Source organism: Triplophysa rosa, linkage group LG1 (genome assembly GCF_024868665.1).
Source record: "Triplophysa rosa linkage group LG1, Trosa_1v2, whole genome shotgun sequence".
NCBI classification, from domain to species: domain Eukaryota; kingdom Metazoa; phylum Chordata; class Actinopteri; order Cypriniformes; family Nemacheilidae; genus Triplophysa; species Triplophysa rosa.
In genome coordinates, this window is record NC_079890.1 from 31,269,614 (window position 1) to 31,323,155 (window position 53,542).

At 38.4% G+C, this 53,542-nt stretch overlaps 1 protein-coding gene across 1 annotated transcript; it reads left to right on the forward strand.

The window, feature by feature from the left end:
* Positions 1-18,267: 18,267 nt before the first annotated feature.
* On the forward strand, positions 18,268-39,586 carry LOC130549340 (pyruvate carboxylase, mitochondrial-like). The gene is made up of 8 exons (XM_057326569.1): positions 18,268-18,539; positions 26,870-27,006; positions 27,649-27,833; positions 28,403-28,568; positions 29,001-29,146; positions 33,188-33,305; positions 36,879-37,030; positions 39,536-39,586. The coding sequence occupies exons 2-8, from the start codon at positions 26,871-26,873 to the stop codon at positions 39,584-39,586; spliced, it is 954 nt and encodes a 317-aa protein (XP_057182552.1). The 5' UTR covers positions 18,268-18,539; position 26,870.
* Positions 39,587-53,542: the final 13,956 nt, after the last annotated feature.

Sequence of the window (53,542 nt, forward strand, 5' to 3'; positions counted from 1 at the left end):
CACCCATTGCCAACAAAACACAGACATATGACTCAGTTTCACTTCATGCAGTTCATGTCCGGCATCTTTAAGCGCTGCTACCGTGCCATCTATCAGTTTCAAACGATCTCCTAATCCAGCGTTATATCCACCGTTTATATAAAATTTCTCACCGAAATGCCTTGAACAAATAAACACACCTCAACTTCTCTCACTATCGCTAGAGTAATGAGCTGCAGGCCCACAGCGCAGGCAATCTTGATGCAGCGCAGCCAATCTTGATGGTAAGCAGGTCCTCCTATCTCGTCGGTTGATGCGTGGGCGGGCTATTTCTTTTGCTTTTCTGGGAGAATTGCCCATTAAGGGACTAAGAAAAGTTGTACGAAACGGATTTTCATGTATGAAAAAAACGTTCCAAAACCTATACAAAAGCTGAGGGAGTGTATCGAGCACAGAAATACTACATCATACATCCAACTCGTTTTTTGTCAAGTTGACCATGTCAAGCATGAGAAGACAGCACGTTTAACACTGTAAATAAGTCAGAATGCATGAAACACCGATGCACGGCCGCTTTAATAGAAAACTATAACTGTATGTACCTTAACAACACCTTTACAATAATTTCTACATTATAACACCCAAAGCTATAATGGGCCAAACCTTCCTCCTTTATAGTATTTTACACTTTCAAAGATTCTATTACTCCCTGGAGTACTTGGTTTAGATCTTATTTCAGCAAATCTGTGTGTCTGTGGTTATTGAAAAAGCACTTGCTGGACATGGCCTGCAGTTGGGCTTCTGTATTTTAATTTGAATATGTTTGTTAGCCATTATGAAAATGTGCTCTTTATTTGGAGTAATATGCCCGGGATGGTTCTATAATTATAATAGGATTAATGCTAAACAAGCATTTTAAAAGAGCACTGAGTATTGGTTTCACTGGATGACAGTGGCTTGATTTGCCATCAAGATGCTATAAGAGAGAGTTTTCTTCAGATATTTTGGGCCTCTTTGGTTTTGCACTTTGATCTCTTGTTTTTAGTATAATGTCTTAATTTGTCTTCTAAAGTGGATTGTTCAGACTGCCATCTCTGATTGGATGAGCTGTGTTTAAAGCTGTTGTAAAATGCAGATAAATAAACCAATGACTGCACATTTTACAACCACAAAAGGCCTACAGTTAGAATAATGAGCTATAGTACTTTGTGAACAAACAACTTTCAGTTACACTTTGCTGTTATTCATGCTAAACAATGCTCATTTTACAATTTACCTCTAAAATCACTAAACACAGACTTCCATGGTCATCAACATCATGGATAATAATTAACTTAAAATCAACTTAATTACATTCTTAAATACAGTGGCCTACACTATTATTGGCACACTTGGTAAATATGAGCAAAGAAGGCTGTAAAAATAAATCTGCATTGTTTATCGTTTTGATCTTTTATTTAAAAAATCTACAAAATTTCAACATTTCATTCAAGTAAAACAATTTGAAGTAGGGGTAATATCAAAAAATTTCTCTAAAACATCCTGTCCACAATTATTGTCACCCCTAAAAATTCTTATGAGTAAAATATCTCCCAAGTGTATTCCCATTAATATTAAAATTTTCTGAGCACACCGAGGTGACTAGAAACATGATGTTGTTCAGTCATGACTTCTTGTTGCACAGGAGAATAATATTAACTAACACAAAGCCCAAACCCCCTTAATTATTCATCACGATGGGTAAAACCAAAGAATATAGTTCGGATGTGCAGCAAAAGATTGTTGAGCTACACAAAATAGAAAGTGGATTTAAAAGGAAATGGTTGAAAGAATAAAAATTCCCATTTCCCAACATCCGGCCAATAATTAAGAAGTTTTAATGGACTGGAGATATTGCAAATCTGCCTGAAAGAGAATGTGTGCCTATATTGTCTCAATGCACAGCAAAGAGAATATTTTGTGTGGCCAAAGACTTTCCAAAGATCACAGATGGAGAATTGCAGACATTAGATGAATTTTAGTGTCAGAAAAAATACAAATAAAGGAAAACTGCACCTCCATCACCACAAGTTGTTTGGGACACCGTTCAAGAAACAAATATTCTGCTCTCATGCAAAAATAAACTCCACCATATTAATCTGCCATACTGGAACTTCAAACAGGACTGGGGTCTATTGCCATATGAAATGAAAAAGAGTTTCTTTGGCAGCAATAACACAAGATAGGTTTGGTGCACACAGGGATAAAAAGTGCCCCATGTCCACAGTTAAATATACCACCAGATCTTCATTGTTGTGGATCTACTTTTATACCAGAGGTCCTGGACATCTTGTTCAGATACATGGCATCATGTTTTATATCAAATACCAACAGATATAAAAATCAAAACCTGACTTGCTCTTATAGAAATATTATAATGGGTCATGGTTAGATCTTCCATCAGCACATTGGTTCAAAACGAACATCCAAATCAACAAAAAATGTTTTTTTTTTCTCAACAAAAAACACAAAATCAAGAACCTGCCAAAGCCTATAGAAAATGAGTGGGGTGAAATGAAGAAGAGGGAGCACCAACATTTGAAGGATCTGGAGAAATTCTTTATGGAGGATTGGCTTCGGATGACTCTTAATGTATTCTCAAACCTCATCAGACTGAAAAGAAAACACTCAGAGCTGTTTTTCTTATAAATTGAGGTTGCGGAGTGTATTAAATACAAGGGTGCCAATAATTGTGGCCAACATGTATGGAAGAAAAACATTTTTTTACAATGTGATATTCCCCCTACTTCAAATTGTTTTCCGTCAATGAAATGCTGGAATTTTGTAGATTTTTTTAAATAAAAGATCAAAACAAGAAACAATGCAGATTTATTTTTACAGCCTTCTTTGCTCATATTTACAAAGGATGCCAATAATAGTGGAGGGCACTGTATATACTGTATATATTATATTTTTTACTTTCTGTTTAAACACTACTTGTATTGTTTTTATTTTTGCACTTTAATACAAATACATATAAGAGACAAGAAGCAAGTTTCCATCACGCACATAAAGCAGACTTAATTTGAAGAAGTGAAAATGAATTGAGTGAGCGAACAGATGTATCCATCACCTGTTTCTCTCTCACACACACACACGCATACATACAAACACACACAGTTTCTTATGAGTCAGCAGTGACAAGGCCAATCAACAGAACAACATGTTCCTGAACCTAAACAATATGAGACAACAAACCACACTGCCGTAGAAAAACACACTGTCACGGAAGATGACGCAAGAATGCACACGTGGATAAATGCACAGATGAACAGAAGTCTGAATGGACATGAGACGAGAAGATGGCCGGACAACTGAATGTGTGGATGGATAAACTGCTGTGACATTTCTGTGTCTCTGAAAGAGGGGGCTTTTATTAGCACTATATGGGAACTATGCATGTCATGGCACACCTCAAGACACCTCAAACTGAATGCATTGCCAAGTTCCCCATTTGGCAGGTTGTATCGGGCTACCATGATCTGGTATCATTTACAAAAACTGTATCGGCCTTACACTTAAAGTAGCTTTTATGCCAAAAGTCCGCTTGACCACACACATTTCCTTTCTATTTTCCTCTCTCCATCGGCCAGAACATAAGCAGCTGACTGTCAGATGTGTGAAACTGTTTCTCGGCTCTTTGTTAGATTAATATTGGTCCTGCCCCCTTGCACTCATTAGTAATGGAAAACAGTCAGACATTAACTGCATGCATCTCTATGGCTAGCCACATGCAAAAGTTGCTGTCTTTGCAGAAAATACCCCCCCATCTCTCTCTCCCTCCTTAGTTAATTACTGTAATGGTTCGGCTGTCCTTCGGGGATGCTGAAAGGTCTGAGTTTGGCCCAAAAGAAAGGAAAAGAGAGAATATAGAGGGCCAGAAAGAGATGGTTAGCAGCAAAAAGTGGCATAACATCTCATGTTCATTAGGGAGGAGAAAGCAAGAGAGATCAAATAAATGTCAGGGCCTGTCGCCCTGACAGAGCGAGATTGTAGAGAATTAGTAGCAGTCAGGAGCTGTGGTTGCAGAAATGTGGCCTTCATTAGGAGCCGCTTTTATGTGTATAGAGAAGGAATTATTTACACTTAAATGAATGTATACTGTTAAAACATACATATGCAAACATGATAATTAGACAATACAAATATATTATCCTTTTTATCATTTTATTTAATAACGTATAATATATATTTCATTTTATATATACTACTAATTTTCTTTCACAATTTATAATAATAATAACAATAATTCAATAATAATGACACACGCCTGAATTTATAACTGCCCAGTTCTGTGTCTCTGTGCAGCTCGTGCCTAAGTGTGCCCCAATCGTCGCCGCAGGGCGATGTCATCGTCCATCGCGATGTTTCACTATAGACATCGTCCAATGCCAATTTGGTAGACATCGCCCAACTCTAATAGACTTGGTGCACAACTTTCATTAGCCATGTCGAATTTATGTGGTGAAAAAATTAAAAACACAATAATGGGTTTTGGATGCACACCGTTTGGAAAAAGGTTTTAAAAAGTATAGTTCTTTAAAATGCATCATTTATTCACATTCATATCAGTTAAAATCTGTATATGACTCTTTATTCTGTGGAACACAAAAGATATTTTGAGAAATGTCTCAAATAAGGGTCCAGTGTTGTTTGGTTCCCAACCAAACAGAAAATCATGCATGTTTGAAATGACATGAGGATGAATAAATGACGAAAGAATTAAAATTTTTGGGCAAACTTTCCCTATAAAATTGTGCTCTCATACATATGGATTTAGCCTTGTATACACACATATCTCTCTCTCCGGGCATGTGTGACACTTCCGTCGGTCCGTTGCCTGTTTTCCCCGTTTTTGCCCCAGAATGTCCTTTTGCCACGATCCCTCATCAGTGACTGTCGCCTCTCCCTCCTTGTCTTTCACACCTGCACCCCATCATCCGGACACTATATGTACTCTCATTTGCCCATTGTGTGTTGTCTGGTATTAACGTAACTGTGTTGAATTTTTGCCTGTTCCGTGGATGTAATTTGCCTGTTGGAGTATTATGTTTTCGTTTCTGTGGATGTTTATCTGGTTTTTTTGGATTTCCCTGTTTTTTGTGGATTTTTGACCCTTGTTTGTTTCACCTTTTTATATAAAATCTCCACTTTACACCCCAGTTCCCTTGTGACATTGTCTATCTTCTTCACGACGTTACAGAATGCTGCTAGACATGTAGCCCCATGGTCCAGCCTCACAGCGATTACTCTGCTGACTGCTTTTATTACCACGCCGCTTCCTCAGCCTCTTTTTAATGATCACTTCAAATCTGCAGAAAAGCCGGGGCTTCACTTAATGATTAACTGTGACCAGGGAATTTTTCCTTTATTCTCACATATGGCAAACATTCCTTTTAATGAATTTGATATTGAATGACAATTAGCTTAGTCATTCAAGGCTTCAGTACGCTTACAGAACCATGTGTATTTGACATAGTACTAGTGGGCAGGTCAGAGTGTTCCTGTTTCGCGGGAAGGCGGGGATTGTGCTGATGCATTACACTGTGACGTATCAATGTTACACTCAAAAGATTCAAAAGCCTAACGATTTGTTTGGGCGGTTCGGAGTCGACTCCTTACTTTGGAAGCCAATATCTTAATTTATCATGGACTTATTGGAATAACAACTTTGCAGATCGTCAAAATTGAAGGAAAGCTACGTTACACACTGAAATGCCGGTAATTTTATGAGATTCATGAAACCTGGTCTTTAAATGTATTCTGCATGTTTTACGTTACCGTGTGTGAAAGAGTGGTGAAGTTGCGTGTACTGAACGCATTGTGCTTGTGGAGCTTTCAGCGCCAGCGTTTCACTGCACGAGGACACGAACACATAAACAAACACCATTTGCGGCGATCCGTCAAAATAAACGTCCGGTTGACTTGAACAAGTTATAATACACTCACATTTTACCACACCACCCCCCTTAAATTTTTTATAATTTGACCACAGAGTATATTGTTTACTTTAGTAAACTGAAGTAAATGTGCTAGTAAAATTGATGAAAAAATAGTACTTAAATTTAAGTAGACCTAAAAACAAAAGAAAAAAAGAAAATGTACCAGTAAGATACTGGTTTATTAACATTATTGTACATTATACAGGCATCGGTTATAGGTATCGGTGAGTACCAGAAAAAAAATATCGGTACTCGTACTTGGTCTTTAAAAAATGGTATCGGTGCATCCCTAGTATGCTACTTAAGTGGAGGTAAAAGTAATAGACCTAAGGGACAAACAAACTGTAAGTTATAGTCCTCAAACATGTTATGTTGAATTTTGTCAAGATTAATTCATAGGAACAGCATGGTGACTCTTTAGGAGTTCTGCAAGGTTTAGTAACATACAAAAATATTGTTATTGAAGATTTAATTATTGTTATCATTATTATTTATATGTATTATAGGTATTAATAATATTATTTATAACTAACTATAATAATATATACATATAATATCGAAATTTCATATATAATAATAATAAACAATTGGACTAAACTAGATTCTAATGGTGTTTTCACACCTGTGTATCGATTGCTTTGTTCCGAAACCGGGGGTTAAATCGCTACAATATTGAAATTTATTTTAGTTCGGTTCGCATTCACGAGGCAATATTTCTAAACGGACCAAACTTTGTTAATAAAAGTCACGTGCGAGTATACTCTCCTTCGATTGGTCAGAGTGCATCTGTTTATTTTCCGACCGGTAACGAGAGTGATAATGAGCGTCAGCTGCGCGTTGTCTCGCGTATCTCACGGCGGAGCTCGGGAAGCATAAAAGAAGGTGAAGGACGAGAGAGAACCAGGCCTGGATTTTATGTTATGTTTTTGTTATGTTATGTTATGTTATGGTTTTTTTGTGTGTTTGTGTGGCCGGCAGTCGACTGTGAGGGAGCTGTCAGCACTTTACTTTCGTTTTGTTGTTTGTTTATTTTATTAAAAGTTTGGTTTAACGTTCGCCGGTTCCCGCCTCCTTCCTTCCTTACTTTGAACATTGTTACAGGGAGCCATTAGCAAAACAATCCCTTTTGCGTCATGCAACTTTACATAATTACCCATCATACATTGTGATACACGTCACACGTCACATATGCCTAAACGAATCGAAACAAGAGAGAAAACGCACCAGGTTCCGAAACAAACCCTTATGTGTGAAAACACCCTAAATCAGCTCCACAGTGCTATGGTTTGGTTAGTGGTTACCATGGCATTTCTATATGGTTGCTAAGGTGTTCTGTGGTAGCATGTTGCTATGGGGATTTCAAGGTGTCCTGAATGTGTGGTTACTTAGCAACATCCCCAGGTCCCCATGATATACTGATCCCTAGCTAGCCTATGGCTCCAGATCCTGCAACGCAAGTGCTGTTTCTGTTACATGTGATCCATGATCTGTATCACACAAACTATCCCAGATGCTCCACATTATAGTCAGATTATTAGGGGTCTTAAAAAAGCAATACAATAGATATAGAAGGTAAAATATAAATTTTCTTTTGTAATGTATAGAGGACAAAAATGTATAAACGCATATGGAGGGGGGTGATATAAAGGTAAACTGTAGGATAGTAAGAGAGAAATTGAGCCAGCTCAAGTGGAGGATAGGAGACATGAGTGCATGAGCGTGCAAGACTGAGTCTCATTACTGGAGAGACCCCAGACTCCCGCTGCAAATCACATTTATCAAGTCATCAGAGGAGCACACACACATACAGGCACTATCATGACACAAGATATCAAACTACAGTAACATCTCTCCGCAGTATGCAAACATAGAAATAACACACAAGGACAGTGTGACACACCATTTTCTCCATGTTTTTGTGTGTGCGAGTCTCTGAAAAACCATGCTTCATACTTTCCGAGCTGACGTCCGCTCTTCTCTAATAACCATCCAATGCACGAACTGGCAGTTGTACACACAAAGGCTATAGACAATCAGCTAGTCATTATCGCAAAGTAAACCCTGACAGGGTGATCAGGACCCAAATGCTAAATTAAATGTTCTTATGTAACCCTGAAGAGATTTATTTCGTGATAATGAACGTCTGAGTGTACATTATGCTGCTTGTTACACGGCTGCCTAGCAAATAAATACACAGATATTGATTTGAGATTCTATTGTTAGCTTCTAGACTGCAGATTCACTTAATAGGACTAGGTGTTATAATCCCACTATTTCAGCACAGTTGAATTGCCCAATAGGACATTTCCCATGCCTTATGCATGACAAGGGGAAGCAGTCAAGGAGAGCCCTGCATTTCAGCCGGGCCCAACGGGCCCCGAGTTATTTATGCCCCCCGGGCCGGGCTTCGGGACAATTTTTACGTCATAGCTCACAAGCGGGCCGGGCTTCGGCCTTGTTTTAGGCTTGTCCTCCTTTTTATATATTACACATCCATTCATATTTCTAATATATATTAGAAATTCAGTAAATAAAGAAGCTGATGATGGTCAATTTAAAACACGTTTACATATCACGCTGACACACATTACACATTCTGCTTGCGCACAGTTGCGCCCGCGCGTTCACACAGTTTTCCCTTGTCCATTATTCACCTCACGTGCAATGGAGAACATAAAGAGAAAAATCTCAAATGACGAACTTAAAACACAGAAAAACGAAGAGGAAAGACAAACTTCTGGGCTGTTTTTCTACACAATGTTCTTTAAGAGATTGTTCTTGTGGCTGTACCCGTGTTAGGAGGCTGTCTCGTTTTCTGTTTGGGATTAGACTTTTGTCATTGGTAATTGTTGCCTAAGTGTAAGGTAAGACAATCTGCATGTTGTTGTTATTATTACTATTGTTTTAAATTGTTTCGATTTTACACGTTTTCGTTTGTTTTCAGCATGTTGTTCGCCGTTGCAAGCAGCAGAGCACCTCAGTTTATAAAAAAGTGCACTTTTACTGTTGTGGTGATAATAAACGTTTAAACTAACATTGTGATATGCTTAAATTGTTGAGTTTTTTCTTCATTTAAAAAAAAAATCTTTGGATTTTATTGCAGGCAAGCCAAGTGTTGATTTGATAGACTAAATTGAACAAACGTAGTCAACTCACCATCGGCCGCTAGGTCGTCTATTTAGAAAACAAAAAGTTTAATTTACCAAACAAAAAAATGCTACAAATTTTTTTCTAAATTAACTTAATAAAGGAAAAAATATATATAACTACTTTGCCATTAAAAAATCAAAACGGAACTATTTTAATGGCTGCAACAGTAGTATTGGCTGTGTAATGGGATTACAAAAAAAATCGGGCTCTAGGCGGGCTCGGGCCGAAAATTCTGATAAGCTTGTCGGGCAGGGCCGGGCTCAGGCCTGAGTGTCTCGGGCCAGGGCCGGGCCTGGATTTAAGGCCCATGCAGGGCTCTACCGTATGGCATAACATTACACATTACAGCCCCACTGGCTATGTTAATGCAAGCTCAGTGCCCCCGGTCCTGTATGGCATAACAATACAACACAACACCATTTTATTACGTATAATTCTCAGAATAATTCTCGATGAATGCTGGGCACACTAGAAAAGCGAAGGTCACGTCAAGCACACTGCATGCTAGTTCAATATACCAAATGCACACACAATATGAAAAACAGCAGACTCTAGATCAGTGCATCACATGAACTTCCTCAGGAGACATTTCTGGCCCGTGTTTCATTAAGATTTAAAGCGGCTATTTTTTATATTCTCACAGCGAGAGACTGGCCTAACATTGAATGTTTTTATTGCCTGTATACCTGTGTGTGATGAGGCATTATTTATTTATGCATTTCTTTCATGAGCAGATACACTGACCTTTCTGTCGTTCAGACAGGAGAGACTGCTACAGGGTCACATACAGATCTTAACTGCCATGAGCAGAGAATACAAAATGTGCAATAGGGCGTTAACTCGTGTGTGTGTGTGTGTTCAAGAATTGATATAGAGCTTCCTTGGTATAACCCTGATTTTTTCTATTCCTGGTCTTCTCACTTTCACACACAAACACTGTCACACATTCTGTGACAACCTCGATTCTACAGTATTATTAAAGGGATACTTCGCTCAAAAAATGACAATTCTGTTGACTGAAGCTTTCAAATGTTAAAAAGGATTTGAAGGCTCTAAAAGTCTGTGTGACTCATGACCAAAGCAAATTTGCTTTGTTTGGCCAAACTACAAAACTTAATTTTGGGGTAAGTACCATATTCCTATAGCATCTTCACATCAATAACTCAAGTTCTTATTCAACTTAAACCTTAAAAAGAAAAAAAACTTCTGCATTAGCCAACGATTATGTTTTCTAAGACAGATATCCCTACAAAAAAAAACAATAGTCTGCCCAAAACACAATAGCAAATGTAACACATGTAATGGTTATAATGACAATTGTATTGAATTTAATGGAAACTATAAGGGTGTCTACTGGTATGTGATGGATTCTATTGGTTGAATCTTATCTGGCAGATGGGAACAAATAGAACACTATTAAAGGGGTAGTTCACCAAAAAATGAAAATTTTCTCACCCTCTTGTCATTTCAAACCTGTATGACTTTCTTCTGCAGAACACAAAATATGTTTAAAGAATGTTCGTAACCGAACAACGGCGGTACCCATTGACAATTCTTCAAAATATCTTCTTTTGTGTTCTGCAGAAGAAAATCCTACAGGTTTGAAATGACAAGAGGGTGAGTAAATGATGACAGAATTTTGTAATGGTTTTAATAGAAAAAGCTAATGGTTCATAATCGTATTTTAATGGAAACCATTAGAATTTCTGAGATGGTTTCTCGTTTTTTTTTTTAGCTGTAATGACAAATACGTGATCATAATTTCCCAGGTTATAACATTAGTTGTCCTTATGTGGAACAGGAAATGCTGAGGAAGAATCCAGTTGACAATGTCACAACATGTCTTTGGATAATAACATCTGTTTAATGAAAAATATAATGAAAGACTCTATAATTGTTTAAATAAGTCTGAATGGTGACAAGCATCAACATGTTTTTGGAAAAGCGTGCAACATCTGGTACAATTTATCATTTTGATATACAGTAAAACACCACACAAAAATAGAGATGCAAACACATGCACCCAAAACACATTTTGTACAATGCTACAAAAACAACTGTGAGAAGACATCCCTGGTGTGAAAAACTGAGAAAATTGATGGGATTCTAAACTGTTCCCAGTGTGTGCATCTCATATCTGGCGGTAGAGAAGGGTGTTAGCCCCTAGCACTACTCTGGGAAATAACAGTATGTCTGGCCAGCCAAGGCGTGAATTCCTCATAGACATTTCCAACACGATTCTCCCACCCTGCTGTTTTTCTTTTCCTCACAGCTCAGAATGCCTGAAAGCGCGATGGGCAACAACACACTCATCACTTTGTCTAAACAGATAAGACCGTATCAAATCAATTTGGATAATTTTTTCTTACAAGGTAATCTAGACATGACCTCAATTCCATGGCCTTTTAAAGTGACGGTTGATTTTAACTATTAGCTTGCTTGAATAAACTAATGAATACATTGGCCTAATGTGACATATTGCAACCTGGAAATTTTAGAGCGAACAAACCAGGAGACAATAGAAAAATAATGGCAGCCATGTTTCACCGCAAAGCAATTCCTTTCTCAGCAAAACTGTGATAAGACAAGCTTTTCTGATGAAATTATCAAACAAGTCATCATACACATCAGGCTACTCTTTTACTATTTACAATCTACATTGATCTTGTATTCTCATTGTCTTGTATTTGTGTATCTAAATTAGACTGCCAGTTTCTGCATATCTCATGTTAATCTCGAGTCTTTAGTTTGATCAAACGAAAACGTATGATGGTATGACCCATTGCCAACAAAACACTCAGTTTCACTTACCGTGTGCGGTTCATGTCTGGCATCTTTTAGCGCTAGGACCGCGCCATCTATCAGTTTCAAATAATCTCCAAATCCAGTGTTATATCCACCATTTATATAACATTCATCACCGAAATGCAGTGAACAAACAAACACAGCTGAACTTTGCGAATGCAGTGCTCTCTCTCACTTGCTCCAGCTGGTTGACGTGTGCGCATGCTCATTCTCCCACTCTCCTTGGTTGATGCATGCTCTTTCATCTGGCTCTCACTGGTTGACGCGTGGGCGTACTTTTCCGGGAGAGTTGTCCAATAAGGGACTAAGAACAGTTGTTACGAAACTGATTCTTTTATGTTCGAAAAAAACTTTCCGAAACCTTTACGAACGCTGGGGGAGTGTATCGAGCACAGAAATACTACGTCATACGTCCGACTCATTTTTTGACAAATTGACCATGTCAAGCATAAGACAGCACATTTAACATTGTAAAGAAGTCAGAATGCATGAAAACACCGTTGCACATCCCCTTTAAAGCTGCAATCTGTAACTTTTGTTGGTTAAAAATAAACATATATCGGTTACTGAGCAATGGTAAGCTTATAATAATATATGTTGTACTGTCAGGTTTCGCAGGAAATGTCAGTTTGACGTCATTTGATTTCAACGCACTTGAAGTAACCTGCAATTTTATGTTTCATACAGAGATGGCGATAAAGAGGCGAGTTACCCATTAGAGCCATAATGATAGTTCAACCAAAAATTCACCCTAATGCCTCATACCTGTATCACTTTCTTCTGCAGAACACAAAAGAAGATATTTTGAAGATTGTTATTAACCGGCACCCCTTCACTTATATTGGTGTCGTGTCCATATAATAGATGTGATGATTCTTCAGAATATCCTCTTTTGTGTTCTGCGGAAGAAAGTCATACAGGTTTGAAATGATAAGAGAGTACTATCCCTATAAACTCAATGAATTAAATTTGTCGACATGCCATTAAAGTTGCGCAACTTGACATTCAGTACTTATACACATCTTAATAATTAAAAAGTTGACCAATCAGGCAGTTCGTCAGTTATTTTCCTTACTGAACATCCTATTGAGGGAGTTTCATTTAGCATTGTTTGTATAAACGTGCGTTTGTGTATTTTCAGGCATACGTGTGGCCTTTATCAATAATGCAGAACCTGAGAGAGCTGGCTGTTAGCAGGAAATAAATGACGTCTGTGCACAGTAGGACTTTTTTCCGTGACATTTACATGCATCCCCATTTCCACACATGCCCTGACCACCTACCAGCCCAACGAGTGTCTCTAATGATGCCCCCCGCTGCCACACACACTCCGGATATGCAACATACAATTGTTAGGAGGAGGAACGTTTGTGTGCCAGACTAGCGTGTGGATGAGGGCGCGCACAGGTCGATTCTGTTCTCATGTGTGATTGGGTTTGATTAGTGTGCATGAGAACCTTTAAATATATGTCGAGTGCGTCTGTGTTTAATATGTCATTACTTCCACATCTCTGGGTCCGTTCGGTTCCTCCCTTTCCTGTGCACCCACAGTGGCACCTACTCATTTCTGAAGTTTGACTTCTCCCCTGACACCTGGGCTTCTTATTAATGCCAAGGAAGAAAGGCTGAAACATAGAGGAATGGCCACATTAAAAAATGATGCACAATCTACAGTCAGAGCGAGAAAGAGCGAGAGACTAATGGATAAAGAGACAGCGGGCGAGAGATGGAGAGTTAGTGAGCGAAGCTGAAGATTTGAGTTGAGTTGAAATGTCTTTTTAGGTCTTCAGACCATATTCTATTCTGTTCCCATCTTGATTCATAATTTAAGTCCAGTTATTAAAAGACCCATCCCGTTTCTTATGAAAAATGTGCACCACCAGCATTATAAAACTTTACAACTTTGGCTCATTAGATTTTCTTGAGAATATCTACAGTACTACTAATTTATTGATGCACACATTTATACAGTAGTTTGGAGGCTTTCAAGATGTGACGATTTAATTTGTGATATCGTACTGTAAAACATTTTCTTTGAGATTTTTGTATTAATACAGGCCCCTTTTTTTGGGTGAAAAAAACTTATTGAAAAATATTTAGTAGTCCTCCGCTGACACCAAGAGGGTACAAAGTGGCATTACAGTAATACATCAAATACTGTAATATTTGTAGCTTAATTATATGATTAAATGTTTAAAAATGTATATATTAGAGAAAATGGACACTTAACTACAGCAAATATCATGACTTCATTAAATATCTAATAAATAATTATTATTTGAGAAGCCTTAAGTTATGTCTAGCACAAATGATAACTTTTTTTACTTTTAGGTATATAACACACAACCTTATAACTTTTTGTGTACATTATTGTACCTTTAGGACCTATTGTGTACCAGTTGAATATTAGGGGTACAAATCACTTAACTGCACACAATAGGTAATTAGGGTACAATCATGTACCCAAAAAGGTACAACATTATATTATGTTCTGTATACCTGTAAAGGTACAAAAAACCTTAGGGTAGCACCCCAGCGACAAGAGCACTGGATTAATAGGATCCACTGCAAGAAAGTCAGTATCACAACCCCTTACCAGATGATGCCCTGACCTTTAGAGATTAAGTGACCAGAGCTTTTGGCACAGGTGTGTTCAAGTCATGTTCACAGTGGAAATATTATCAATATAAATCAATGGAGTCAGGCAGCAGAATAGTTATATAATAACAGTTGCTGAGACAACACCCAGATGAAGCCTAACCAACAGCATTGACACAGCATCCCCAGAAACAACCAAAAGCAAGTCTGATACCACCTAATTTTCTATTACCTGACTTAATATATGATATTGGATAGGAAAAGATGACCTAAATGTCAAAATATGCTTTAATGACAATGCACTCTAGCGTTTCTTTGTGCTTTAACACGTGCAACACCTGATGCTCCATGTTATCCCAGCATAATATGAGAACTTTCCAATAAGCATCTTGTGTGCTTCAAAGAAAGAAATTTTTTTGCTTATTTGATTGCTGACCTAGACACAGTGCTCTTAATGTTAATTGAATTGAATGTACTAAGACAGATGTTCAGGTCCTTATTGCTGATTGATCAATGTTTTGGGCATGGTTTATTCACAACTATATATTCACAATAAAGTATAGACAATATATAATTGTCACATGAGGATAAATATGTAGAACGTGAGAAAGAAATCAATTTAAGGCTGTGTGACATAACATGTCTATAAACACTGTAATGTATATTTAAGGTGCTTTTGAGACAGATGGTGCCTTGCAAACAGCAATTGCATTATCTTGCAGCAGTTAAGGCCTGCATTTATGGTGGTGAATATTACACTGCAAGAGACATAATAACATTGAGTTTAGAGAGAGCAAAGTAATCATTTGCCACTTGATTTCAAACTTTGTTATGCAATACAATGAAATCCATCTGTCCATCCAGGGGCGTTGCTAGACCTAAAGCTCTACTGGGGCACAGGCCCCCATTACTTTTTCTATCACTTTTTTTCTTAAAAACCTGCTGTGTGCAAGAAGTACGCAACACAATGCACTATGCAAACTTCCCTTGCTTAACCACTATTCCTACAGTGCAACAATACCGGGGAAGGTAAACATTTTTGTATTTAAAAATATTTAAGTATCGTTAACATACTGAACTTTATTAACATGTTTGCATGCACTGTATGGAAATAATGAAAGCAGAGAGATTTTATCCTTGCACATCTGCATTCATTATGATAATAATGAATAATTAGCCTACATCTTTTCAAGAATTTACAATGACAGTATTTCAAGAAACCAGTCATTTTATGGCTCCAACTAATATAAAGAGCATATTTTATCTAAAAACAGCCAAGTCCAAACAAAGTTGGTTCATTTTTTAACCTATGTACTGCATTAAACTGCACTGCCTACAGCACACTGTTATCTCAGCCATAGGTAATGGCCTAAACTAAAGCTAGTAAAATAAATATTAATTTAATTTCTAAAAGTACAGAACACAAATGTTTTTCTAAGCAACAATACATTTTCCTCTAATGTCTGAGAACTGACTGGCTGGGGATGTAAAGTAGTTTGTTTATCAAGCCTTACCTCCCTCAAACTCATCATCTCTCCTTTCTGCTTCCATTACCCTGCTTTGCAAAAAAACATCTGATGTCCATCTACAGGGGCTATTAATGGTCGAGTCAAAATAAAATGATCGATATTATTTAGAAACGTACTTTTAAGTTATTTCATGAGGCTCTGTTTTTGCCGCTATTATCAATGTAAATGATTACACTGACAAATAAACTAAATTGTTAAAACTTAAACTTGAAATTTATACTGGGGCACAGCAGATTTATTAGTGACGCCCATGTGTCCATCTATGCTAGGGTGTTATTAATAGTTAAGGTGATGCTACCTGCCAAACATATCGTGGATTACGTGTTTGGTGTGTGTTACGGCGGTGAGACCGTGGCCTTTGGAACATCTCAGATGGTTCTTCGTGTGTCTTGGATCATCACTGGTGGATGTTTGACTCAAACAGTTCAGTGCGGCAAAAGTTCTCATTTTAACACCTCTGACAGATCATACTCTCAGTGTTTACATTTGCTGCAATAAAGTGTAAACATTGCCTACTGTTATTCCTTTTCTCTTCTTTCCATTGGATCAAAACTGATATAAAGGAAACCCTTGATAAGCGATGTATGTGATAAGATATGCACACGATCCACGGTGACACAAAAGGCATTTCAACATTTTAGCTTGAATCTAAGGTGTTTTCTCAAACATAGAGATGTGTCATTGAGTTTAGATATATTTAGGTGTATACTCGTGTTTGTTTTCCTTGTCCACCTACATATCAGATTTCCTATAACAACAAAAGACCAGCTGCAATAAAGAAGGACCACCAGATGTTCTAAGCAATCTAGCGCTTTTTTTCTCCCTATTCAAGTGCTCTGTTTTGGGTATTTTTACATTTAGAAAAAAAACAGAATTTCAGTAGAGGATTCCTCCGGTGTGTCCACTGACACTGGATCAATGATCCCTGATCCTGCTGGAAAATTTGCTGCTCTAATCATCAAAGCCTTTAATCAATAACATCTACGTGAACATTTTGTACATACACAATGCATACACTGCAGAGCAGTTTCAGACACACCCACAGCTGTTCTTTATTCTATTCCACACGTAAGCTATTTTAGGTTAGTTTTGATGCAATACCGAGGCAATCATCACATAATAATATGTTTTCTAGGGCAGACGCACTTAAACACTTCTTAGTTTTGCTGTCAAACTTCGCCTGAATGCATTAAATGAACGTGTGATTAAAATGCTTTTTTTTAGATGTGAGGTTTCGAGAAGTCTTTTGTCAGAGGAATACCATCAGAAAACAGCAGAATTCATTAGACAAACTGAAAAACGGCTAAATTAATGAAATACTGTCTCCATGAGGAGGGGTGAAGAATGGTTTCTTCCGAAGTGTTTTTTTCTTCATTCAATAAACCTCTACATGACAACTACAGACAGGAGATAAACAATGTCGTAAAAGCTATTTTCTTCAAAGGTTAAATTAGTTTACCGTCTTATCAGTGTTGGACAACCATTCTTTGCTTTTTCTGCAGAATATAGACTCTCTTTATTGGCAAAGAAGATTATTCGGTTTCATCTATTTCATGTTTTACGCTTAGATACAGTACACCAATAGACACACCATCATTGTTGTTCAATGTTTGTTTAAGTAGAATAGTAAGATAGTATCTCTTATCCCAGTTTAAGTGTCCAGAGTCAACAACAATAGATTTTACATATATCGCTTTCTTACAGTCCAGTGGTTTTCAAGTCCTGGGAACCCACAGTCATGCATATCGTCGCTATCCTTCTGAAACCTCGGATGTCCAAATTCACAGTTTTTCAGAAAATGGGAAAAAACGCTCTACTTTCTAAACGATTAAATACTGTATTGTCAAAGTTGACAAGCACTTTTGAATACGTTTTATTGCCAAGATATTCCCAATAAAGGGTGACTATAATAATGATTTATGGCACAAAATAAAAGTCACGAAGAGTTTGTCAAATATAAGAGACGCACGAAGTGGGATCAGAATAGAGAACCACTGCTACAGATATAGATACTATAATGTTCCTATACTATCCATAACTTGTTCATCATGTTTTCACTCTCCCCCTCCTTCTAAAGCATCTCTCCCTCCCTCTGTCTGCCTTTAAATCCTGCCGCTCTTTACTGGTGGAAACAGACTGCCTGCGGTTGGCCCGTGCGCTTGGGGGTGTGTAAGTATTACGTAATCGGAGCGAGGATGAAAGCTTGGATCCAGTGAGAGAGAAAGATAGAGACAGAGGTTAGAAGTGAGATACACAGAAAGAGATTAACAGGATCAGGCCTTACGGTCTCACAGTCAGAGCAGTTCGGTGTGACAGAAAAACTGTACGCCGTCTCACGTGCTGCTATACAAAGCTCCCATAAATGTGCAATACAGCCTTTGGATCTACTCATTGTTCGACAGGACTGCGGAGGAACTTTCTGGCCCGTTCAATTTGTGCACTGTGACATCTGCCCATCTCGACTAAGCTGGGACTGAATCTGGATTCATCTGGACAAGTGAGTACAGCTGGATGTGTGGTTTAAAGGGACAGTTTACCCCATAATAAATAAAAAAAACTGTCTTTGTTACAGGGACTGACAGCATCAGTCATCATTCACTTCAACAACATGCAAAAAAGATGCAATGCAGGTGAATGGTGACTGAGGCTTTTAGTCCACAGAAAAAAATATAAACGTTTATAAAAGCACGAGGTTGTAAAAATGGCGAAAGAATGTTGGGATAAAACTCCCTGTATTCAGAGATCATGTGCACGTGGTCATGCAAGTATGTCAGTGTTACGATGCGTCTCTTCAGTGCATCTAACATGTGTATACTTTGCTACTCTGATCTGAGCATTCAATTATTATGTGCTTCTGTTTAACAGACAGGATTTGTTCATATATACTATAGACATATGAGATATGTATATGAGTTAGGGGGAGTGTTTGAAAGCACATGGAGTATTGTTTTAGGGAAGACGACAGTGGAATACCCAAACTAAATCTAGGTCTGTGTGTGCACTTCTCCACAATTTATTTGCACATTAACTGTATAACCTTTGGCCAAATGTCTGGCACACAGGCCTGGGCGACATATGCTCACATATTGACCTTGGGGTCAAATTGTCACAATAAGACCTAAATTGTCTAGACCAGTGGTTCCCAAACTTTTTACAATGGCGTACCCCCCAGGGATTTAACATCATTCTGCGTACCCCCTTTCTTACAGTCACAATTGTGGTCTCGAACATTTTTTTATTTGCATTCTAAATACATGTAATTTTCTTTTATCAAACAATAAATGATATATGACTCGTATATAAATAAATGACTCACTGTTTAATGAGATGGATGTGCTTGAAATGACTTGCATAACTCTGTGATGTTTGGTTGTATCGGAGAAAGTCTGAGTCTCAAATCATTCTCTATGCAGAGTCTGTGTCGATATTTGTTCTTTATGTGGGCAAGTGCTGAAAATCCACTCTCGCAAAGATACGTTGTGGAGAAGGGCAGTAATGTTTTCAAAGCGCGATCGGCTAAGGCAGGATACTCTGCATGCAAAGCTATCCAGAAGTCTGTCAGTAATTTTTGTGCGAAGTCAATTCTCAAAGCGCCACTCGTAGAGATTTCAATGAGACTCTCTCGCTCAGAAACAGGAAGGTGCGCTGTGCTGTTTGCAGAGAATGGATTGCCAATCCAGGTGTTTGAATTGTCTGTCTCGGGAAAGTACTTGCGCAACTGCGAAGACAGCTCTGAAAGGTGTTTCATTATGTCACGCTTAACGCTGTTAGTAAGGCTGAGTTCGTTTGCTAGCAAAAAATCATGCAATGATGAAAAGGCTTCGGTGTTGTTCTCGTTAATGCAATTAGTCCAGAGAGCAAACTTTCTGATCATGGCCTCAGTTTTGTCCTGTACATTAAATATGGTTGTGGCAACTCCCTGCAATCAGATGTTCAGCTCATTCAGAAGAGAAAAAACATCACCCAGATAGGCCAATATTGTAAGCCACTCTTCGTCATGTAAGCGGTTACTCAATGCAAAGGGATGGTCGATAAAAAAAGCTTTAAGTTCATCCTTCAATTCAAATAATCGTGTGATAACCTTGCCCCTGGACAGCCATCGTACATCTATATGTAGTAACAATGTGACGTGGTCGCTGCCCATTTCATTACACAATGCAGAAAACAAACGAGAATTCAAAGGCCTTGCTTTAATAAAGTTTACAATTTTTACAGCATCTTGCAAAACTTCCCTAAGACGTTCAGGCATTCCTTTGGTGGCCAGCGCTTCTCTGTGGATGCTGCAATGTACCCAAACCGCACAGGGCGCAACTGCTTGCACACGTGTTACCAGTCCACTCAGCCTGCCTGTCATGGCTTTCGCTCCATCAGTACAAATGCCCACACAATTTAACCACTGAAGTCCATGTGATGTTACAAAGCCATCTAAAAACTTTGAAAATCTCCTCTCCAGTTGCTCTACTTCCAACGGTTTGCAAAAAAGTATATCTTCCCGTTTTAGCCACTCTGTAACTCACCATGTAGGATGCTTCCAGTCCTTTCTTATTAAGGTTTTCTGACGCTGTTATAAGGGCCTTACTACTCCCGGGTTGTCTTAATTGTCTTTCGAAAAACTCTCGCGGTTTATTTTTCGAAGTCGCATGGTTTGTTTCTAAATGCCTGCACAAAAACGCTGGCTTCATGCAGTTATGAGAGAGTACTTTTGCAGATATAACGCACTGTGGTTTGAGATTTTCGTCACTGCCAATGCAAGTAAATCCATATGAAATGTATTTCTCATCATATTTACGCCTTTTTGATCGTCTTTCTGTGAACTGCTGAACCTGAGTTGACGCTGTAGTCTCCGATGCATCGCTATCTGTGTCGGTGTCAACCGGAGCGGGTGGTTGATTTACACCTGCAGCCGAAGTGCTGTTGGAGGGACCCGGGGGTGTGGTCAGAGGACTGTGGATCATCTGAGCTGCTGGGAGTCGATTTTCTTTCTGTGGCTGCGGGCCTAAATCTTTGCAACCACTTATCCATTTTAATTTAACAAGCAGTTGTTGCTTCGTTCCAAGCCGCGTGCAGTCGAATTACATGCGGTACGTAAAGACGTGCGCTTACGCATGAGTGGACGCATATTTTTTGATTGGATGTCATGAATTTGACCTTTTATGGCACTACGTGACTATTTTGCTGTGTGTACACTAGAGGGAGCACGTCTTTATATTTAGCTTGTGAGAAAAACATGACTGGTTGATTGTCAGGTGCGTTATAATTAAGTAAACAGTAGATTTCAGGATTTTGTTCACGTACCCCCTCCGTCACCTGGCATACCCCCGGGGGTACGCGTACCCCAGTTTGGAAACCACTGGTCTAGACTATGCAGCTAAATTTAAGCTTCAAAACATGAAATAGCAAATAGCAAGAACAAGGTAACCAAATCAATGTTTTATACAACATACGACATACTGTATAATGCATGTGACATACATGCCCCAAGTTGTCTAAAAACAGATACTAAAATCACATTTAAGCTTAAAATATTATATTTGACACTTGCCTGAATGGCGGTTTCATTTGATGTTTTTTTCCAGCTACAATATAACAAAACTTTCTGACGTCTTTGTTTGGAGGACATAATTCATTAAAAAAATGTTTAAGACCAAAGTGTTTCAAAGAAACAAATAAACACAACTGGACTTTCGACTCCAAATGTTTATTTACTCATAGTCCAACAGTGACAGCTAGCCCCGGTCTGTCTTCATAATGTTCAATCAAAGCCAAACTATCACCAATAAAAAGGTGACCATTGTGCATACTTATTTGATGTGTGGTCCTTCTACCTAAACGATCAAAACAAAATGCCTCATATGTGATTGCGTATCTGATTGCATATCTACAATAGAATGGTATTCAAATAACTTGGCTAATCAAATCTGTTTTGTTATCATTAACTCAGTCATCATTCAACATCCGATGGCATAAAAACTCTGTACAGAGTTCAGTCTGCTGTTGTTTAATGATTACAAAAACACTCCAGAGAAACAAACAAAGGAAAAGACCACAATATTTGAACACAGTGTCCACTTAAAGCTCATAAAAGGTGGATTTGACTGAAAGATAACAGCATAAACGGATATATATAAAAAAATCAGCTTATGCATGTAAACACGTGAAAACAGGTTTCTTTTATATCAATAAACCAGCTACACAGAAAATCGCGTTTACATGGAAGCTTGAGACTTGCCAGGTTTCTCACGTGCAGTGACGTCATCATCGATAGTCTGTCTAGTAATTAAAAACACTGCGGGAAATCAGTCTTTCACAGTGCAAACAGTGTCTAAAAAATAGAATTTCACTTTTGCCATCAAGCATCAAACAAAATCACATTTTTCTTAATAAATCAAATATTCTGAAACAAAATTTCTGCATACATTTTAGGATGAAGCAATATGAAAACTTAAGTCAACCACTTTTATTGCATTTCCTGTCTATATTTACTTTCCAAATGAATGCTAAAATGTTAGCTCAGATTGTAAATTCATAAAGTTTTATTTGAATTTGTGCTTGCGCTGCTTGAGCGGGTTTTCTTTACTCTAATGGAGGAACATTTGCGTTGCTGAGAACGTAAAGGCGCATCTCGCTGTGAGATCTCTAATGGACAAACAAGGCAGGAAGTACCATTCAGGTGGAAAAAGAGGTGAGAGTCGAAAGAGAAGAGAACCGAGCAACAAATAGTGGCAAAAAAGTGCAGTCGATGCAGGGCTCCATTTAGATTGTGTGGTTAAAAGTGTTGATTTTACCTATCTTGGCCTTTTAGGGCAGCGTTCAGAGTCATTTAACGGTAACTGAGCAATTTTGGAAGGCACCAATTGGCTGATTATATTATTTTCTTGATAATTGCCCCTTGTGGAGCTCTTAGTGGGTGCAGAGGTCAGCCACGGCCATCTAAATTATGGTATAAACTTCAGCTGTAAGGGAGCGGAGGCTGTGCTATATTATAAATAAAGTGAGCATAGCTGTTAGGCACGATCCATATACCAAAAGTATATTTACAATGTGGCGCAGCCTCAAGGATATGAACCATTTATTTTATAATAAAGAATATATTGTTCCTTTTTGAGACAGAAGAGATGATATGCTCAACTCTAAACTGCCCACTAATTTCACTGGATTTTGTCATTGATGTAGTCGTCAACATGGAAATGAATTAGGTTGTTCATTGGATTTTCCCACATGATCGAAGTTCATGTTGACACAAAAGTCTTGATGAAAGGACATCTAATCACCCACTAACTCGGTAGTTCAAAGTATTGCTATGTTTATGAGCTTCAAACCCTCTGATCCATCCACTGATGTCTATGACATTTAACCTACAAAGAGCCACTCAAGAAGTTACCATTTACTTACCAAAGGCAGGTAAATATCTTTTGCAAATATCTATAGGCACTACCTCTGTGTGTTGTGTGCATTATAAGACAAACAAGCATTGCTAAAAACTAATATTAATTTAGCATTAAACGTGGGGGGGGGGTTAACTGTACCTAGTAATTAAGTTTAGTCAAACAGACAATAAAACAGGCATAACGACTCATGTATGTACTCAAGGAGACAATAAAGCCTTATGCTGAATATTTCTAGGGAGGTCTCCTGTGATTTAGGATGGTAAACAACCCAAAACACACTAGTGTAACCAGTCCTACTTACTGTAAACCCACAGATAGATCTATTTCTAACATATTTTAAAAAATAATTCTTGCACATACAATAAAAATTAGCGTCTTCAAAGTAGGGCTGTGCCGATAAACGATATCATATCGAATCGCGATAGAATGTATTTCAAAAACGATGATAAGCTATTGGCATTTTGACTCGATATGGATTAATCTTACAGTCTAACAGAACGCAGAAATAAACGCAACAACAGTCAGTCCGCGTGCAGCTTTTATCATGCGCGTCAAAGTACATTTCATACTGCACTTGGCAAAGAAAACTCGACATGAGGAGGAAAACATTACTGGAAGCGGAAACAAAGGTGAAACTAACCTCGAGTTGTCATCACGCGGTTTATCAAGTGTCTTGTTTTTTCGCAATCGCCGGTTAAACGAAACAAACTTGAGGCGCAATTGCAAGCGAGTTACTTCGCACAAACATTTTTATATCCATCGTTAACATATCTGCTAACATGAGCTGGTGCATATGAAACAAACCAGCGCTGCCCTGTACAGATTAGAGATGTAATGAAGTGAGTTTGTGTGCACATTAAAATATTGAACCTTGTATGTAAGATGCTTGCATGATTAAAGAAATGTACTACAGTTTATGTGAGATGTCTTTAAGGTTCACTGAATGCATTGAATAAAACCCACTACTCGAGGGAGACATTATTGCAGCGGTATGTATGTGCGCAGGTGCTGAGCCAATAGCGTTCGAATGTACACAGTAACGGAGCCCATTCATTGGTTGAATGTAGTGAATGAACACTCCCTTTACTTAACGAGTCAATTGAGTCAAAATGAGACTGAATGAACTGGTACACGTTGTTTGTGGCCTTATATCCTCTGTGTTGCAACAGTGCATTTCATTTAATTGAATTTTAACTTGTTAAAGGTCAACTTTTGTTAATAAACTGTATTTAAAATAGATTATTTAAATACAGTTTTTTAATTAAATATATATCGAAATAAATATCGTTATCTATCAATATAGAAAAAAACTATCGAGTTTACTTTTTTTGCCATATCGCCCAGCCCTACTTCAAAGTTTCTCTGTTCGCCTGAAGCCAAACAAAGAAAAATGCAACATGTTAAGCTATATAATATAATTCTATGTGAAAGGTTGGCATACTCTGAATAGGCAGGTGGGTGAGAAAATACATTTAAATATGTCTGCCATCTGTGAGACTGAGTAGGTGAGAGACAGACAAAATGAAAGTAAAACAGTGAGATAAGAGCGTTCCTCAGCATGATTCATAGTTTGCTTCCCACATACACACCTACAGTAATATGTAACGCAATGATTTTCATAAAACACCTAGTCACATGAGGGGAGGCAGTGACTCTAAATGACCTCAAATATACCTGAAAGGAAAATTTAATTATAATAATTAGCAGTTACATTATGAGTCTTCTATCATAATTACACTTACTGTTAAACCATGAGCAACAACAAAGGTTGTGAGGACTTTCTTCTACTTTAAAGGTCTGACACATAACTTACCACATTGATCCTGTCATTTTCATTCAAAAGCTCTGTGATAAACCTTTCTCTTGATATACTCAAGTCACACGCATGCCATGCTTACGCAAACAAACATGCTCCGAGATAGGTACAGGTACAGACTGTTTGTACAGATAATTGCGAAAATGTCAAACAGAAAATGCTGGCAATCTTGAACTTTTTGCTAAGATCAGCACATTCGTTATAAAAACAGACGAAGACATAAAGACTTTAGAGTTTCGATTAAGCAATACAAATTAACCAGTAGAGAAAAATGTGAAACTTTCCGAGTCATACGAAGGTCCCATTTATACGATACAAAAGGGAAACTTTGTGTTTGTGTGTGCCTATCTATCAATGGACTTATTGACAGTTAACAGTATGCCACTGCTTACCTCACAAAAAAACGTCATTCGGCCATCTCATCCCCTTTCTAATATACATGAATTCATTACGTAGTCCAGGTAGTGAGAAATTTCGAACCAGCATTGCGTAACTTCAAGCTCTCCATTACACCTAAGCAAATCACAAGGACTGTAAATTCACTTAAGACCTCAAGGTGGCAGCAGTCACTCATTAATAAAAGCAGATTCAAAATAATCAAAGCATGTGATTTGTAAAAATCAGTTGCAGCCAAACTGGGGTAAATTGAGTGACGATAGCGCAGGCAAACCTTTTGTTATATAGCGCATGTCAGACTGAAATATGTTTGTGTCAATGTAAATAAATGCTCCAATCAAATAAGCCTATCAATATTTGGCGGTCGTGCGTGATTGCGTCATAATACGACAAAGTGGAGACTGGAGAGTCCTCAATGGACCTCACGAAAGAACTGAGGTGCGGAGTATCCATCCTGCTTTGGCAAATCATCCTTTAAAGTTTAAAGACATCATTTATCCGACTATGTACTGTACCTTTGTTAAGGTAATTCTCGACTCGAACGTTCTCCAAAACATACAGCACAACATTTCAAAATTACGCGAGTCACTTCATTCACTTTTTAACACTAAGCTACAAACAGGATGTTTGGACTGGTACGCCATTGTAATGAGTTTGAAAACACTATTATACTGCAGCCAGGGGTGCCAAAATGAGGTATAAAATATGTATATGGACGCCACCGCTAATATGACTGAATTGCTGATGGAGTGCTAAACCAGCAGGAGGTGAAGCTACCGGGTTGCCATGTTGATATGCGTAACCCCCAGTGGATGCCAATACTTTAACTTTTAAAACGACTAGGATTTAACAGGGTTCATTTCACAATAGCATATCAGGGGTTTACTAATATAATAATTAAGATTTTTAGAAATTGAACTAGTTACAACAAATACTAAAATACCTTTAATATTACAATGCAGAGTTGAATTTTTTGTTGAATTCATATTCATTTTGATTACATACCCCACAACAAATGAGCAGTGTCTATCAAGTGAAAAATAAAAGAAGAAAATGTAAAAATACAATTCGTTGGTTGCTGTAGATACCAAGGATCTGTCTGTATATTTAGAAGTGGGTCATTTTTTTCAGCTCCACTGACTGGCCAGTTTATTTTTTTCATAGGCCAGTTTATGAGGGATTATTACAGACGGTAGAATTGTTCATCCTTCAGTTTGTCTTTTCTAGGATGCTCCTGCGTTTAGGAGGGTCCAGAGCGATCCTGCTCTTCAGGAGGAGGGTGGGCATATCCTCTCGTTTTGCCCATTTGGCTCCCCTAAGCACGGAGTATCGACCAATCAAAAAGGTCATGGTGGCAAACAGAGGTAAGGCTCGTAATTTTTTGATCAGATATTTTGCGAACTGTGAAAAGACTGAAAATAAAAGTTTGACTCCAGGATTAGTGCTCTAATGGTTTACATAAATGTAGGCCAAGGCTAATGAGATTGCAAATGTACTGTAGTTTAAGTGCTACAAGCAGTAATGAAAAATGTAAATTCTCAAATTTTTGACTCACCCTCATTCCAAACATAAAACACAATCTGTGCAGTTCTTCTGAAGCCATACAATCACTTTATGTGAGAAGCAGAGTCAAATTTAAGAAAATGTCAGGTTTGACGTCAGTGTTGCTTCTGACACGTCTTGGTATTACACGTCAGTATTAGTTGATGATTTAAATTCAGCTTGATGTGATGAGAAAAAAGACAGCATATATATTTTAAATGTTAAACAGATGACAACATTTTCACCCTAGTTATCATATGGCTTTGACTGTTGGACAGTGCAGATGTTTTTATTGCTTTTTGATGATTGTTTTTTTTTGTAGTGTTTGACAGACATGGTCACTAACTTGTTGTATTGAAAGAGCAGTGTAACGATTTCTCAAGTTCTTCTTTTGTGTGTGTTTCACAGGATTGTCATTTTGGGGGTGATTTCTTATTCTTATACTTTTCTTATTCACCCATCAGGTGAAATAGCCATCCGGGTGTTCCGGGCATGCACAGAACTTGGCATCCGAACAGTGGCTGTATATTCAGAGCAGGACACCGGACAGATGCACAGACAGAAGGCTGATGAAGCTTACCTGATCGGGAAAGGCCTGCCCCCTGTTGGAGCCTACCTGCATATCCCTGACATCATCAAAGTAGCTAAAGTGAGCGATATGTTCATTTCTAAGGCCATTCACCTTTCTGAACACTACTATTATTCAAAACAGAATACTTCTTGTCTATATGATTGAAAAATACATTTATTCTCGTTATTTTTTTGGACTGGCATCAGAAATGCCAACCAGATTCAGATCCTTTGGTTCTGTCTCATTATGCTACGGGCAGCTCATTTCTCAAGCCAGCAGCTTAGCCACAACAATACACTAATAATGCACAAACACTAGGAAGTACACACACAGATACCACACCATAATGAAACTGAACACGCAGCCAACACTATATCGTCTCTAACCTCAGCAGACAGCCTCCGAATAATTAGGCTTTCTCCAATGCATTTACCATGTTGCACACAGTCAGCCAACAGACAGAGGCGGCTTTCAAGTTCTGTCTGATTGGGATTTTAATGAAATTAGTATTTTCCAGCATCAGAATAATTAGGGCCGACTGCTGTGTAGCATACACATCCCTGGCTATGGCTAATGATGTTTTTATTCCACTCTTATTTCTCTTTTTCTGTCCCTGCCTCTCCATTTTTCCTCTTTCTGCCTGTCAGGAAAATAACGTAGATGCCATCCACCCTGGTTATGGGTTTTTATCCGAGCGAGCAGACTTTGCCCAGGCCTGTGCTGATGCTGGGGTGAGATTCATTGGTCCTTCCCCAGACGTTGTGCTCAAGATGGGGGATAAAGTGGAAGCTCGTGCCCTTGCCATGAAAGCAGGTGTGTTTCTACACAGATCATGCTTTTACCTCTGAGATCACAGTCTTCATTCCACATTCTTCATTTTGCTTTTGTTGTGAACTACTGTATGTAAATCTAGCTATTACAGTATTAAGTTGAAAATATATTCTCCTGTTCCAGCATAATATGAAGTTAGCTATTTGTAAGTTGATTTCCTTTAAAAAGTGTGAACACCTGGGGAATGCACTATGAATATAATGTGCCTGCTGATAATATTGTTTATTTGCACATGTTGTTTGCATTGTTTTGTGTTGTCTGGGTTGTGCTTCTATTTATTAACTGTAGTAATTAAGACAATGTTATGTTTATACAAACTCAAACACTCAGGTTTTGGAAATTAGTACAGTGACTCCACTGTATGTGTAGAGTAGAACAGTGTATAAATAATTGAATCTGTTTGTCTGTGTAAAGGTGTTCCAGTGGTTCCCGGGACAAACGCTCCAATCTCCTCTCTGCAGGAGGCTCAGGAATTTGCTAAAACATACGACTTTCCCATCATCTTTAAAGCTGCGTATGGAGGAGGGGGCCGTGGCATGAGGGTGGTCAGAGGATATGAGGTCTGTGTATTTCTTTTTGCTCTGTAAAGGTATGCAATTGTTTTTTGACTACTTTGATGATCAAAGTAGTTTAGCCTTCTAAATAACAACAAACCTCCTCATGAATAAACAGCAATAAAACAGATATTAGAACCATGCAAGTGGAAATGAACCACCCAGTCAAGTTAACATTATTTATTAAATAGGTTTCCACTTCAATCAAAAATGATATAGTAAACCAGATTACTGTGACCAGTTAAAAGAAAAAAGGATGCCTTTGTATAGATTTTGTAGTAAGGGTGCCGCCATCTTGCAGTACCGCTGACGTTGACGTCATCGGGGTTGGTTGGCTTCCAGTAATAACAGTAATGATGTTGACTTGACTGGATGGTTCATTTCCACTTTAAAAGTACAAAGTTATGTAATTTACTAAATTTACTAAAATGTCTCTTATGCTGAAATGTCTGATTAAATCAAAGATTTACTTTTAAATGCTTAAAGGGATATTTCACCCCAAAATTAAAAGTCTTCCATCATTTAAGCACCTTCATGTCAATCCAAACGTGTAGGACTTTCTTCTGTGGAACACAAAAGAAGATATTTTGAGAAATGTCTCGAGGGGTTTTATGTCCATATAGTGGGAGTCGAAGGAGGCCAATTTTGAACGTTTTTCAAAATATATTCTATATAACTAAAGTAATGCAGGTTTGGAATTACATAAGGATGAGTAAATGATGAAAGAATTTTACTTTTTGTTCGGTGAACTATCCCTTTAAGCACAATAAATAATTCTGTAAAATTAAATTAAACTTTTTTACTTTCTCTCAGGTTGTTCTTGACTAGATACCTTTTCGACCCCAAACTGTTAAGAACTCTTGCTTCAACTTATACTGTATATAATTTTTGTGTACTGTTTTACCTCTGGCACAGTGGAAAAAAGTGATTTGTTTGAGGTTAAAGAAACATATTCAGTTGAACAGCACAAGATGCTCCTTTGGCACCTTAACTTGTCCTAAAAAACTAAAAGCCAAACAATACTGTACCTTCAGTTCCAGAGGAGACTCCTAAAAGCTGGCACGAGCACTCCCAGCTTCATCAACATAAACAAATGTTTTTTGGAGAGTTTCCCAGTAACATTACTGATTCAGTAACTGCTTGGCCACTGACATGAAGGTTAAACCACTGTGTTGAACACTGCATATTGCAGCACAGCAACCCTTGTCTCTAAAAATGCACATGGATTCTTGACTTCCATTGGCACCATAAGTTGAGGACAAAACTGACACATTGGAGCACAGATCAGATTTATTTTTGGTCTATAGCCTTTATTTGTTTAGGACAGTAGGAGAGCAGATAGGAAGTGAAGTGGGAGTTAGAAGGGGATCAGGAAAGGACCACGATCCTGACTCAAACTCTGGTTGCCTGAAGTGCAATCGCAGCACATACTGTATGTCAGAGCACTGCCCACAAGGCCAAGTGCTCTGACTCAGATCAATGTTTTAAAAGCACTACAGAATGTTTACCGTACAACCTTTGGGAGCTCAGCCTATATATTTTATAATATGTTGTAAGTATTTTTAGCATAAAAAAAATTGCCAGCAAAACCTTTAAGGAGTAGCCCACCTTTCCTCTGACCTGTTTTCCCCAGTTCCCCTCGAGGGCTCAAAAGTAATTTTTCGCTAGATTCACACGACTCAAGAACCGCTTTTTCTCGTTGGATATTAGGCTGTTGAACAGCAGAAGACATCATGACCAAAAGTGCTCTGCACACTTAGTCTGATAGATGCAATATATTACAAGGCTAGTCCACTAAACCTCATCCACCCTCCCAGTGGAGATCATGTCTGTTAAAGGGATAGTTCACCAAAACAATAAAATTCTGTCATCATTTACTCACCCTCTTTTTATTTGAAACCTGTATGACTATCTTTCTTCTGCAGAACACAAAAGAAGATATTTTGAAGAATGTTGGTAACCAAGCAATGGTGGTACCCACTGACTTCTGTGTTATGGACACAAAACCAATGCAAGTCAATGTACCACCATTGTTTGGTTACCAACATTCTTCAGAGTATCTTTTTTGTGTTCTGCAAAAGAAAGTCATACAGGTTTGAAATGACATGAGGGCCAGGTATGGATTATGACTTTGATGTGCCCTGGGCACGGACGTTTCAAACCTCCTGGCATCACATATTTTACAAGAACAGTGTTGCACCTATGCCCAAATACACAGGAGTGGTTCGCAAAGAACGCATCTTTGCGTCCAAAAACGCATGACACAGCGCTCAGGAATGGTTTGAAAAAGCGCAGCGCAAACCGCGAGGGTCTCGTGGCACTCTTTTGATAACAGAAATTGCCATATGCCAAGTTGCTATTATAAACAAAATCTTACGACACGGGGTCTTCTGATTGGTCAACTGCTGTGGAACGGACATTGATGAGCTGCGCTGAGTGTAAAAATGTAAATAATTTCAATTTGACACAGCGTATTAAAACCCTGGCGCTTATGTGAGAGACGCCTCGTACGGCGCGAGACGATATAACAGTTAAACACGTCCGTCTAGAGCATGTTTACATAGAACTATATAAAAGTAGTTCACCAGAATAGAAAAACATCTGTGTAAAATGCACAAAAAAACAACACAAATTGGTTTATTTATATTTCGCTGTACTCGACACCTAAAAAAGCTTCTGACCTCTCCTATTATGTGGGAATAGGTTTAGCCTATGCCTTGAATAAGTTAAATTTCTACATTAAGAAGACAAGCATTTAACGTTATCTTAATAAAAAAGTTGGTTGGTTTCTCAGAGAAAACTCTTCCATAACGAAATCCAAATCCAGCTCTCACAAGACTGCATTCAATGGCCATTAAAGACAGCGAACTGAGATGTCTTTGACACATTTCTGTGGTTTTAAACTAATTTTGTTATTTTGCCTTCTATTGTCTTCTACACGTGACTTCTGCACGCTTATATTACACAGTGTTTTTTTACTCTCCTCTAGATGTCCCTCTCAACAGTGCGGCAATGCATTAGGATTATTTATTTAATTTATTCGCTACAGTTAATACTTGACAACTGCAAAAATAATCATTTTATTCCACAGTATTCAGCACTTCTTTATTGAGAAAATGAAATAAATGAAAAATGTACACGTATCAAATTTGCCAGGGCCCCCTGCTGGTCTAGTGCCCTAGGCACTTACATTAATCCCTCCCTGATGAGGGTGAGTAAATAATGACAGAATTTTCATTTTTGGGTGAACAATCCCTCTAATGAACCTCGAATTCTGCTTATGTATATACTGTTTTATTTCATGTGTCGAGATACTGCATGCTTATACGTTGTATTACAGTACGATAGATGTTCACTGTCCTCTGCATGACCCGTGGGCATGCGCATGAGATGATAACTACACAATACAACACTTTACCACTTTGACACGTTAGCTAGATATAAAAAGTACATTTTATGTATTTATTGCCACTTGTGGAAACAGTTTAGTATTGCCAGTGTCTACTAGGCTTATTGAGACAACAAGCTTAGTCTTATAAAGAGTGTTAAATGTCCTGCTCCGAGGTTTCTAGAGACACTTCGTTTGGTTTCTTCACGTATTCTGTAGGAGAGATACCAAAATAAACAGATTTCAACCTTTGCATGCCACAACGCACTAGAGAGACTCTGTTCCTCTGAGAAATGTTTTTTTATTCTCTGCGATTCTGGATTTCATTTCAGTTTAACAGGCGCGTACCCCAAAATACTTGTAGGCTTAAAAGGGTCGTAAAGTTTTACTTTATCTTTTGAGATAAAAGAACTTGTTATGAAAACAAACTGTAGCATTCAGAAAACATAACGTGTCCAGAAACATAATAAGATAAACTAAGACTAAAAAACACCAAACTTCTTTAACTTTGTGACATCAGATGAATGTCTTGACAAAATGTGGCTTCTAAACTAAAACTTGTTTAATGTTTATTTAATAGTGTTTGTTATATTAATAGCTCTTTATTTATGGCCATAATTTTGATTGTAATACTTAACAAATGTTGTGTTTGTTTGCAGGAACTAGAAGAGAACTATCACAGAGCATATTCAGAGGCTCTCGCTGCGTTCGGTAACGGTGCTCTGTTTGTTGAAAAGTTCATCGAGAAACCACGACACATTGAAGTGCAAATTCTTGGTGAGTATATTGAGGCACATGTGGCACATTTTTGTGTGGGGGTTTATTGGCAGAAGTTTTACTTGTAGGAAGTCTCTAGGATGTGTGTACACATTTGTTTTCTGTGATCTGTTAGTTTCTCTCTGGTGGTGTATTTCAAGCATTATATCAGAGTATATTTGGCTCATTAGGTGTGATTTGCTTGTCTGGAACAGAGCTCATAGTCGATAACATACAGCTGGAATTAAATTGGGCTTGTTAACAGAGAAGGGCTCTGTGTGTGTCCAGGGAACACCATTCTGCCTGTCGCTCTCTAAAATACACAACTTTTGTCAGTCTCCTCAATGAATCTAATATCGAATCCATGTAGAGATGCTAACAAGCTGAGATATTGTCAGTGCAATTACATATAAATGAAAGGAGAGGATCAGAAAACACTGTATTTTCACTAGCTGCCTCAAGTAGTTAGATTTAGATTTGTGTGTGTTATGATGGTTGAAAGCAGGCTCTGGTCAAGCACTTAAACGTTATTAATTTTAATTTGATTATTTACACAATGGTAAGAAAATGAATATGATGCTTAAGGGGGGCTAAAGTTGCTAAGTAGGGGAAGAATAAAGGTCCATTCACCACAAGGATGATATTTATAACTAGGGATGCACGATAAATTATCGGCCATATCGTTATCGTAAAATACAATTTAGGCCGATATATTATGGCCGATAAATCATAAATTGCTCACAGTTAAAATACAGTACAGTACTATCTTTCTGTCGTGATCATTCACTTACTGCTATTAGCAAAACATTGTTGATGTAGGTTAGGGCTGTCACTATAAACCGACGATAAATATCACGTGATTTATGCACAGCTTTTGAGTGAAGTACGGGAAAACGCTGCTGCATCCGAAAGCCAGAGGACGCTCTCGTGCAGAAACTCCAAATACGCACTGCAGAAGAAGACCATAACACGTTCTAGAATCTAGGAAATGCCTATGGACATCTTTTTATCACTGTTACTCAAGCCTCATCAGGTATTTTTATGATAATAAAGTATATTTATAATGATCATGTTTGACGGGTGTTGCTTTCTCAAATGCACATTATAAGCGACTCAAACTCGCACTGTTTTTGATCGAGCAGCATTTCCTACTGATCCCTGAGCCGTGCTTCACGGACAAGCTACGCATTCAAAAAATATCGACACATTGCATATCGCAGCCAGCTCGATTACAATAGGATTTAGTGGTATCGCGATAAATTGTCGTGCAGCCCTGATGTAGGTACGGTATGTAGATACAGTATTTATTAATGTTTTAATTATAATAACAAAAGCATATTGTTTGAATCCGACTGCTGTCAGAATGCTCTCTGTCTTGAGACCTGTTAGACATGTGGCTATTAAGAACATTTTACTTGGTTGCTCTGGAAGAACATCTATAATTTGTTTATTAAATAAAAAATATACCAGAAAAGTTAGAAATTTATAGAGTACATTACTAGGGATTTTTAAGGTCCTACTTTGGTTTATGGAGTGTCCAACAACAAGTTTATGTACATAGAAGGTGTAAAAACACTATTATTTCGTAATAATAGGCAGTTATTCTTACCTTACTTCTTGACTGACTCTCAAATGATTCGTTCCGCGATCTATCTGTCTAATCCCCTCCTTTCCGCTAACCTAGTCGGCTGTGATTGGTCTACCGCGAATGAGGCTCACAGCTACAGTGTTTGGGGGAGAAGAGTGAAGTTTTCGCGTGCAGTCCTAGCAAAACGTAGGCAGGGACTATATGTAGTGACGTAAATCCGCTGCCGTTCGCTAATCGGACAAGGGACGACTCGTTTGCGTGATTCAGAGTCGACTCCCTTTTTCCAAGCCAATAACTTTGTTATTCATTCACCTTCGGATTTACAACTTGACAGACTGCTACCTTTCAAACACGGCAACATTACACACTGCATGAAATGTAATTTTCATGATCTCATGTTATGTACTCTTTAAAGAATCGTTAACTAGTGTAAAGTAGGCTTGGGACATGATTTTCAGGGGAAAAAAGAGAACTAACTCAAAGATATTAATATTAACAAGATGCGCCACTGCCGTTGCAATGGATGGCGAGGAATGCGGCGCTCAATATGGCCGCTCTAGCGAAGGAAGTCCCGCCTTCCAGTAAAACGAGCCAATCGTCAATCAATAATGACTGATGATTCTCTGGGGCGGGGCTCTCGTGAGGCGCTTGCCAGCCTGTGCGCAGGCGCAGTAGGTGAGGCAACTGTTTAATTGTGATTTTTGCTAGCTATTTTAGAAATATCTGCCTTACACCATTCAAGTAGATAGGACTGTGGACTTGCTATGACGTAAATAGCTGCTCAGAGGTGTTGCAAACATGGCCGCCAAGTGGAACGACTTCCGTAAACGGACTTTGCTAATGGTTACCTTGTTTTCTGCCGTCAATGTTTTCAAATAAAAGCCATTGTCCACTTTTTGCCTTTTGTTTCAGTCTTAGGGAATTTTATATTAATATTTAGACACTATATATCGGCCAATACTGTACATCGGTTATCGGATTCCAATGTTAAAGAATTATTGGTTATCGTTATCAGCCAAAATTTACATATCGGTGCATCCTTATTTATAACTATAAAGCTTATTAAAATGAAGAGAATATGGAAGGCTACACTACAACCAATGGAATTGTACTTTATTTACAGGGCTTTGCAAATATAAAATGTGACATTGAAGTTAAATAAACTCAAGCTAAATCAACATAATTTCATTCATTGTCCGCTGGTGTGGATGCTAGTTATATAGTTTTCATTATCTGTATAGTTATTGTTCTTAGATTTTTTTAATTGAAACATGATGCAGTGTTTTGGATTATAGGGGTCATATGACACGGCTAAAACGAATATTATCGTTTGTTTTAGATGTTATGCAATGTGTATACACGATTGAAGGTTCAAAAACGCTGTATTTTCCACATACCGTGCATGTTTGTATCTCCTCTTTGCCCCGCCTCTCTGAAATGCGTGAATATTTTACAAAGCTCATCGCTCTGAAAAGCGAGGTGTGCTATGATTGGCCAGTTAACCAGTGCGTAGTGATTGGTCAAATACTGCAAGCGGAAACGGAAATGTAACACCTCTTACCATATTCGGAACATCAGGTTCCAGAGCAATTGTACTGACAGGTACGCCCACCTTACTTGCATATACATTTGGGGGTCTTAGTCAAATCATACCACGAACTGACGTAGATTTGTGGGGGTGTGGTTACACGAGGTGTTTCAGGCAGGTCTGGGTGAGCATTCGCTTTTAGATAGAATGCATCTTTTGTTCCGACACTTTAATTTTGCAATTTTACGTGTCTAATACATGCATGGGCAACTTATAACACACCAAAGACACAGAAAAACACGTATTCGCGCCATATGACCCCTTTAAGACAAACCAACTAATGTCATAAAATCCATATGTTTGTGTTGTTGTTTTGCCACCAATGATGTCATTAGAACAGGATAAAAGTGATTTTGGGGATTCAAAACCTAAAACATACTCTCTCCTTTCTCTCCAAATGTGTTTTTCACTCTCACAGGTGATAAATATGGAAATGTTATTCATCTGTATGAGAGGGATTGTTCCATCCAGAGAAGACATCAGAAAGTGGTGGAGATCGCACCTGCTGCCCAGCTGGATCCTCACCTTCGAGACAGACTCACCTCAGACTCTGTCAGCCTGGCTAGACAGGTACGTACGTTTGACTGGAGCAGGCTCACTCACATATGCACGGTTTTCACTTAACAACACTTAGCATGCCCTCTTATCTCAAAGACCCCGGGTTATATACATTCGCTTATCTCATTATGGCTGGTCACACACACGCACCCTTAAGGAATGTGCTCCGGTCCCAAATTTCTCTGACTTCATAGTATGTGTGCACTGAATGATTAACACATGCTGATGCTCAGTGCTGCTCTAAGATATTCAGTCACAGAGGCGGGGTGTTATTTATGTGATATGTGTTGCACAGCCTGCATTATTCATCTCTCTTTTCTCATTGTGTCTCATATGTGCCTTTATATAGCAAACTGTAAAATTACACCAAACAAAATATATGCTAAAACTCAAAAAAGAATACATTTGTACCATTTTGTTATATACTGTAACTACAGATGAACAAACATAGGGGATACTAAAATTGAGCTTGCCAGTTACATAATACGTCGTGACATTTGGGAGAAAATGAGAACACTGACATGACTGAGCATGATGTGGCGATATATTGACCGTAGGAGTTCTTTGATGTCAGAAGGTTCCCCTGGAAAGTCGGTAGTCTGTGACATTTTGCTTTTTAAGAAAGAAAAAATGTGGAAACAATCATGGTGCATTCTGGGAGTGTGTATTTGTAGGGATTAATCTGCGTTGACCTGCATGCTCTGTGAAAACTTGAGTACAAGGTCTTTCTTATATACACAGACACAAACACACTTCTGGATATCTCTAGATATCTCTGACCTTAGAGTTAGTGACAGAAGGATTATGGATTTGGAGAGATAGAGTCGCCACCCAGTGATTACAAGGTGTGTGTGTGTGTGTTCATGTTTGTATATCCCGGTGGGGACCTAAACCTGAATACACACCAACACATGGGGACTCGTGTCACCGTGGGGACCAAAATTGAGGTCCCCAGGGACAAAAAAGCTAATAAATTGTACAGAACAATATTTTTTACAAATCTAAAAATGCAAAAAGTGTTCTATGATCTTTAGGTTTAGGGATAGGGTTAGGGATAGGGGATAGAATATACAGTTTGTACAGTATAAAAACATTACGCCTATGGACTGTCCCCACGGATAGTCAACCAAAGCCTGTGTGGTGTGTGTGTGTGTGTGTGTGTGTGTGTGTGTGTGTGTGTGTGTGTGTGTGTGTGTGTGTGTGTGTGTGTGTGTGTGTGTGTGTGTTTGTGCATGCACACCACACACACCGTTACCAATTCCCATCAGTTGATAAACCAGATGCTGTCAGGTTTGATAAGTCACTTGCCCCCGTAAGAGTCAAATTTGTATGTATCATTCTTTGAAATGTTATTAGTGATGCTGGCAGAAGCAGAGAAAAGGTGAAGGGAGAGTTGGGAAGAGAGACCATGCAATCAGGAGAGAGAGAAAGAAAGAGAGCAAGGAATGACAGAAAAAGATGGAGAGACAGGATAAATCAATATCGGGCAGGTGCAGCAGAGAGGATGGATTTATTGTTCTATTTTTTGGCTTGATGAAAGTTGGTTGCATGTCTGTAGTCCCTATATCGCTTTCACCTACAAATTGCAGTTTTAATACATTTACAATAGGTGGCGGTGTTTCACTCTGACACGCTGATTTCAGACCATCCGGTTACTTAAAAAACTGAAATCTGTCCACCTTAAATGACCTTTTAATTACTTTGAATGCTTGTGTTCTCCATAGCAATTAGAATAGGCATTTTATCAGCGTGAGGTAATAGGCCTGCATTAGCCTTTGATTGTTTTCACTTTAACAGGCAACTTTAATTGCGCCCGTCGTGTCTCCTGTCATCATATTGCAGTATAAGCACGCTGCGCATGTGGTAACGTGATGTACTTCCGCATTACTATACACTACATATTTGGAAGTACATACTGTAAAAACTTGAGTGCGTCATGTAGGTTTGGCATTGTTAATAATCTACCACATATTTTAATGGAAACATGATCACTGATGTATATTTCCAAGGCCTTTGGGATATTTTTGGTAGTGACATCCATAATAAGTAAAACAGGTTTTGTTGCAACTTACTGTGATTAGAAAAACAGATTAGTTTCACAGTTTCAGATTGGTGAATGATGGATATTCGTGCCTTTGAACAACATGGGTTTTAATGGCTGATGCATATAATCAAACAGCAGGGGGGCTGATAGCTCGTATAATGTTGATATATACATTAATACGCTTTAAGCAAATTGGATCTATACAGAGTTGTTAAATTCAAATGAATGCTTATTTGACACGATTTGCTTAAAAATGACAAGCAGAGGAAAAAGCTAAAACCAGTTCATTAGGCTGACACATTGAGGCTTGTCTGCCAGTCTGTGGCATAGTTGGCATATCGTATAGATCAATCTCTCTCTGGTACCATCCTCCCATTAATAATGGACACTGCCAGGAAGCGATTTAGAGCCCCGAGTCTTTTTATTGCAACGCTTTGAACACTCTGAAATTCTATCATGTGTTTCTTGAGCAGCGGCATTACCCTGTCTATCCGGTACAGTGGTCGACCGCCATGGGCTTTTAATGGCCAAATTGTATTTAAATACAATTGAGATGTATTTAAACGAACACAATACAGTTTTTACCCAAAATTCATTAAAACATTGACTACGTTTACATGCGCATCAATAATGCGATTATTTCCAATTATCAGAGTAAGGACTTAATCGCATGCAGTAACATGTTTACATGTCATGAGAACACCTCTTTGCTCCCATTTACATGAACGTTTTATTAGTCAGATTATTTGCTATAATACAGAGCACAAACGATGCTCTCGGGTACAGTAGGTGCATGTTACTGGCTATCGTTTTAATATATTCGCGTCAAATGCTAAACGCCTTCATCCGGATGTGTTTTTATAGTTATTCGGCGGTATGATAAGTATAGAAATATGATGAAAATGCCTTTGTTTGTGTACGCTGTCATTGCGTTCTCTCTGTATCTGTATAAAGATAAGAAGGAGAGACTGCTGACAGCAAGTTGTGTTGATGGTAAAACTTTAGACTGTCATGTTTACTATGACTTTGTGCTTAAGATTTATGACAGAAGCACATGCGCACCTTGTTCAGAGCACCATTAATGCGATTAAAGTGTTTCCATGCCTTCTTATTGCGATTAAAATCGGCGTACGCCGCATATGTTACTTCGATTATGCTTATTGCGATTATGAGCTTAATCGCATTATTTAGATCGAATGATTGCGTTTACAAGTGTAATCGCAATATTGCCAAAATCCTATTATAATCGCATTATGAGGGTGCATGTAAACGTAGTCATTGGCACAGGTAATGCTTTCAGTAAAAGTTTGGCAGTGGTATTTTTTTATTTGTTAAAACCCTCGAATCCCAATATAGAATCACTACAGAATCAATTCCTGGCAGGTGGTGTTGATTTTTGGTGCTCAACAACTCTATTACATTCTCTGTGTTGGACTGAAGCCCTATCAGCAGCTCTTTTTATTCTTCTGGTCTCTATGACATGAATTATCTTTGGAAAGCTTCTTTCCACATCCAGTACTGACTGACACAGCTGTTGAAATCCATCTCAGTTCAGTTTTAGCACAATATGGCTCAAGAAGATCAGTCAACATTTACATTAAGCAGTCGTTGTGTTCCCTGGGAAAGGACCCCTATGACCTTGCCATTGTTAACACTGGGCTGTACCAGTCGAGTTGTACAAACATCATACAAACAGTCTGTGTTGTTCCAAGCGAACCTCCTGGGATTTGATGAAGCCCTCTCCCCCTGTATAATGGTTAACATCACCTGAGCAGCCTCGCTGGCTCAACCGCCTTGACAAAGTGTCCTGGAGGCAAAAGACAGTGTTCTTGACATGGTAGAGAATGGTTGTCTGACACCTTTTCTGTCTCCGGGCATAAAGTTGAGATTCAACCTAAAATTCATTCGTACTCACCAGGCTGGAATGTCAGCCATCCTTTCGATCTTTCTGGTAACAAGGGCTACATTCTTTCACCTATCTGTGGGTCTTCATTTGTCACTGTCCGTGGTTCTGAAATCCATCCACTTGAAATTCTGTATAGAATTGTCTAGTGTTAGTGACACTGGTAGGAGAAAGAGTTCACCCCCAAAATTTTTATTTTAACGGTTGATCCATTTTCACAAATCCGATCTGAATGATTTATTCACAAATCTGACTGATTTGGTTTTTAAGCTAAACTGACTGACTCATTGATCCACTGGGAATGTGGCACATCTTTATATGAGACTTTTATGGTGCTTTTTGTAATTTTTGAGCTTGACAGCCTTGGTCCCCACTCACTATCATTATATGGTAAAACTGGCTAGTTTCCCCCAAAAATATGACAATTTGTTTTTAATAGAAGAGGAAAAATCTTACACTTTTGGATTGAATTTTGGGTGAACTTAAAATATCTACTCAGCAGTGCATCTAAGTTCTGAGGATATGGTTGAGTTTTTCCTACAAACTTTTTTTATGAAAGTAGGAACTTAATGAATTCCAGATGAAAAGGTCTAGTCAAGTATGTAGTGAAGTAAAAGTGATCTATTGGACAGAAAGAAAGGACAGAATTAATAAAAGAATAAACGCTGGCAGAGATAGAAATGTTCTCTACTGTACTGTGAAAGACACTCACTTCAAAATCAACACACATTTTCTGACATGAGCCCATCACACGCACACACAGGCCCGGGGCTCCCACAGTTTGCCATGTAGAGTTGAGCTGTGCTGTTGATGGACAGAGCTGTTGAATTGATTTATTACTTCTGGCTGCTGTTGTTGACATGGCTGAAATCTAACTGGCTACAGCCGGCTTGCAATGTAAGCACTTTAAAGGGCACCGTAAGTCATTTATACTCTCACTCAGTAGCTCTTTTTCAATAAAATTTCCCATTCACCAGTCTTTCAGTCTGTGTGGAAAACAACTGCATTTTGAGTTTCAGCTCGAGGTATTAGAATCTCTTTTGTGTTTGGAAGAAGAATCTTTTCTATCACCCTGTTTCCCTTTCTCTTTCCTTCCTGTTTTTCATTTGCTTTTCCACTTCACCCTGCAACACACCAAACCCCCCAACGCTAAATAAAATGCTAAATGCACTTAACCTTTAATAAACAGCAAAAGCTAAGGGATAAACAATAGAATAGCCGCCAGCTTGCCATTCTCAGCAGTCTGAATGGCTCAGTGTGTCTGCATGATGTCCCTGTCGTCTTTTCATCAGCGGTTTAAATGTAGCTTGGAGGATCCTAACAGAAGTGTTTTTGAGAGGAACTGGGAGCCAAGAAGCAATATCATGAAAATTTAGCTGACACATGCACAGAGCAGTGGCCATATGTTGGTTGGTGTATTGAATTTCCTGTACATTTACCTCATGAAGCAATGCCAAGTAATGAAATAAATTCCCAGGGATTGCACCTTTTAATAAAATGAATAGCGTTGGTTTTTATCCGTCATTAGAATATTGTCACAATCCTTGTCTGGTGATCTGCGTCTAAAAAGGTAAGAACGTAAATATTTTAGTATTTAGCTTGGATTAACGTGTTAGTAGCAAAAACAGTTTTAGAGTTGGTTATTGCTTATTCGTTTTTTTAGGTCAATGTGTACGGTGACCGTTTAATTAAAATGATGGTTCTTGTAATAAAAATCTCTCTTGTTAGCCATTTGAGTATGAATATTCAGATATACTGTATGGGATATCATCAAAAGGCTGAAAATGTCAAGATTTATGTTTTCATCTCCATCGCCCAGGCATAGTAGACATAGACGGAAGATTTGTAATTAAATTTCAGCTATTTGCATACACTTAGCAGGTTTAAAGCCCTGCTTATCTGATGTGTCAGAGTGATCGCTGATTCTGCAAATGTGATCAAAAACATGTCCTCCCTCTCTTGTGCTCTGTATCGCTCTCTTACTCCCCCTCTCTGATTTGAAATGCAAATGGTTATTGGACCACAATGAATATGTAGCTAAAAGCCATTAAGTCATTGGTTATTGGCTAAAACAAACCAAATTTGGGAATTTATCTTCAAGGCAGGTTTTAAAGGGGTGCTGCAACGGTGTGTCATGCATTCTGACTTCTTTACAATGTTAAATGTGACAAAAAACGAGTTGGGCGTATTACGTAGTATTTCTGTGCTCAATACACTCCCCCAGCGATCGTACAGGTTTCGGAAAGTTTTTTTTCGAACATATTAAACTGTTTCGTAACAATTTTTCTTAGTCCCTTATTGGACAATTCTCCCGGAAAAGCATGCGGCACGCCCATGCGGCAGCAAGGAGAGCAGGAGAAGGAGCATGCGCAGACGTCACTTTCACTTGTGTGCAGGAGAGAGAGAGCATACGTTTGTGAAGTTCAGGTGTTTGTTTGTTCACTGCATTTGGGTGATGAATGTTATATAAACGGTGGATATAACACTGGATTTGGAGATCGTTTGAAACTGATATATGGAGCCGTCCCAGCGCTAAAAGATGCCGGACATGAACCGCATACGGTGAGTGAAACTGATGTCTGTGTTTTGTTGGCAATGGGTGCGCACGTGCTTTAGTTCAGCCTACCCCTCCCCCCGCACGTGCCGTATGCTTTCGGAAAAAATCGTACAGCTGGATCTATCTTTTATAAATGTGATCAAACTAGATACTCTTCGAAGATACGAAGTATGCAATACTACTCTATAGGTACTCAAGATTAATATGAGATCGGCAGAAACCGCATGTGTTAGGGCCTCTTTAACATATAACCTGTTCATTAAATAACACAGTCCGAGAGGTAAACCGATACTGTCGTTTTCGCCTCACCTCTCATCTCCCCACAGACTAGCACAAACCATTCTCCAGCATACTACAGTCTCACACTTCCCTAAGGCTGTGTGGAGTGCTACAAAGTGGCCGTTGTGCACATGACTGCCAAATCTCTGTAGAACAGATGGGCCCCTGGTGTTATAAACGCTTGTCCTGCAGCAGCCCTGACCTTGTGCTAAGAGTTAGCAGTTGACCCATACTTCAACAAACACATACTGGATCAACTGTCCAACGGGGACCATTTCAGTTTTATTTGAGTTAAAGGAGCACATTAGTTCACCCCAAAATAAATTTGAAACCATAATTTACTCGCTTTCATGCCACCCTAGGGGTATATTACTTTATTTAATCAGCCGGACAAAATTTGAGTAATATTGGAAAATACCCTTGCTTATCCTAGCTATGTATTGCATTCAATAGTGCACCTGTTTGGAACCTCCAAAAAAAGTGCATATATCCATCATAATAGTAATCCGTGTTTTCTGAAGCAAAACAATACTTTTGTGAGTAAAGTAATATATTTTGAGCTTATTTAGTGGGCTGTTGAATCCAGAATAAAAGTTGTAATAATTGAGATACCATTACAAATTTTCGTTTAATCAGCATTTCTAGATGTATTGTGGCCATTCCGGTCCAGTGTTTGTTGAATTTGAACAAAATCAAATCTCAGGAGTGACAAAGTCATCCAACATGACAAGACACATGAAAACTGCGAGAAAAACTGAGGTTATCACATAAAAAATATATTTTTAACCTTTCCCTAAAATAGTACTTGTACAAATATTACTGTTGTATTGCTTAAAAGTGAATATGAACTTGTTTTCTTTGCAGTATTTGAGGTCTGGAAAAAATACAGAGCATCTTTTCTGTTATTTTGACCGTTTTTTCCAGTTTTCATTTTCTGCAAATAAATGGAAATAGCAACAAAACAAACTGATAACCAAACAGATCTCATCCCCCATAGACTCCCGTGGTATTTATTTTCCCTACTGTGGCAGTAAATGGGGGATGAGATCTGTTTAGGTACTGACATTCTTCCAAATATCTTCCTTTGTGTTCAGCAGAACAAAGACATTTATACAGGTTTTATACAGAATTTTCATTTTTGGGGGAACTCTCCCTTTAATTGAGTAGCTCAGATCTAGAGTGCTCCTTGTGTAAATATTCCTACCCACACAGACATCAAACCTTAAACTGGCTTATACACAGTTCACTGGATTGAATGATTTGGGGTAAACTTTGCGTAGATTTTATCCTTAGAGGGACACATGCACAAACGGAAGATTTTGCATACGCACAAAAGTTTTCAGATTTATAAAACCACGCGTACGCTAGAACCTGCGCATAATTGGCTTTATTAATCCCTGACAGGAGAAGACTGTGCGTACGTGTATCTCCACCCCATCTCCTCCCCGACATAACCGTATATGGCGCTTACAACGCCTAGTTTAACTATGCATAATGTAATCTGCATATCATTTCCATATGCATATTTCCATTCACATGACGGTACGAGACATATGGAAGATATGAGCCGATGGACTGCCCCACAACCGGATCCTACATACCATAATATCACATAAATATCACAATAATATCAAAGTGCATACCATTAATCATTGTTCTCACTAGAAATGTTTTTATTATTATGTTTTTTAGAACACCAGTTCTGCAATTTAGTTTAAGAGGAATTATAATGCACCTTGCACTCTTCACTGTTATTAAAACATTAAAACGTGCAACATGACACAGAAGCAGTGCATGAACTAGAAATGTATGTATATATTTTTTGTTTAACTTTTAGATGTAACTTTAGTGCTTAACTCCACTAATAAGTGCGAAATTTGTGTGTAAAAGAGAAAACAGAGTTTGAAATTATTCTGCCTGATTACTTCACTCACAGCAGGAAAGGCGGCATACAGTAGGCAAAGCATGGTCCCGTAGTGGATTTAAGATTTTGATTGAATTGTGATTTAAGATTTGAGTTAGGTTTTACAAGAAGGTGTTTATAAAACGCTTATCACTCAATACAAGCGCAAATAACACTGCTGGATTTAATTTTCATGATAACGTGGATCTAACGTATGATATGGAGATGAAGTTAAATGTGTTGAGGCATTAATCGTTCTTCTAACATTTACTCTCTTTAATGACTTGAGTTCACAAAATGATGTTTAATTAACAAAGTTCGGGAGGAGCCGGAGCATATAATCAGCTCGGCTGGTCTGCCATCAGCAATCGCATCTACCCTATCGGCCCAAACGAGCTCTCTTATAAATAGACAAACCACCTTACCTGCTTCATCTCTTCAGATTAGCATCCCTCCTCCACCCGGCTCCTCTCACAAAGCTCATTCTCCCGCAAGACCCGGGGGGGGGGGCTGGGGGTGCTCTGGGGGCCAGTTCCGAGCTCGGCGCACTTGCACCAGGGTAGAGTGGTCAGCCCGCTCCCCGGACAGCACGCCAAATACGCATAACCTTCATACCCACGCTCTATTATTATCCTCTCACCATTGCTGTTATCTGCTCAGGTGAACTAGCCATTTGTGTCGCCAATTCCTCTTGTCTCAAGAATGTGCGTACGCATGGGTCAGAGTTTGCGTACAGGTGCGCAAATTTTCCCATCAAGTTTGTTTTTACAAATCCCATCTTTTGCGTAGGAAGTGGCGTACGCATCTTTCAGGGGATGTTTTGTGCATACGCAACAGTTATAAATGAGGCCTCTGATCATCTCCTCCTGTGTATATCTATACATTTTCATGCCTGAAAGTATGCACACACACACACTTAATAAATAAATCCACCCTATGAGCTCTAAAGCTCTTGTGTGTGTTACCTGATGCGAGCCGCATGCCCAATCAAACACGTTTCCAGAAACACACACGAGCGAACTTTCATCCTCTTTCCTCAAACCATTTTAATTGAGCTATTTAAGCAGAAACCTTCTGAGGGCTCTCATATTTAATGCAGCGTACGGACAGAATGAGAGATGTGAGGGGAGACAGGCAGAAATCATCTTCTGCAGAATGTCATGCTGGTGTTAACAAGCTTCAGTACTGCACTTATCTGCTGGCTCTTATTTTAGATTCTGACTTGGAACACCAATCTTAAGGAAGTCATCATGGGTGTGTGCATGTGCTCGCGCGCTTGTTCTGGGGTTCATTTACCTTTATCTTGCATACTGACCTAGTGGTGTGAATGTTCCATAGTGATGTGAGTTCTGTTAACATTTTGAGCCATAGTCATAGACCGTATCAGGATGTCAAATAAAGATGAAGAAAATGAAATAAATGTGAAGTTAAATCATTTTTAAAAATGCTTGGTTTTGGTCAACAAAAAGTGGGTAAAAGAAATTTTAAGTGAACTATTCCATTATTATCCGCAGAGATACAGAGCCTGCTTATGCTGTATTATAGTAATAGAGTATACTGTAAGATACTTAAAGACAGTTTTAGCGGCAGCTACATGAAAAAAAGTTATGTGGCCCAAACTTAACTTACAGTAGACCCCCGCAATAAATCAATAACTGTTGAGTTGTTTTATTTTAATTTAATGCAATTGATATACAATGAAATGATGTACGTTTATTAAAAATAAATTGTCATATTATAACCAGATACAGACCGAAAGTGAACTTTGGGCCAGGCGTGTGCGTCTGAAGAAACCGTCTTTAGGAAGAATTTTATTGTCCATGTGGCCAATATTTATATTCACTATAGGGTCTTACAGAGTATTACGGGGCATTTGAAATGGAGTTTATTGGGCCAGTTCAATGGATTCAGCAGAAAGTTAGACTAAAGTGTTTGCAAGGCGAAAGAAGAGAGAAGAGAAGAGACTGTACAAAAACAATTTTTGTTAATTGAAAGATACAGTGATAAACAAAGATAAACAGGGTGTAGAGGTGTATAGACATAGACAAGGATTCGATTTTCAGAATTTCCTTTATACTGAAATTTGCCTGCTTTGTACTTGCATTATGAGAGAGAGAGAGAGAGAGAGAGAGAGAGAGAGAGAGGGGGTATTTTTCCTCTATTAGGGTGATGGACTTCAGTCTCAGGGTCCAAGATTCCCAAAGTGTTTTGGAAAATAGTTACGATTTAGTCACTCAGTTTATTTTTCACTGCTCCAAAAAGGATGTAATGCATTTTAAAAGCAGTCCATTCGGCAAAAGTTTTCTAAAGCGGTATTATAGTTTTATGTGAAAACCAGACCGTAATTCAACTTATAAACTTTCTGAAGTGCAAGTCTAGTCTTTTTTGTAGATTCAAAGAATTTTTAGATTCAGAAATGGTGCTCACTCACTGACCGATTGACTAACTCGCTCACTTGTTTACTCCTTTGCTACCTCGCAGCTGCTTTTAATACTCAGAATCGCTGCTCTTAGAAGCACTCTACCCTATTTTCTTTCCCTCGTTCTCTCTTTCTGGAGTTATGCTGGTTAATTGGCAGGAGTGGAAGACACCCAGGCCCCAGTGGTTTTTCACGATATCACATTTTTGCACACTGCACGAGCAGAACGCATGCTGCGGCGCGTGAAATGCACCGATTGTGTGAATGCCTCTCTAATGTATTCCAAACAGACATTCTGCCATCTGCTTTATTGTCTGAAACACAGCGATATAAAATCTATAAACAGTAAATTAGACGCTCACGATAAGGTTTTATTTGAACTCATTTTGTTTATCATACGTCGCCACACTAGTTTCATTGGTTTATAACATAAAGCATTGGTTTGATGTCGCTAGCATTGAGGGATAGTTTTCATAAACTTCAGCACATCTGTAGCTCTGATGTATTGGCGGTAATGATGTAATAATGATGTCATGTTAATGCTTATCCTCTATCTTTAAACTCCGCCTTTGTCAATGTCTATCCTAGGTCATATCTATAGGTGAGCGGTCGCCATAGAAGCTGCTTTTCTTTTAAAAGGAGAGACGATTTTAATCATGCATGACACCACAAATAGAAAAAACACAGATTACACCCCCCGCTCTGCTCTTTACCATCTGCTGTTTCTTTCAGCCTCTCCTTATGTTACTGTCTCTGATTATATGCAAGGTTCGGTCATAAAGGAAAACAAATATGAAAGCCTGTCAACAGAAAGTGAATAGAGTAGAGTTTAACAGAATGTGGTAAAATGAGCGAGGATGTACAACATAAATGATGGGAGAGAGTGTCTTTCATTTTATACAGAGAGAGAGAGAGAGATTATCAATTACCCTTTTTAAAGAAATAACCACTTAAACCATATTAAACCAGCATGGCCAATCTGAGAGACCAGCTAAACCAGTTTAGGACTAGCAAACCCCTCCAGACTGTCAGGGTATTATACGATGATAAAAACTGCTTAAACCCCAGCCTAAGATATTTTGCTAGTTTAATTTGGATATTCGGCCGGTCACCCAGCTTTGCCAAATTGGTGTTGAGGTAGTCAGCCAGCTGGTCTCCCAGCTTGACCAGCTGACAGCTGCCCAAAACCAGCAAAACACACCGGCCTAATGAGCTTGGCTGGAAGAGCAGCCAACCACCTTAGGCTAGTTCAAGCTTTTTCGTCAGCTGGGTGGAAGGAACAAATCACTGGCAAGCTAAAATAAACCTCAGATGATCACAAGAAGGGGATCCTAGCAACTGGACATGCAAGAATACCTCAGACATTCTGTTGCCAAGTTGTTCCCTGTAAGGATGCTACTGTACATGAAAGTACTGGACATATACATGTCCCTAGTGAAAATGGAGTCTTTTGGAGATGGGACAGGGGGACATGATCGATGAAGAATTGAATGCAGTGAAGGGTTTGGGCTTTGGCAGCGGTGTAAAAGAAAAAGAATGTCTCAAAATGAATTTAAATAGGAACTGGCAGCTAGTGATGAGACATGAGCAAAGGTGTGACAAGAGAGAATTTATGGAGATTAAAAATAGGCAGAGTAGCATTATTTGGGTTGCGCCAAAGATATTAATATTAACAAGATGCGCTACTGCCGTTACAATGAATGGAGAGGAATGCAATGCTCAGTATGGCTGCTTTAGCGAAGGAAGTCCCGCCTTCCAGTAAACATGCCAATCGACAATCCATAAAGACTGACGATTCTCTGGGGCGGAGCTCTCGTGAGGCGCTTGTCAGCCTGTGCGCAGGCGCAGTAGATGAGGCGACATTAAGCTTAGCAAACCAAAGTTATGATACAGTTCATGTCATGTTTAATTATTGAACAGAAATATGCTGTTTAATTGTGATTTTTGCCAGCAATTTTAGAAATATCTGCCTTCCCCCATTTAAGTAGATAGGACTGAGGACTTGCTATGATGTAAATAACTACCCCGAGGTGTTGCAAACATGGCCGCCGAGTGGCACGACTTCTGTAAACGGACTTTGGTTGCGCTCAAGAGAATTATGGAGGATGCAAGTGGACCAGTAGTGAGGAATTGGGTGATGACCATTAGAAATGATGTTGTCTTATTTTCTGGCACATGAAAGAGAAGTGTGAATTATAATGTATGTATATAACGTAAGAGATAGATCACCCAAAATATGAAAATACCATTATACAATCATGTCATTCCAAACCTGTATGAATTTCTACTGCAAAACACAAAAGAAGATATTTTAAAGTACGTTGGTAACCAAACCACACTGGCCCCATTGAAAAAAGACATTTCTCAAAATATATTTTTTGTGTTCCTAAAAAAAGAGTTGTATATAATGGAATAGATGTTAAATAAACGATGACAGAATTTTTTATTTTTGGGTGAACTATTCCTTTAATTTATGGTTTTGGATGGTTTTATGATATGCTAGGCTTTGGTCTTTTTAGTTTGTTTTTGAGTTTTGTAAGAATGTTTTGTCTCTGATGCCAAATTAGGGGTTTTAATTTGCTTGTGCATGTGCAATTGTTTGTGCTGTGTGGGTGTGTTGCTTAGTGTCTGAAGTATAACTTTTTATCGTCGCTGTCCTTCCATAACCTTGGATGTCCAGATTCGCTGTTTTTCAGGAAAATGAAAATGCTGTACTTTTAAAATGATTGTCAAAGTTGACGGGCACTTTTTAATACTTTGTATTGATTTGATATTTGCAAAACCCAGTGACAAACATAAAGGGTAACTAACAATAATGATTTATGGCACAAAATAAAAAGCATGAAACATGGCGATACAAGGTTTTAGGAAAGCAGCGTTATGTATTTAAAGAACAAATGTTTTAATTCTTGCATTGAGAAAGTGATTGGAATAGCAGAGGCAATCATGAGACGTTTCACAAGTTCAGAACAGATAGAAAGATAGTTCACATAGATAGATCACCTAGTGCTTTATTAGACTATTTACAAATTTAGGCCATTACACCATAGATTTATTTTGCAAAGATGCTCACATGAAGTTATTTCATATCACATTATTGCGTGTCAGCAATCCAGCAGCCACAAAGACACCAGCCAGCGGGCAACGAGTGAATTAGATCAATAACTGCCTTCCTGTGGTATCAATTTGTACATTCAGTAACTATGACTAAAATGACTTTCAGGCTTGATAAATTAGTTTGTGTATACAGTTTAATCTATTTGCATTGACATCACTCTGTGTTTATGTGAGAGCATGGAGACCCACCTCACATTTTATTTTCATAACTCACAAGACATGAGACACTAGACACTATTTTGTGTATCTGAAAAACTCAATCCTCAGTAGACTTTATTTCTTCTGCAGAACAGAAAATATATTTTAAAGAATGTTGGTAACAGAAAACCGAAGGTACCCATTGACTTGCATTCATTTTGTGTCCAGACAATAAATGTCAATGGGTACCATCGGATTTTGGTTACCAACGTTTTTCAAAATATTTTTTGTGTTCTGCAGAAGAAAGAAAGTCATACAGGTTTGAAATGATAAGAGGGTGAGCATTTTTGGGTGTTATTTTATTTGTTTGTTGATTCATTCATTTTTCTTTCATTCATTCATTTATTTTGACCTCTCTTCTGGTTTAACTGGCATCAGCCTGAACTCTGTCATCCAGGTCATGTTTGTCAGAGTTAAGATTATAATGGATCAAATCCTCCTGGCATGATTGACGTGGGCTGTAGAGGGATAAAGGGATAGAGGTAGATGAGAAGTACAAGAATGAATGAATTTTGTCAATTCACTGTCACAGTAGTGTTATTTAAAGGTCTATGAGGAGATCTAAAATTGTGTGTTTTTTTGTTAGCCATTTAGCAAATATTGTCAAATCAAGTCAACTTGGTCTCACATATTTTGTGCGTGTATATTTGTGTTTGTGTGGATGAGTGTCTGCATTTGGCAAGATCGTTGCAGTGTGGGATTAGTAGGCTGCGCTGAATTGTGGAGAGAAATTGGATCAGATTACAGTAAATTTTGGCACCGGATTATCCTCAATCCCTTCTGTGTATCCAAGTAGCCTGAATGACAGAGAGTGTGTGAGAGCAAGTAAGAGAAAAGCGAGTTCGAGGATTTGAAAGAAATTGGTTTATGAATCATCATCTCCATTTTATCTCTGTTTTTCTCTTGTGTTTTGTACCTATAGCTTTCCTGATGCTTAACTAGTAAGGCATGGCCATAGCAACACCAATGTCATGGGTTCTTTTACCAGGAAACACACATACTGAATAAATGTCAAAACCTAAATGCACCTTCAGTAGAAGCTTTGGGGGAAAAAGTGTCTGCCAGTTGCATTCATTGAAATGTACATTTTAATATTCTGCCGAATCTCTCTTGCTCCGTGGGTTGTGTTTGGGCTGGTGTCAATACCAGTAGTCCTGGTGATCTCACAGCTTTCACCAGAAGCTTCTTTATTTCTTTCTACCGGCATCATGCTGTTCAGCAGAATTAGCCAATCGCCTCGGGAGGTTTTCTTTCTACAGGCTTGAGAGACTTACAGGAAAAAAGTTTGGGCTTTTTGAACTAAATCTCTGCTTGTCGTGCTGGCAGCTGTCATTCTTTTGTGAGCTAAAGAAGCCTCTAGAGATTTGATACATGTAAATAAAGTTCTCTAGGCATACTTGTTTTTTTTTACCAAGTTTGTATACCAAAACATCTAACATTGTTTCTTCTGTTGATGAATTTTGATCAGACAGCATCATATTATTGTACTGTCTAGTGCATTGTGTGAAGTTTATGTTTTTGTATCCAATCTTACTAGACTATGGTACATTTTACTAGATTCATTCCTAAGCGCACAACCACTTAAATTAGAGGCTTATTAAAGGAACAGTTCATCCAAAAATCATCATTTACTCACCTTACAAATCTGTATAAATTTCTTTGTTCTGATGAACACAGAGAAAGATATTTGGAAGAACGCATGTAACCCATCAGTTCTTGGCCACCATTGACTACCATTGTCATTTTTCCTACTATGATAGTCAATGGTGGGAAAGAACTGTTTGGTTACAAGCATTCTCCCAAATATCTTTCTCTGTGTTCATCAGAACAAATAAATTTGGAATAACTCAAGGGTGAGTAAATGATGACAGAATTGTTATTTTTGGGTGAACTAAATACAGATAATCAACTATTACGACTCGGATTGCTAAATATTAGATCTCTCTCTAATAAAGCACTTTTTGTTAATGATATGATAACAGATCATAAAATAGACATGCTCTGTTTGACAGAAACATGGCTAAAACCAGATGATTATATTACTTTAAATGAATCTGTCCCCCAAGATTATTATTATAAACACGAGCCTCATCTAAAAGGCAGA

What these genes read in the sequence shown, in the direction of transcription:
- LOC130549340 (XM_057326569.1), top strand. Translation starts at nt 26,871, where the DNA reads ATGCTCCTGCGTTTAGGAGGGTCCAGAGCGATCCTGCTCTTCAGGAGG. An exon ending in GGTCATGGTGGCAAACAGAG is followed by an intron (nt 27,007 to 27,648) that starts GTAAGGCTCGTA and finishes TTCACCCATCAG; the next exon opens with GTGAAATAGCCATCCGGGTG. An exon ending in CTGTCAGCCTGGCTAGACAG is followed by an intron (nt 37,031 to 39,535) that starts GTACGTACGTTT and finishes TTTCTTGAGCAG; the next exon opens with CGGCATTACCCTGTCTATCC.